Raw genomic sequence first — 72,089 nt, 5'->3', positions numbered from 1 at the left:
CGAGATTTACGGAGCGCCGCTCCTAGCCCCCTGGGAGGGGGAAGGTGAATAGGGTGCGAGGAGCGTCCTCCGAGGTGTCGTGAAACTCGGCCGAGTTCACGACAGCCTTCCCGATGCCGCGCGGGAGTGGAGAATTCCACCCTTTACCTTTTGCAAATAATTTTTTTTCTTACTTTACCTTTTTTCTTAATTTTTCCTATTTATTTTTTCTCACGCAACTCTCTTCATTACATTTATTTCACTTCCTTATTTTAATTTCATCCTTTTCATAATTTCTTCAAAAATCTTTTTTATCCCTTCTTAGTAGAAATGTTCCTTTTTATTGTTCTATAAATGATCCAAAATAGCTAAAGAAGGAGCACAGTTAAGTAACTTCATGCTAGTCCTGTCACGCTGGATAGTGTCTTTGGGAACATGGTAGAGGACAAACTATTCTCACTGTTTGACAATAAATTACGGAACAGTACCTTCGTAATATTTCACAGGGAAGTACTCTGCTGAAAATTAATGCATAGTGAAGCTTTTAGAATGACCACTCTATGGCATACAGTGGTTCCCTGCCACTGCTGGTGCCACCTGGGTTCCCTGGCAGTGTCAGCTTCGTGCTTTGGTAGTGCCACCTGGTTGTCACCCTGGCACTGCCAACATGCCCAGCTGATACTTCCATTTGGCAAGAGCATTGCCATGGTACCAGGTTGGCATTGCCATGGTACCAGGTTCACATTTTTTGCGAGTGCACGATTGGGCTGGGGGGCTTACCCATTTAAAAATGGCGTCCCATCTCTCGCTACAATGGCAGTTCCGGCGAGCTGAGCTTCCCGTTGTAGAAAACCGGGCAATGTGCGGGCTTGGCCACGCATTCCCCATTTAGGACTCTCATTCAACACGAGTAGCAGTGAATAGCCACATGTTTCTCGGCAGTGCGGTGCAGGAAACATGCTGCTAAACGTGCTTGCTAGGGAACTTTGTTCCCTTTTGGGAAGATTACGCTCATGATTTGAGTTTTATCATTGGCACTTAGAATGCTCATTTACTTATTTCAATAGTAACTGTAAACTATACTCCAGTTAATTTCTCCCATTGTGCCAGCCTCATCCCACTAATTCAGGTTTTCTCCCAGGGCAGATTTCATGAAAAAGAAACAGTGTCCTGTTTTGAGTGTGTTTAGTCGAGTGTTTCCTGGAATTGCAACGGCGAGAATGACCCCACTACTAAAAGGGATTCTGCTTCCTTTCTGGGCCTTGGCGAGGAATGCCCCGCTGAGGCCGGACTCATTTCCTGCACTAATAAGTTCAGCACACCAGAGCAGGAAGGGTGCCCGATCCTTGACACCCACCCCCCCCCCCCCCCTCACCATTGCAGCCTCCAGATCCCCTAACACCCCAACTTACCAATAACGGGATCATCGAGCCTCCCACACCCCACTTCATTAAAGCAGGGTACCCCTGGATCCGAACCCTGGCACAGGCAAGATGCCACCTGGGCACCTTGGCACTGCCAGCCTGGCACCCTGCCAGCCTTTCAGTGCAACCTGGGCACCCTAGCATAGCCAGAGTAGCACCCAGGTGGTACTGCCAGGGTGCACAGGCAGCACTGCCAAGTGTAGCCACCGAAGTTGGCCATTTCCCTGAATACAAAATGGAGGAGCGCAAAGCATATAGGATAAAATGGACAATGTTTGCAGCACCAGCAGGCTGCACCTAGCAGGTGTGGATTCTGTCTGCTAAGAAAGCAGACAGCACCAAAATGAACATTCCGCATACTAATGAGGCAATTACCGGGATAATTAGCATGTCAATGGAACGATTCCAGTGGACACAAATGGGGAAGCAACTGCAACATTGTAAAGGATACCAGACACTCAGGCACCAACAGGGTTCGAAAACAAAGAACCTGAGAGCCCGCCCAGTAGCTAAGGAACAGCCTCAGTATTGGGGGGATTCAAACATATCAATTGGGAAGAGACCCAATCGATTCTAAGCAGGTAAGGGAGTCCGCCCAAAGGGGCGTGGATCCCTGGGGCCTATAAAAGACAGGTCCCACACATGGTTCAGTCTTCTTGTCCAGCCCTTCTCTCTCTTTGACCAGCACTCCTCCGTGGACCAGCACCTCGACCAGCTTTTGCCAAGAAGACCCTGAAGGAGAGAGAGACAGGTTCGGACAGCAGCCGCCAGCAAGTAAGTGTCTCACAACGATCGCTACCAGAGATAGACACTCCTGACCCCTTTTAACTTATACCAACCTGAAGTCTGCAGACCAGAGCAGAGCAAGAGGCCTTGTTCCCTGACCCAGCAGTTCCTTCGAGATAAGTATTAGTTTATTTAGCGGTAGGAATAGCTTAATCCTTTTAGCGTGTGCATGGGTAGTTATTATAATTGTATTATAATAAACTCAAGTTGTTTGAACTTACTAATTGGTGTATGGTTTTATTGCTTTGAACTTCACCTTGAACTTGTGGCGGTATCTTAACGATACCTGGCGACTCCAGAACTAAGTAAAGAAACAGAGCCAAATTGAGTGTTAAGCACACTCACCCAGAACGACCAACACAGGATACCAAGCTGGCAGTGCCATGGTGCTCAGGTGGCATCGGGGATGCCAGGATACCACTCTGCTCAATGTCCAACCACCCAGGGTCCTCTGATCACCTGGGAGAACCCTCCTCCCAAGTGCCGGTATGCCTGGTCCATGTTTGTGGAAACCAGTGCTAAGCAGTGCCCGCTCAGGTTCTCTGAGGTGAGGCAATCAGATCCCACATCTTGGGTAACTACTCACTTGAACATGCAAATCTGAATTCGGCCCTTAAGGGCAGGATCCAGATTTCAACGTCTTGCAAGATGACATTCGATCTCGCGAGGTGTAACGAGTGTCATAAAAGATTTACCCGCCTCGTCATGTCCCGAGTCAGTCACAACGGGGCAGTTAGATCGTACCCCCAATCTCTCAGTGCAAGAACTAAAGTAATTGATCTCACTGTCAACTTTCCTTGACCAATGCCACTGCCCATTAATAACGATTAAAATCCAACATATTTATCTCATGAAAATGCTCCCAAAAAGCAGAAAAGAAATAATCACTTTATTTAAGTCGAATCGTGCAAATTCATAATGATATTTTGTGGAAGGAGGTGGACAGTTTTTATTGCAGTGATGTTTGATTTCTTATATCTGGAAGTGAATCTCAGCTAAAGCCTTGCAACTATGTATTTTTTTGTCAGGTTCAATATTCAGCAGCACCACAGACTAAAGTATTTTTATCTGACATTTCTGGGAGGTTGCTTAGTGTACTCAGCTCTGTCATCTGAAAGTCCAGTCCACCCCGATGAGATGAAAGTGCTGTCTTTCTGAAGGCTGAAAACTGCTTCATGGGCTGTGTTAGTTCAACCTACCAATTCCTAATGGAATAAATGCCATGAAGGTGATCCTGATTGACATTAAAATGGACAATATCATTCAGACAGGGCAAACAGAATGTTGCATCGTGATAAAAGGAGGAAAGGACATTTTCAAACTTGCAAGTAATATGGCCATGGAGGTGGCTAGGCCTTCACTGGATCTACTTGGCTGAAGCAACAGCCCAAATCAGTTTTCCAGGTCAGAACTCAGGCATAATTTAACCACCGTGTTGCACCTGCCGCAGATCTGAGCGTGCCGGGTAAAAAGTGGGAAAGGCCACAATCATGACACATGCCGGCCGTGAACCAATTTGCAATTTACCCAGCACACCCCCAATGGCGAGTTCCAGATCTCGTGCAAAAAGGGAGAGCATATCATTAACCCATCGGGGAGTTGAGCTTGGAATATGCTAGGTCGGGGGTCGTCCCTGGGTCAGGGAGGTGAGGGGCTTTGCATCTGTGAGGCCTTCAAGTAATCTTTAAATATTGTGGAGATCCATAACAGGGGCAACCACAGGTGCAGCCTGTCTATCCTGCCAAATATTTCCAGGACAAAGCCCTGCTCTTGGTTCTATGTTAAAAGTTACTTTAGCTCCTTTTGACTGTGAAAAGCCTCTGGCTTCACAGCTAAAGGTTACTGTAAATGAGGAATTGGCCTTGTTAGTTGTGAGAGCACTTCACACAACTCAACTCTCAAGTAGCTTCTCGAGGGCACACCTGCCATGTTTCAGAGGATGATTAGTGCATAGCATTTCAATCAATCCTTGATACCTGAACAGTGTGTCTGAACTCCAGGAGCATCAGCACCATAGAGGTAGCTGCCAACAAACAAACACTAAAGAATAGGGCTTCTGCAGTGGGGGGCCTCTTGCAACCAAAGAGCAAGTATGTGACTCAGGGCACGGCACCTGAGCACATGCTCCCTAATGTCCCTGGCAGGTGTTTGGGCTCCTGATGTGGCCCGGCGTGAGTGTGCAGAGCAAAATTTTCCAGCACAACTGGCTCGCTGGATGGCACTCTGAAAGAAGGTGGGACACATAAGGGTGGGTGAGGTTTGGGGGAATTGAGTGTCCCAGATGGAAGCCGGAACTAATTGTCGATCGAGGTCCATCCTCAATTCCTTACAGATACCAACATGGCTGGTGATGTCGGTCTGACAGTGGCTGCCGTCATGTTGTTGGTGACAGCTGAGGCAGCCAGTCGCTTGAGAAGGCAGGAGCGATGACGCAGGCTGGAGGTGGCACCCCATGGGGGACACCACACTCTGAAGAACCAGGTGCCCATTAGGCTGAGGAAGAGCCCAGAGGTGGAGACCAGCATTGGCCCAAACAGTATAGCCGTTGTTGGTCTGTCGACGAGATGAGAGACTGCATGTGCCACAGCCGGCTCTGTCTCAACAAAGATACCTTGCAGCACCTGCGCCACGTCCTTGTGGGCTTGCCATCGTGTGCAGGAGGAGGACAGGCACTCCTGGTGAACGTGAAGGTCAAAATAGCCCTCAACGTTTATCCAACCAGTTTATTCCAGGGCTCGGGTGGGGACCTGTGTGGTATTTCATAAGCTGCAGCCCACAGGTGCATTCATGAGTTCACAGATGCCTGGATGCCCGGACACATAACTACTTCAACTTTGAGCTGGAGCAGATGGACCAGGAAACGCAGGCTGACGGATTTTCTGCCATCGCCGGATGTCCCCGGTCCAGAGGGCAATAGATGGCACGCATGTCGCCTTATGTGCACCGGAGCATCAATGAGTGCCCTTTAGGGAGTACCCTTTATTAACAGGTAGGGGTTCCACTCCCTGAATGTCCGAATTCTGTACACCCACCGCTTCTGGATCATGCACATGTGTGCCCGCTACTTAGGGAATTACATTCTGGGGCACTTGGAGATCCCCGGCGTCTTCCAGAACCACCCCAGGATGATGGGCTGCCTCATGGGGGCAAGGTGTATACACTGAGATCCTGGTTGATGACGCCAGGAGACCGAGGTGGACACTCAATTTAATGAGGTCCATGTTGCCGCCCGTGCTGTCATTGTATGGTACATAGGGCTGCTCAAAATGCAGTCCTGATGCCTGAACCGCTCTGGTGGGGCCCTGCAGTTCTCCTGCTTTGTGTTGGTTTGCTGTGCCCTCCACATACTGGCATAGTAGTGGGGTGACATGCTAGAGGAGGAGGAGGCGGGATATGTGGCCTTGTCTGTGGAGGAGGAGGACCAGGAGGGGCTGGAGGATGATCCTGGGGAGGAGCCGTGAGAGGAGACGGTGGATGGAGGAAAGGCAGTGGCAAAGATCCAACACGCCCGGATTTCTCCCCATTTCCCTCATTGCCCCCAGCCCCCACATGTCCCCACCCCTTCTGGCCCCGCACCACCCCTCCAAGGATCTATGTCGGCACTGTCAATGGGTCAATACACAAGGGAGCATTAATATTCATCCTGTCCCCCTCCAAAATGACCCTTGTACCTGAAACATACTCATTTGCCAACAGTCTCTGTGAACCATTGCATAGACCATTCGATCATTGTATTCTCCATCCAGTAGTAGCAAAAACTGCTAACTTGTATCTTGCAAGCACCGTAAAACGCAGATCTGCATAGATGATTAGACTCCTACATCTTTAGAATGGAAACTCAGACTTGCCATTTAAAGCTTGTCTGAAAATTATGTCGAAAGATCTTGGGCCTGTCAATGAGCAGATGATTCTGGTGTTGCACATAATAATAATAATCTTATTTAATGTCACAATTAGGCTTACATTAACACTGCAATGAAGTTACTGTGAAAATCCCCTAGTCGCCACACTCGGGCACCTGTTCAGGTACACTGAGGGAGAATTCGGACTGTCCAATTCACCTTCCAAGCACTTGTGAGCACTTTCAGGTCTTGTGGCAGCAAACCGGAGCTCCCGGAGGAAACCCATGCAGACACGGGGAGGACGTGCAGACTCCGCACAGATAGTGACCCAAGCTAGGAATGGAGCCCGGGTCCCTGGAGCTATGAAGCAACAGTGCTAACCACATATAAATGTGCCATCCAGTGGAGCTGGTTTTGAATGAATGGTGCCTTGATGCCTTGGTCGTGTTGGATTGGGATGGGACACTGTTATTGGACTGCCTTTATTGTCACTGAATGATGATACAACTGATGATGCTGCTCCAGTGCTTTGAGTGCAGCTTGTACAAGTTTTGGATTTAGTCAGTTTTATCAGAAAGTGAGAGTCGAACATTGCTGGTAGGGAAGCAGAGTGGATGGTAGAAATACATTTTGGAAAGCATTAGCTTAGAACAAATATGTAGTTTATAAATTTCAGATGATACATCCATTAAGCTAGAATAAGCATGAGAGCACTTGTAGTGTGTGATCCAAGATTAACCTGAGGCTTGTTTGATAATTTGTGTGCCGATTGATATGGAGAATGTTTGATTATAGCATTAGGGCTATTGATCAAAAGGAGAGATTAAGGGCTTCACACAATCATTGGGTGAACTTGAATAAAAATTAAGTATGCGCGCAACAGTGTAGGGATATGGGGCTGGTTTAGCACAGTTGCTTAAACAGTTGGCTTGTAATGCAGAACAAGGCAGCAGCGCGGGTTCAATTCCCAAACTGGTCTCCCCAAACAGGTGCCAGAATATTGCAACTAGGGACTTTTTACAGTAACCTCATTGAAGCCTACTTGTGACAATAAGTTATTATTATTATTATAAAGCACGAGAAATAATGATTTGGAAACTATGTCCCCATGCCGGCATGGGAACGGTGCCAGCGCAAAATGGCCACCGATTGAGTTTTGCTGATGGCCAGCAAGAAGGCAGCGTAGAACACCCAGCTCTAGCAGCCGATACGGCCTGGAGAATTGCTGGGTCCATGGCCGCTGCAGGCCACCGCCCTGCTTCATGGCAGATGCCGTTCGCAGACCTGGCCCACGAAATAGTCCCTTCCTTCGAGCGGCTCACGTGCCTCGGACCGCCCGACCGCAGTGTCCCCAGCCGCAAATAATGTCCCCCCTACCTGTGGATCGGCTCTCCCCCGACTGGGGCAGCGCTGGACTAAGTCCACAGCCGCCACGCCGAATTCCCGACGAGTGAGACCATGAGAAACGCCATTTGGAATTCGGCCGGTCGAGGGTGGAGCATCGGGGAGCGGGCCTCAGGTAATGGCCTGACGTGGATACGTGGCGCAGCATACTCACGGAGTACGCCACTTTGGAGGGGGCGGAGCATCATGAAAGTGGCGCTGCCCACGATTCTGTCAGGAATTTGGATTCTCAGGCCCGTCACCGAATGCGATTTTGGCATCGGAGACCGGAGAATCCAGCCCAATTTGTCTTTGAGAATAGAAGGAATATCGAGACGAGGTCAGGTTGCTGTTGTAATATGCCTTTAAGGAGTAGAAGCAAGACATCAGTGGAAGGAAAATGTGTCATGTAATCTCGTCTTAATTTCATTTTTGCTTTGAGGAGAATACACACATGCACACACACATGCACATGCATACATACATGCACATGCTCACAGACATGCACACGCACCTCTGAGACTGTCAAGCTTTACACCTATGTATAACTGTTCTCATGTGCTGACTCTAAATAAATCAACCCACGATATGTTTACCCAATCCCTATGAGTGATTGATGCCTTGTGTCTTGCATAGTAAATAACACCAAGGTCTGGTATCAGTATAATAACACCACAGTTACCATCCTACACAAAGGAGTGGGTAATGCCACTTTGCTTACTTCTCTGTGCTATTGATGAAGTAATTGTATTTTTAAAAATAATTCCATGTCAATAAAGTCAGCACACAATGAACAAATGTGGAGCCTCTTTGGGTGCCTACACACTGCCAAGATGTTCTTTGGGGGTTGTAATTAGCTCTGCTAATTGTAATGGTGTCAATGGCGTCCCTACATATCATACACTTAGAATGCTGCTGGGACCATAAATTCTCCATTCCCCAACATTAACATGTTCCATTGTGAATATTACTAAAAATCCTAGGGCAGCACGGTGGCACAGTGGGTTAGCATTGCTGCCTCACGGTGCTGAGGATCCAGGTACAATTCTGGCTCTGGGTCACTGTCTGTGTGGAGTTTGCACATTCTCTCGTGCTTGCATGGACTTAAATTAATTGGGTACACTAAATTTATTTTTAAAAATACCAAAAATCCTCTACTCCCAAAATAAAGGCACACAAACAGTAAATTCAAAAGGAAAACACTTCAGTGCACTTTTTCACTATTGGTTTCACATTTTCTGGTGTCGAAAACTCAGTAGAGACCTTAACATCTTCCATTCAATTATTAGGGTGCAATAAGCAAACCAGTAAATATTTACATATAGGGGAGGCAGTGGCGTAGTGGTATTTTCTCTGGGCTACTAACAGAGACCCAGGGTAATGCACTGGGAACCTGGGTTCAAATCCCACCATGGCAGATGGTGAAATTTGAATAGAATAAATAACTGGATTTAAAAGTCTAATGATGACCATGAAACCATTATCGATTATCATAAAAACCTATCTGGTTCACTAATGTCCTTTATGCAATGAAATCCTGACCTGGTCTGGCCTACACGTGACTCCAGATCCACAGCAATGTGGTTGACTCCTGAAGGCCCTCAGGGATGGGCACTAAATGCTGGCCTTGCCACGCCCAATGAATAAAAATAAATTTACAAAATACCCACACACCCAAACCATATACAGTATATAGCTGATATAATGAATATGTCGATTCTACATTCAAATCTTCTTTGTCACGTTACTCATTCAATCTGCAAGGGTAAATATGAAATATTTTCATTATATTGATCCTAAGGTTTCATGAGTTGTGCCAGTTCATTGCAAAACAAACTTATAATGAGATAGTAAATGAACAACCTACCGAGAGGTTTGGTAGCCAAATTAAACAGGGCTGTTCAGTACATGCCCCAAACCACACTCAATGACACACTTTCCTCTCTGTCCAGCAGGACAAGATGGCACATAACCACAGTAGCAGCACCTAATACGTGGGAGGGTGGGGGTGTGTGTGTGTGGGGGGGGGGGGGGGGGGGTGTTCCCACATTGCTCTCTGTGCCCTCACCCTCATTGATGACACAACACTCGCCAATATTGGACGAGCCATGTCTGAGGCTATGACCAGTGATGTGGCTGAAACCATCAAAGAAAATGATGCCTTCATTCTTCTCACATCCCCCTTCCTCTTCATCCCACCCAATCTTTGCTAATTTAAATTCTACAAATTGTGCCAGCATGCACCTCTTTCTTTCCACCCAACCCCATCACCAATATCACTATAAATTGTGTATTTTTTTTCTTTCCTGATTTATAAATTTATTTTGGAACATTTATTTTATGTTGACTTCTGTTTTCACATTGTGACCAAGAAGAAGCTGTGATCATCAGTAACAACTATCGGCCGATATCAACGACTATCGCCAGTGGCCTTGACATCGATCATAATGAAGTGCTTTGAGAGGTTGGTCATGAGGCATATCAACTCCATACTCCCAGAATGCCTAGATCAACTGTAATTCACATACCGCCACAACCGGTTCACAGCAGACGCCATCTCCCTGGCCTACACTCATCCCTGGAGCATCTTGACAACAAGGACTCCTACATCAGACTCCAGCTCTACCTTCAACACCATAATCCCAGCCAAGTTCATATCAAAGCTCCAAAACCTAGGACTTGGCCCCTCCCTCTGCAACTGGATCCTCGACTTTCTGACTCACAGACCACAATCAGTAAGGATAAACAACAACACCTCCTCCACGATGGTCCTCAATACTGGGGCCCCCTAGAGCTGTGTACCTAGCCCCCTCCATACTCCTTGCACACACATGACTGTGTGGCAAAATCTGGCCCATCTCCATCTCCAAGTGTAGTGGGTCAGATCTCGAGTAACGCTGAGTCAGAATACATGAGGGAGATAGAGAACCTAGTGGAGTGGTGTAAGGACAATAATCTCTACCTCAATGTCAGCAAGTCTAAAGAACTAGTCATTGACTTCAGGAAGCAAAGTATCGTACACAGCCCTTTCTGCATCAACGGGGCCGAGGTGGAGATGGTTGATAGCTTCAAATTCCTAGGTGTGCACATCACCAACATTCTGTCCTGTCCACCCACGCCGACGCTGTGACCAAGAAAGCACAAAAGCATCTATACTTTCTCAGGAAACTAAGGAAATTCGGCATGTTCACACTGACCATTACCAACCTTTACATATGAACCATAGAAACCATCCTATCTGGCTGCATCCCAGCCTGGTATGGCAACTGCATCAATTCTGAGATATACCCCAACTGAAAGAAATTCCTGGGGCGGGATTCTGCCGTAATCGGCGGGGTGAGCAACTCCGGCGGGAGTCATGAATACTGCCCAGTCCATCACATGAGCCCGCCTCCCATCCATTGACTTTGTCTACAACTCCCGCTGTCTTGGGAAAGCCGACAACATAATCAAAGACCCCTCCCACCCAGCTTATTCACTCTTCCAACTTCTTCCATCGGGCAGGAGATATAACATTCTGAGAATACGCACTAACAGATTCAAAAACAGCTTCTTCACCGCTGTTACCACACTCCGAAACGACCCTCTTATGGACTGATCTGATATCTTCACACATCTTCTCTAGTGAGTAGTACTACACTCCTATATGCTTCACCCAATGCCTGTGTCTATGTATCTACATTGTGTATTTTATGTTTGCCATATGTATTTTCTTTTCATGTGCGGAACGATCTGTTTGAACTGTACGCAGAACAATACTTTTTACTGTACCTTGGTATACGTTACAATAAAAAAATTATATCCAATCCAATCCAGATGGCTATTAAGTTTTGGTACTTTCAAGTAGGGAATTGGGTTGCGTTAAGCAGTCCCACAGTCAGGTGATTCAATCATGGACAATCAACTGGAAAAGGGATAGATTAGATTCCTCTTCACTTTCTCCTCCTCCTCTTCAGCTGACTATCGTAGAGCTGGTGGCAAGGGCTGTGCCTTCATGATGGTGATGGCCGACCACACGATGCACTATCATAAGCCTTGTTGTTCACCTTGCCAAAAACTGCAGAGCTCTTTCAAAATGGGCCAGGCAGCTGAATTAATGCTTTTGCACTCCAACAGTTGGCTTGATTACATATTGTATGACAACAGGGCTTTCATTAAATGCATGCTGTCTATTTATCTGGGCTGCACACCAGAGTCACGAGCCATTTCGTCAACTAGTAACCACCCTTTGAATTATTGTGGTGGTTTAAATGCAGAAAATATGTACACTGCCGCCAAATGAAGGCATCATGATGACTGCCAGGATACTGAGAATTGCCCTGTATGATGTAATCACACACAAAGTGGACATATGGGCAGGATCCTCCTACCCCCCCGGGTCGGGGAATCGCCGGGGGTCGGCATGAATCCCGACCCCGCCGTCCTCCAAATTCTCCCGCCCCCCCAAAAATCGGCCCGGCGTGAGTCACGCTGCCCGCCTCAGAGAATGGCGGGGACCGGCGCGACTCAATGGGCCCCGGGGCTCCCCGAATTCTCAGGTCCGCGATGGGCCAAAGTCGCACCTGTTTTTTGCCAGTCCCACCGGCGTAAATTGGAGTAGGTCCTTACCGACGGGACCTGGTGGAGCGGGCGGGCCGGGGTTCTTGAGGGGGCCCCACGGTGGCCTGGTCCGCGATCGGAGCCCACCAATCCGTGGGCGGGCTGTGCCGTGGGGGTACTCTATTGTTCCGCACCGGCAATGGCGGACTGGTGCAACCGTCGGTGTTGAAACAAAGCCCTCTGTGCATGCGCTAGGATGATGCCAGCACACGCTGACGCTCCCGCGCATGTGCCAACTGGCGGCCGGTGGAAGCCCTTCGGCGCCGGTTGGCGTGGCGCAAAGCCCTTTTCCCACCGGCCAGTGGGGCACAAACCACTCCGGGGTGGGCCAAGCCCCTGAAGGTGCAAAGGATTCAGCTGAAGAGTTTAAAAGAAATAAACAATTATCTTTCAATTTATTTCCTGAAGAGACTGCACAGAGTTAGATTCCAGTTTTACTTCGAGCACTTTTTTTTGTCCACGCCTGTATCTTCCACCCAAGACCAAGGGACTGCTTACTGGAATTTGTGCCCCAGTCAGAAAGTCACAGCCAAAGTACTCCCACACACAAAATTTAGCAGATAATTCCTGTGTATCCTTTAGGGATCTCCCCACTTTCAATGGGTCCATTTTTACAAAGCTGATTCATGTTTTCCCCATTCTGAACTCAGCTCTGGGGCGATGGGTTTGGGTTTGGGAACTCCACCCATCCCAGTCAGGGGGAAAATGCATCTGTTCAAGTACAGATCAGAGGAAGCATGGAATCAATTATCACACAAAGAGACCGACTTCAAGGTTAATGTTCTGAATCGAATGCATGTTTAATGTCTACCACTGTTAACATTATCACTGAATGTTGCATTTCTGTTGCTATTTTTTTTTGCTTTTATACACGAGTACCCAATGATTTATTTTTTCTAATTAAGGGGCAATTTAGCTTGGCCAATCCACCTAAACTACTCACCTTTGGGTTATTGGGGTGAAAGCCACACAGACAAGGGAAGAATGTGCAAACTCCACACGGACAGTGAACCGGGGCCAGGATTCGAACCCGGGTCCTCAGTGCCGTCGGCTGCACTGCTAACCACTGTGCCACGTGCCGCCCTTAATTTCTGTTACTATTAACGTTGCCAGTGTTTTTCTGCTGCAGTTAATCTTGTGGATTGTGAATCTTGAATTGATGGGCGCAATTCTCTGGAAATATTTCCAAGTGCAGTAGCGAGAGGGAATTGCCGCGAGCTTCCCGACGCTCAGCCCAGCAAGGCCGGCAACACTATTCAACATTAATTGGTCCACTTAACAAGGCCTCACGGGCTTCTCACCACGAATGCTGGCTCGCCCGCTGAATTGCCGTGACCGCGTTCGCCAGCCCCTCGCTAACAAGGTCGAGCAGCATTTAAGCAGCACTTGCTCAGCCAACCTCAACCAGCTCGCAACAATGGCGCCGAGGAGACAAGCCCCAAGATTCAGGGATACTGATCTGGGGAGGCTCCTGGACACGGTGGAGACCAGAAGGGATATCCTGTTCCCTCGAGGATCCCGGAGGGTGAGCCATGAGGCAGTCAGTGCTGCCTGGGATGAAGTGGCAGGAGCAGTCAGCTCAGGCGGTGTGACCAGGAGGACTGGCATCCAGTGTCGGAAGAAGGTCAACGACCTACACCAGGCGGTACGAGTGAATACACACCAACATCACATCCCCCTAACCCCCCCCCCCCAAGGAAGCATCGCTCCAGGCGATCCCCAACCCTCTCCATCCCCCTCACCCTTCCGCACACCCTCCACCGACCACTCTAATGCCCCCCTACCACAACCCTCCTTTCAACCACCCCCCCCTCCCTCCCCCCACAACAATGAACCAAGCGTGTGGCTAACGATTCACTCTCTGTGTCCCCTCAGGAAAAGCTCTCCCGTAATCGTCTGCAGAGGGCCCAGACTGGCGGTGGGGTGCCAGACTTGAGAACCCTCACCTCCTTCAATGAGTGGGCCCTGGAGGTGACTGGTGTGGCCAAAGACAGGACGGTCACCAACGTGGAGGCTGGTGGACGCAACTGAGGTGAGGGACCACTAGGCTCCACCCGGAGCATCTGTCAAACATAAGTAGTGATTGCCTTACTGATTGACCGATCCCTCCCACTGACCACACGTCCATTCTCCCTCCAGCAGCGGATGGCACCGGCCCATCCCGGGCGGCCCCTCTCCTGACTCCGAAGAGAACACGTCGGAGGAGAGCTCCGAGGATGCAACTGTTATAGTCGCGGCACAGCCGTCATCCTCACCCTCCACCAGCGCAGATACACACACCTCGGTGCGAACTGATAGTGGTCAAGCTTCTGGTGCACAGTCTGGTGAGCACCACACTGCTGCTGGTGTACATCTGCTGGAGGCAGGAACCCCCAGATGAGACAGCAGTTGGAGGTGTGCTGGATCCCTGGTCAGTCGAATGTTGAGCCTCTGGAACAGAGCTAGCTGGAGCTGATGGGGACGATATGGACCAACCTGGATGTTCAGAGGGAGATGATAGCATCACTCCTGCAGATCCAGAGCCAACTGGAGGAATCCCAAAGGCTACAAACGTAGAAGCTCGCACCGGCAATGAGTGCAACAATGCCAACAGTGCAAGGGTGGCGACCGCAGTGGAGAACTTGGTGAACAACGTCCACACCATGAGTGAAGGTATCCAAGACATTGTGCAGTCTGTGACGGCAATGGCTGAAGGGCTCGGCAGTATATCTGCCTCACTGGGGATGTCACCCAGTACCAGGCCGACCGTGATGGGGTTCCGCGGGTCATGTCCCGCTCTCAGATGGGAATGGCCGAGACCCTGCAGAGCTTGTCTCAGTCACAGGTGGGCATGGCTGAGGCACTGAAGAGCATGGCCTGGTCACTGGGGGATGTGTACCAGTCACTGAGGAGCATCAATGAGGGCATCGCCACGGTGGTGGGGACTATCGGGAATCACCAAGGCTGGCAGAGCCAGTTGATGCAGGGGCAGCCGGGGCTCAAAACAGCTGCCCCTCCATCCCAAGGTGAACCCTATGGCGTAATGCGCACCGACAGGGTGGAGGAGCGTTGAGTGCCAACCTGGGCCTGTACGATGGGGCATTGACGGTGGCCACCAGCACTCCTGAGTTCTGCCCCCCTGATGAGGCCGTGTCATGGGGTCAGCACACGGGACAGGGTGGCATGACTGTGCCTGTGCCAGCAACAAGTGTGCCGGGGCCCTCCAGCCCCAGAGCTCCCAGAGGACGCCCACCAGGGGGATCGAAGGTCACATGATGAGGTAAGCAGCTGAATGTTCCACCTCAGATGTGCATCCTGGAGACCCACTAGACGTAATTGTAGAGACAGGAGGGCCAAGCATGTTGAGCATCACTGAGGGCACCGGGTCGGGCGGAGGGGTTAGATAGGGAGTGGGGAGGGGGTGGGATTTTGGGCCGGGGGGTGCTGGGCGGGGGTGAGGTGGCATTATTGGGAATTGGGATACCGTACAGCACAGTAAACAACTATTTGCACAAACATTTTGCTGCCTCTGTCACTTTCTTCTGCAATGCAGGCTGACCCTTTGCCTGTCTCTCCAGGCAACACCCTGACCCGTGGCACCCATCCACACTCCAGCTGTGGTTATGTTGTGGCAGCTGTGTCTCAACCTCTGGGTGTTTGGATGTTGGCTGTTGCGTGTGTGGTGTTGACTTCCACACAGTATCCAGGCATCATGTTATGATTGGAATGCTAGGCAATGATTCCCACATGCTACATGACGCCTACCCATGGGAACCCACACGGCATGTGTCAAGTGCTCAGTTAACCATGATTGCCAATTCCCTGCTAGCGATTGCCTTCAGCTAAGCAGCCAGAGGCCTCATCAGTCCATGGGGGTTATGGGTGATCATTGGGGAAGATAGGCAGGTTCAGAGGTTGCCCCTGCAATGGGGTTGGCATTCAGGGGTTGGCACGGTGGTGCCGTGAGCGATTGCCCCCTCAGCACCTCTCCCCCCACCTTCCCATAGCGGCCCACCCCCGCAGAGGGTCCCCCACCAAGCACTGGGGTGGCACACCCAGTGCCCCCGGGCTCTTTGCCTGTGAGCAAAGATTGCTACTCCCCTCCTCATCTCCCCACGGAAACCCTTCTGCCAGGTTCATGTTTTTCAACAGGAGTGCTAATTGGTGCCAGCATGAGCACTTGCTGGGGAGGGGGGTAAATGACAGGAGGCCGTTGGATGATAGGTGGCTCTCGTTAATTGAATGGAAATGGGGCTTAATTGGTTTCTTGCACACTATGGAGAGATTCCAAATTCACCTATGGGAGCAGGCTGGTTGCATTGCCAACTCTTTGGTGCCTGGCGTGGTTCCCGATTTTGGCCTCCCCGCTATTCACCGGCCTCGTTAGGCTTGAGCGCGAGTGTAACAAGGCTGGCAGATCGAGCCCTATTTTAGTCTTATCCTTGTTAATCAGAACTATGTTTAAAGTTGTGCTGTGTGTTCATAAGGATTTTGATGTATATTTAAAAAGGGGGGTGAAAGTGAGGGCTTAAGTGGGATGGTGCAGACTCGATGGACCAAATGGCCTCTTTCTGCACTGTATGTTCTATGTTCTTACGTTCCTACCCAGCTATCCAAGTAAAACATATATGTCCATCCCTGCTCACGGTGTTGCTTCAGATATTACAATGCGTTTGTAATTGCTGGCTGTACATCTTTTTAACACCAAAGATTAATTACTAGCATTCACTATATTGTAGAAAAATACCTCAGCTTATCCATCAGCACCATCCTTTACCAATTGATCCTTTGAATATATATTTATGTAGCCTTCTTTCCATGAACCCAATCTCCCTACATGAAACCACAACTCATTCACATCTCACAGAATATAATCTATTGTGCCTACAGATTAAGTCCTCATCTAACTATGTGTAATCATCCTATTTGATTCCTCACCAATGCTCCCACTTGCAATTTACACAAATGTTATTTTACTGGGGAAAAAACACTGGACAGTTTGATAAGCAGTTAGTGCGATCAGTATAATCCCAAATTTAAAATGATTGGTTAAAAAGTCAAAGTTCAAAATGTTTCATTACCATTCATTGGAAAATCAAATACATTAGAATTGAATTGGTATTTCTGTGATATCTTGGAATAAAAAGGATGTACCAACAAACATTGCAACATAGAAATCAGGACAAGACATTTTTGGCTCAGTTATTAATTAAGTCCATAATTTGAGGAGACAGAACAAGTGTTTCAGATTTGTCAAGAACTGATTAAGCACCTAGGCAGTTGATTAAACAAAAGGTTAGTACACAACATCTGTTTCCTGAAAATCAATAAGCACAGATTTAAAAATATTAAAAGTGCAGTAAAGTACATCAAATTAAGGCATATGTCAACAAAATAGGGCATTCAACCATGCCATTATTAAATGGGGGTTAATTAGCTCAGTTGGCTGGATGGTTAGTTTGTGATGCGGAGTGACACAATGGTGCAGGTTCAAATCCTGTACTGGTACAGGTTAACCATGAAAGCCCACCTTCTCAACCTTGCCCCTCGACTGAGGAGTGATGACCCACAGCTTAAATCGCCACCTGTCAGTTCTCTCTCAAAATGGGACAACAGCCCATAGTGACTTTCAATTAAATGGGGTCCATTTAAACTCAGGCAAGTGTCTTGACCTTAAAAAGGCTCAGAATCTCCAGAATTAATTGGATTAATACAGCACCAAGAGATACACGATAGCAAATCATGTTGTGCAATGGGTAGCATCGCTTGCCTCTTAGCCAGAAGCTCGGGATTCAAGTCCCTTGCCAGGACTTGATAGCCATGGAAAGTGCATTCGTATCAATGCCTGATACCCGAGGAAGGAGCAGTGCTCCGAAGGCTAGTGATTCGAAGCAAACCTATTGGACTTTAACCTGGTGTTGTAAGACTTCTTACTGGAGTCACAAGGTAGTACAGAACTTGAATATTGCTGAAAAGAATGACATGTTGACAAAGTTTAGAGGGTTTAGAAGGTTAGAAGGTTAAGGGGAGATCTAATAGAAACTTACAAGATAATACATGGCTTAGAAAGGGTGGACGCAAAGAAACTGTTTCCGTTAGGCGAGGAGATGAGGACCCGTGGGCACAGCCTTAGAATTAGAGGGGGTAAATTCAGAACAGAAATGCGGAGACATTTCTTCAGCCAGAGAGTGGTGGGCCTGTGGAATTCATTGCCGCGGAGTGCAGTGGAGGCCGGGACGCTAAATGGCTTCAAGGCAGAGATAGATAAATTCTTGATGTCGCGAGGAATTAAGGGCTACGGGGAGAATGCTGGTAGGTGGAGTTGAAATGCCCATCAGCCATGATTGAATGGCGGAGTGGACTCGATGGGCCGAATGGCCTTACTTCCACTCCTATGTCTTATAGTCTTATGGTCTTATGGTTTTCCGTCTTGCACTCATAAGGACAAATGCAGGAATGCCAAATTTCAAACAATTACAACAATTTGTATTGTAGGAGAAAAGGGTTGGTTGGTAAGTCAGCTCTGATTTGCCCGAGCACTGCCATGGAGAAAGCAATGATAAACTAAAGGAATTCTTTCAAGCCTTGCGCCTTTTTGAACTAATGGAAACTTGGGGAGCCTTTGGGTCACTGTTTCCTCCATGCCAATGCCTCAGCCAATGAGAGCTGACTTGTCAAACAAGTAGCTTGAGATAAATCACGGAAGGAATACATGAACAGCCACGGCTGGCAGCAGTCAATCTGATTGTTGTATAGCTAGGAAGAGAAACACTCCTCCTCCTCATGGATCCATAGTTAAAAATATATTCGTATGTTTTTACTTAATGTTTGGTGACAGATGCTCGCTTGGCCATATCCACATCAGCAAAACCCACTACTACGATTAAGGGAATCCTGGGCGGGATTCTCTCAGCCCAGGCCGGCCGGAAAATCGCCGGGATGGGCGCAAGTCGTGCAATGCCATCCCGCACTGGTCCGCCGATTCTCTGGAGAGCGGAGAATCGGCGCCATTGGCGTCGGTGCGGTCGGCGCGGTGCCTGACGGTGGGTACGCGGCTTCCCTCCCGACAGGGAATCAGGTACCAGGTTCAACTACAAAATATGGGGCAACCAGCTCGCACTGTCCAAACGGAAGAGGTACGACACGGGAGCTGTGTGCCACCCTTTAGTTCTTCCTTTCATTGCCAGAGAAAGTGTGTTTGGCCACAGGAACGGGGTCACAGTGCTGGGAAAAGCCGGCACTGAGGTCTCGGAGAAATGGCCATGGCCAATATGGGTCATACATTTTGCAGGTGTCTTTAACGTAGCCTTATGAATTTGATAATTTTCTTCTTTCATCCAGAAATTGGTATAACGATAACCAACCTCGAACACATAATTATCAGAAGCAAACATGACAACCTTTGGTACAAGGCAATGTCACACAAACATCGCTAGGCATTCAAAATATTTTGAGATGTATGATGGAAGGAAGAACATTGGGCATGACTCTTCCCTGATCATCCCACAGGATCTCTTACATCCATTTGAAACAAATGCCGAGTTTCAGATTTAATTGTTCCCACAACAATCAGCACCTGTTTGTCTCTCAACATTCAGAAGTATTAGCTTACATTTTGTGCCAAGTCCCAAACTGAACAGGAATTCAGAATATTTTGTGGCCACAGTACTATCAGCTGATCCATGTTCATATTCATAAGTTCTATAGGCTCTACATGAAATTAGTTTAGGCTGATATATTGTTCATAATGATTCAGTACTCACAGAGGGAGTAAGGATGATGTGGGAAATGGAAATGTCACTCTGGCTTCATAAACCTGAGCTCAACCGACAATCTCCTGTCAGGATCCTATCTGGCACAAAATCACAAAATCATGGGCAGCACGGTAGCATTGTGGATAGCATAATTGCTTCACAGCTCCAGGGTCCCAGGTTCGATTCCGGCTTGGGTCACTGTCTGTGCAGAGTCTGCACATCCTCCCCGTGTGTGCGTGGGTTTCCTCCGGGTGCTCTGGTTTCCTCCCACAGTCCAAAGATGTGCAGTTTAGGTGGATTGGCCATGATAAATTGCCCTTCGTGTCCAAAATTGCCTTTGGTGTTGGGTGGGGTTACTGGGTTATGGGGATAGGGTGGAGGTGTTGACCTTGGGGAGGGTGCTCTTTCGAGGAGCCGGTGCAGACTCGATGGGCCGAATGGCCTCCTTCTGCACTGTAAATTCTATGATATTCACCCGTCACCCTAGTGCTCACTGGCTAACACTGGCTGCCAATCTGACAACTCCATTTTAAAACACTCATTCTCCTTTTCAAATCCCTTCACACCTACTTATCTCTTTAAGCTCACAGTCCTTTGCGATATCTGTACTCCTCCAATTCAGGCCTCTTGTACATCCCTTATTTTTATCACATCGCCATTGTGGCAGTGCTGTCAAGGCCTCAAACCCTGAAGTTTCTTTTCTCAACCTCTCCACCTCTGTCCCTAACTCTGTCCCTTTAAGGTGCTCCTGAAAAAAAAACTCTCTCTTTGATCAATATTTTGGTCATCTGTCCAAAAGTCTTTGTGCAGCTTGGTGTCAATTTATATATGCAAATGCTCATGTGAAGTACCTTAGGATATTTTAATATTAATTGGATATAAATTGTGTTTACTTATATGCAGGTGGAGGGTATTCACTTGAGCATGTGTAAACAGACACTGACTGAAAGTGTGACGAAAGAGTGGTTGAGTTAGCGGTTGTCGGCTGGCAATCTTCCACTCTATCAGTAAATGTAAGACTGAGTGAAAGTTGACCCCAGTATCACCCTTCACCAGCAGGCTTTCTGGAATAGAACATTTACTACTAAAGAGAGGCTATAGCAATGCAAGTTGCTGTTGTATTACAAGATGCCTTGCTCAAATATTGATAAGATACATTGTTGGGATAGTATGCAGGAAAGTTCCTTCTGCATCCAATCCATGTCACACAAGCCACTTCTTCATACAATTGGATACAAAAATAAGGAAAGAGAAGTCGAGAGTCAGAAAGTTTTGAGGAAAGAATTCCAGAGCTTACGGGTGAGATTCTCCGTTCCCCGACGTCGATTTCGTAATTGGCGATCGGGCAGAGAATCACTTTTTAAGATGAAATTGGCGGTGGCACCTGTTTGACGCAGGTTTCGTATGCTTCGCTCCCTCTGAAACAGCATCATCGCAACGCCATTAGGACGGCTTCAGCGTGTCACCTAAAGGCCCTCCCCTGTTACTCTGCCCCCGATGGGCCGGGCTCACGATGGCACGGTTCACTTCTGGTTCCAGCCTTGCGGGAACCTGGCGTGGCGGCAGCGGACTGTGTCCAGCGACGCCACAGTTGGGCGGGATCTGTGCTGCTGGTCGTGGGGGCTTCCGTGAGGGCTGGGGGGACTGGAGCGGGGTGGCCAATGGGTGGCGAGGGTGTGTCCAGGGGGGCACTGTTTGGCAGTCCGGGCCCGTGGACAGCCGGTGCCATGTTTTACGGCGGGACCAGTGCAGGATGTCGCCGTGCGCATGTGCGGCCACAGACCAAGCCATTCTCCAGCCCTTTATTTCACGGAGGCCGGGTGTTTTATATGGCGCGGCTGCTACCCCCTCACCGGTCACAGCATCGGTGAGGGGCGCTGCCAATATTTTCCACGTAACATGCCACGGATCCTCCGCGCTTAGCCTCAGAATCGGAGAATCCAGCCCTACAGCTTTGCTGGTGAAAGCACATCTATCAATGGTGTCATGATTAAGATCAGGGATACTCAGGATTCTAGAGTTAACAAAGTGCAACCCCCTCGTAGGGTTGTGGGTCTGGAGGAGGTGACAAGGAAATGGAGGGATGATACCAAGGAAGGATTTGAAAACAAGGAGTGGAGCTGAGTGACAAAAAAAATTGTTTTTTATTTTTTTCAGCTAAATGTAAAAGCGTTTGAACACAAATACTGATCTAAACATATTGCTAAAAACAAATTGTGACTCAGGTAAACGGTGATGAACAAGCAAATTCATGTTCTCAGTGTTGTGAATTGGCAGATGATCAAGTTTCATTTATAATCAAGAGAGAGTGGACTCTTCCCTATTTGCTTCAGATACACATGAAAATATAAATGTGATATTTAATGTTTTAACTGGTGTATAATTTAGTGAATGGACTAAAGATTTACAATAACATTCTTAATAACTGATTTGGGAATTAGAACGGCAGAGCGCACATATTTATACTTGAGGAAGAATCACACAGAGCCTTTAATGAGTTGTGCCAGGTGCTGAGCTCCTAAAGCAAGATCCTTTTGATAGATCAACACTTTCTCGTATCTCCCACAGTCCCTTGACTCTCTTGAAAAACTTCACCCCTGACCCAATTGATCACTATTTTCTTTGCTTCCTTGCTTAGTGGTGTACAAGGCAAACCATTTCTTCCCCTGTTTTCAATCCAGCTCTGAATCAGTTCCATAAAGAACTTCCTTTTTACATGAATATTTCATTAACCTGACCCGGGTCTTCCTACGGAACATATAGCGAGGTGTGGCACTCCACTCCCAATGGATGCAATTACCCCAATGGATGTCAACCTGGTATTCCTATGGTCAAAAACTTTAATCTCTGTTTGCTGGGGAGGACTGGAGTTCAAATGCCTTCTGATTCAGAGGCAATTGCTACGACTAAGTCAAAACTCAGTCCAATCATACTGTATAAGTTTGTGACTAGGGTACAAATAAAAATAATCAAAACACAAGGGCCGGGATTCTCTCCTACCCGGCGGGATTGAGTGGCGTGAATCACTCCGGCGTCAGGCCACCCCAAAGGTGCGGATTTATCAGTGACATATGTAACATTTCACAGAATGCTGTGAGGACCTGCATTCACCAAATAATGGACACAATTGATGGTAGGGTTTGGGAGTTTTGACACATCTCCTGTGAAGATGGAGAAATTTGGTAATTTGGACATTCTGAATTCTCCCTCAGTGTACCCGAGCAGGCTCCGGAATGTGGCGACTAGGGGCTTTTCACAGTAACTTCATTGCAGTGTGAATGTAAGCCGACTTGTGACAATAAAGATTATTATTATTAAAGAAGAGGTCCATACCGTTCTACAGTATTACTGGTTTCCCAAAAGCAATTGGGGCTGTCGATGGAACACACATTGCACTGAAGGTACCAAGAAATGACACTGTTTCATTCATCAACAGGAAGGGTTTCCATTCTTTAAATGTGATGATAGTGGGTGATGCACAAATGAGAATCCTCACTGTAAATGCAAACAACTGGGTAAGTGCCCTTGACTTGTTTATCCTTGAAAGCTCAATGTTACACCTGTCCATGACAACACCACCAGGAATTAAAGGATAGTTTCTGGGCATAAGGAATACCCATTGAGAACATGGCTCAGGACAGCATTCTGGAGAACCAACAATGAAATGAAATTAAATGAAAATGAAAATCGCTTATTGTCACGAGTAGGCTTCAATGAAGTTACTGTGAAAAGCCCCTAGTCGCCACATTCCGGTACTTGTCCGGGGTGGCTGGTACGGGAATAGAACCGTGCTGCTGGCCTGCTTGGTCTGCTTTAAAAGCCAGCGATTTAGCCGAGTGAGCTAAACCAGCCCCTGTGAAGCACAGGAACGATACAACCATGCACATGTAGCAAAACGTCAGGTAGTGGAGAGGACAATTGGTGTTTTGAAGTCATATTTTCAATGTTTGGAAAGGTGTTTCAAGGTAAGGGGGCACCGGATATAGTCACAAAGATTGTTGCAGTGTGTTGCGCATTGCACAATTTTGACATTCAGCATGGACTTAGCTTTTGCCCAGAAGAGGTCTTGCCACCAGAAATGGACAAGCTGGAGGAAGGTAATGTGGACCCTGATGCAGGCATACCTCCTGATGTGGGTGTGCAAGCCCAGGCTCCAGGTGACGCAAGGGTCACTCAAAATCACCTGACAGCTGCTGCTTTCGGACTTGAGCTTGTAAAATTTACAATTGATATGTCAAAACCCTCACTCCCCTACCCCCCCCTTTCTTCACCTCCCTCCCCTTGCCCCCTCATCCTTCAACTTTCCCACTCTTCCCTCCCCTCCCCTTTACAAATAGACAGAACCTTTGTGTTTAGGTAGAAAAAAATATTTTATTCACTCTTGTGTTTATCTAATTGTTCAGCTGATAAACCTGAACATTAAGTTAAATGTTAACTAGTTTCAAAGTTTTCTATTTTGAAAACTATTTTTGTTAATAAATATTTTCCATTAAACTTTCCAAGCTTCTCCAAATGAATTACTGAAACATCAAAACACAACATTTAATTATGAGATAATTGTAAATGAATAAGATAATTGAAATAAACAAGGCAGAAACATAATAACACGATAACATTGTGGCACACTGGTTAGCACCACTGCCTCATAACACCAGGGGCCCATGTTCAATTCGGACCTCAGGTGACTGTGTGGAGGTTGGACATTCTCTCCGTGTCTGCATGTGTTCCTCCGGCTGCTTCGGTTTGCTCTCACAGTCGAAACATGTGCAGGATTAGGTGGATTGGCCATGATAACTTGCCCCTTAGTGTCCAACTGTTAGGTGGGGTTACGAGGATAGGGCGGGGCATGGACCTGGGCGGGGTACTCTTTCGGAGCGTCAGTGCAGACTCAATGGGCAGAATGCTTTCTACAACCCTGCAGTAATTCAATGAACACAAACCAAAAAAAATCAGATGTTACAAAGACAGTGACAGCAAAAAGCTCTGGGGCGCTTTTAAAATCTTATGACCATAATCTAAATTAAACCATATGGACATTTTTAAGCATGCCACACTTAAAGTTATAAAATAATACAGTGCAGATTCAAATAGTTTCGCAGGTTTAAAACAAATAACAAAACCTGTGTTCACTTATCAATTAAAATCACATTTAATCATAAAAAATAAATGCCTCTATAAAAGAAAGCAAAAAAAGTCAACAAAATGCCTTTAAAAGACTTGTAAAACTCGGTGACTGTTGTCTTCAATATAAATCTGCAGTTCAAATGCCTGCCCTTGATGGGCATTCCCGTAGCTGCTGCATCACAAGAGGGCTACATCAAAACTGTGCCAAGACTGTCGTGCTGGAGGCCCGAGGCTGGCGCTAGGCAGGAAGGTTCGCCGTAATTTCTGAGTGCAGGTAGGTGCGCAGTTTTCTCTTCCAGTATTGGCGGGTCGTGGTTTTCCGCCCATACTTGGAAGTTACGGGCCAATGTTTAAACTCCAGCGCTTTCTATTCCTGTCATGCCAAACAATTGCTTGCTGAATGCAGGTTGTCGCACGACCCAAAGGGAATAGAATTTTATTTGGTCAGTAGCTAGAAAACATTCATCACTAGTGCTCATCAGCGTTAATGCAAATGAACAAGTGAAAATGAGGGGCGGGATTTTCCGTTTCTGAGACTAAGGGCTAGATTCTCTGATTTTGAGGCTACGTCCGGAGCATAAGAACATAATAAGAACATAAGAACTAGGAGCAGGAGTAGGCCATCTGGCCCCTCGAGCCTGCTCCGCCATTCAATGAGATCATGGCTGATCTTTTGTGGACCCAGCTCCACTCTCCGGCCCGAACACCATAACCCTTAATCCCTTTATTCTTCAAAAAACTATCTATCTTTACCTTAAAAACATGTAATGAAGGAGCCTCAACTGCTTCACTGGGCAAGGAATTCCATAGATTCACAACCCTTTGGGTGAAGAAGTTCCTCCTAAACTCAGTCCTAAATCTACTTCCCCTTATTTTGAGGCTATGTCCCCTAGTTCTGCTTTCACCCGCCAGTGGAAACAACCTGCCCGCATCTATCCTATCTATTCCCTTCATAATTTTAAATGTTTCTATAAGATCCCCCCTCATCCTTCTAAATTCCAACGAGTACAGTCCCAGTCTACTCAACCTCTCCTCATAATCCAACCCCTTCAGATCTGGGATTAACCTAGTGAATCTCCTCTGCACACCCTCCAGTGCCAGTACGTCCTTTCTCAAGTAAGGAGACCAAAACTGAACACAATACTCCAGGTGTGGCCTCACTAACACCCTATACAATTGCAACATAACCTCTCTAGTCTTAAACTCCATCCCTCTAGCAATGAAGGACAAAATTCCATTTGCCTTCTTAATCGCCTGTTGCACCTGTAAACCAACCTTCTGTGACTCATGCACTAGCACACCCAAGTCTCTCTGCACAGCGGCATGCTTTAATATTTTGTCATTTAAATAATAATCCCGTTTGCTGTTATTCCTACCAAAATGGATATGTGCCTTGTCATATAACCAAAATGTCGGCGAGGCCCACACCGATGCTACAACCCAGTGGGGGTCTAGCAGCCGCGCCACATAAAGCCCCCGGCTTTACCTGAAGGTACGGACAGAAAATTGCCGGGCCCATGGCCGCGCATGCGCACGGTGGCGACCTGTGGAGGTCGCGCCGTACAACATGGCGCCGGCCACGTACGGACTCGGCCTGTCAGATTGTGCCCCCCTGTATCCCCCATCGTCACCCCAGGACCACCCCCCACCAATCTCCACAGCCCCTGCCGAAGCCCTTGCTGGCCAGGGGAATGGCTCCCCCTCCCCCACCACTCCCCGACTGTCCCCGAAAACTGAGAACACACGCCGTTTGGAAGCTAGCCCATTACGGAGGGGGGGAGCAACGGGGGAGGGCCTTCAGGTGACGTCCTGAGGCTGTCCGAACGGCGTGCAGTGTACTCAGTGATGATGCTGTTTTTGAGGGGGCGCAGCATCCAAAAAACAGCACCGCCCCTGATTTCGGCATCAAAACGGATTCTCTGGCCAATCGCCAAATGTGATTTCGGCATCGGCATACAGAATCCAGCCCTAATTGTTGAAGCCAACGCAGAATCTGTCGACTTTTACGACAGAAAAACTGGCCCCACACCTGTACCGATTCTGCTACCATTGAGGGGCTAGCACCTGTGACGACTGGAACACAATCAATTCCAATCAAAAACAGTGTGTGATTCGCCACGTACACACATTACAATCCCTACACACACTTACCCCGCCAACAAGGTGGCACTGGTTATGCTGGAGCGCGCCCATCCCATTGATGGGCCAGCTGGGGCCAGAGGACATCCAGGGTGGCTGCCCTGGGGGGACACCTATACGACCCATGGCACTAAATTCAAAGTATGCTGTTAGCAGTGTGTGCAGCTGCATGGCTGTTCCAGAATGCATTGAGGCCGCTGTCGAGGTGCTGGACCATTGCGATTTGGCATCAAATCAGCGCCTGCCACGATTTTGCGTCGGAACCGATTCTCCGTCCAATCGCCGTTCCCGATTTTGGCTTCAGCCAAGAATCCCATCCAAGATTGCTGAAAAAACCATAATTGGAGTTACAAGACTCAGATTAACTCCATCATCGGCAGCGTTACATGTTTTTCACTGGTGCAGAACCAAAAAGAAGCCAGAAAGGGAAATTCACAACTATGAATGTCAGTACATTTGATTTTCAGTATATCATATGTAACTATGTTAATCCTCACACATTTATATTCAAATTTCAATCTGTAGTTGAATTGTTGTGTTGTCTGACTTATCGATGCAATGGGCCTGCTTTAGCCTCACATAATTATTTCTGTCTGGAGTGAGTGAGAGTTCTCAAACTCACTCTGGTCAGCTTAGTTTAAGAACCAGATTTAGGTTAAACCTTTAATAATGCTTATCACATTCATTTACTCTTTCCCTCTCTTTCTGTTGCATCATTGACATCCCATTTCTATTTACACTCCTTATTTCTCAATTTTTTTTCTTACCTTGTCCAATTCTCCAATTCCGCGGCCAAATTCTGACATCAGCATGAACAGCGGCGCCAACCACTCCGGCGTCAATGGCCCCCGAAATTGAGGAATGCTCCCCTTCCTAGGGGGCTAGGTCAGCGCTGGAGTGGACCCCGCAGCTCCAGCCGGCACGGAACAGCCGGCGTGATTCCACGCATGCACGGAACAGTCAGTGTGATACCACGTATCCGCACCAGCCCCTGGGCAATATGGCAGAGCCCTACAGGGGCCTAGCGCGGAGGGACATAGAACCAGCCCACCTGCCGATCGGTAGGCCCAATCGCGGCCCAAGCCACCGTGGCCCCCACCTCCCACCCACAGGGTTGGATACCCCATGCCCCCTCCAGGATTGCCCCCGCAGACACACCTTCCAGGTCCCGCCATGTGGGACCTGAGTAACCCACGCCGGCAGGACTCGGCCAAACTCGGCGGCCACCCAGCCCTTCGGGGCCTAGTGGATCACAGGGGGGGGCGCTTTCAATGACCCCTGACCGGCGCGACAGCAATCCCGCGGGCGCCCGAGAATCGGTGCCGGAGAATAGGTAAGCTAGCGTTGGGGAGGCAGGGCGCGATTCTCGCGTACCCCTGGGGATTCTCCAACCCAGCGCGGGGTCGGAGAATCCCGGCCCTTGTCTTTTTACTTTTGTGCTGCTAAATCAGAGCAGAGAGAAGAGGAGAGGATTGAAGCCACCATTAAGGTTCCATTGCTTTGCTGAAAGATGACAGATATTAAGGACATACACGCAAGGCCCTCCTTTCTGCCCCCAGTATTGTACCTTTTCTGCAATAAAGATAAAAGCATCGTGGAGAGACACAGGTGAAACAGATGGAAAGAAAGGCTGGTACAATGCGAGACCACAACAGCAGGTAAGCTGTTCCTCACACAGAGACCTGTAAAGTTGAAATAATCTCATCTCAGCTGTTATCAGGTCTTTGTTAGGTATCTTACCGAAGAACAGTGAGTAGACACTGCAGCCTAGTAGACAATGCAACAAGAAGACAATGCAACAAGAAGCTCCTGTCCTGAAGAAAACTGAAAAAGTGCTCCCTAAAACCACCCCCCAAAAAATATTGACCTTTTTAATGGAGGATAAAAGACAGGTTCTCCAGCTCTGTCTGGCGAGGAAGTAGAATTCGAGCTGGAAAAACGTATGCACATCCAAGAAGATGCACACAGCTTGGGTAATACATACTGCCCCAGCAAGTTGCCAGAAATGAATGATGATCCTTTGCGTGGATGGACTGGTTTCAATATCCTGCTTCAGAGAACTTCAATCCCATGGAAGTCAAATATTGACTACCTCCTATCATCAATGTCAGCCTGACTGAGCTCAGTACAGTGAACACAATCTTGCAACAAAGCGTTGATATTGCAGACAAGCTCAGACTGGATAAGATTGTCATAGTAATGGACCAGACAATTTACAATGTTCCAGGAGAGTCATCGGAGGAACAATCTATTCATGCAGAGGCTCATTCGCATGAGATAGGTTCAGACTGCAATGGCATTTATAGCTTGCATTAGGAAAAGATGTGCTGATGCTGGTCTTCAGAATATTGTCATTGAATCTGAACTGTTGGTGACAATTCTAGCATTGGTGTTGGAGGCAGCCATCATTATATCAGGTATGTTAGGACTCAAAAGTTGTGTGTGAAGTCTACAGAGATTGAGAAAATAGGCTTACATCTCCATCAGTTATTGAGCAAGGCCTGACTTTCAATCCAGCAGTTGAACGTCAGGCTGTCTTCCCAAATGATGATTTTGATGACGTCCTGAAGTCAGAGATTCCAGATGCTCATTAGTTGCTGCAACAACTTTGTTAACAATTGCAAAAAACAGCAGGACTTTTCAGTTCTTGACCTGTGATATCAATATGGTGGAGGAGTTGCTGGTATATATCAGAACAACCAGAGCAGCCAGCTGGGATCTTCATCAAATATTTGCTCCATGCTGCCATGGAGCTTTGTTTAGGGCCAAATCAATACCTACACCAGCATCTTTCAGCCTATTGGCTAAAGAGGTTTAGCTTAAAAGAAAGTCATCCTGATATCAATGCAGAGGTACATAGAACATAGAGCATACAGTGCAGAAGAAGGCCATTCGGCCCATTGAGTCTGCACTGACCCACTTAAGCCCTCACTTCCACCCTATCCCCGTAACCAAATAACCCCTCCTAACCTTTTTGATCACTCAGGACAATTTAGCATGACCAATCCACCTATCCTGCACGTCTTTGGACTGTAGGAGGAAACCGGAGCACCCTGAGGAAACCCACGCAGACACGGGGAGAACATGCAGACTCCGCACAGACAGTGACCCAGCAGGGAATTGAACCTGGGACTCTGGTGCTGTGAAGCCACAGCGCTATCCACTTGTGCTACCGTGCTGCCCGTAAATGCAGGACAATGTGTTGCCCAGAGATAACAGGAGTATGGCTTTTCAGATTCCATGAGTGATTGAACTGATGGCTAACAGTGACTCCATAAAAAAGGGAGGGTTGACAAGATTCCTCAATAAGGGTGCTGTACAAAGTCTCATCATAGGATGAGAGGGCTGCTATAAGCAGAAACTGTAAAGGGACAGCTGGCTACAAAGCATCAACAAGATCTCACATTGACTTGGCCAAGAAGGGACTATAATGTAAATGGTGTGAGGAAAGGATGTATGGCTAATCCTCTTGATCCTTCCTGTGAGTCAGATGAGTTGAAGCACATCGCATCAAGTCAAATTGTAACAACACTTGTAGGCAAGTACCTTATCGACGCCAAGAAAAAGGGAAAGTAATCAGGACCAGGTGTGGTGGTGGTCCTCATCCCAGCATGTTTTTCCAACCAAGAAGAAGCTGACACACAGCTACTGCTTCACAATGCATTTACACTCAATTCCAGTGAACATATCATCATAAATAGCTCTGACACTGATGTACTGTATTGTGCTGGACATTCTCCAAGAAAATTGGTGCGAGACTTTAATTTCACACAGGAAGAGGAAACAGCACATGTACAACTGATGGTCACCACACCTTTATTACTTTGTTAGAGATGTGTGTGCTGCTCACATTGGGCTCCACTCAGTAAGTGCTCTGTGTGGAATGTAGTAGCTGAAATCAGTGAAAGCCCTGATCGCCAGCAAAAAGCATTGCGCAACATTCCAGAAGCTAAGGCATCGTTTGCTTTCTCGCAAACTCGGTGTGAGGAACTAGAGGCTACACTTGTGAATTCTAGCGGCAGGTTAGACGTGGAAATGTGAACCAGGCCAGATATCAAATGTTCAGGACTGTAAGATATACAGAGAAGCCCTCCCACCAAACAAACATTCACTGTGCAAGCACTATATAGCATGCCAAGTACCAGTCTGTAACACACAGGCAATATCTTCGGAACATTCCAGAAATTCCACTTCCGAAGGACCATGGGTAGGAATTAGAAAATGATGTACTTGTTATGGGTTTCCTGCATCACCAGCAAGTGTATTGGAGCTTGAACATTGCATATTTTTGCAAGGACTCTGCACACAAAGACAGTGCTCTTGGCTTCTCAGTAAACAAGCTTGCATTGACATCTGCTTGTGTGTATATTGTGAGAATGCCATATCTTTGACTGAGACTGCTAGGGATCAGGAAGTAAATAGCCTTGATCCAAGTGGCAATGATTCATAGATCACAAATATTGGGCAAAAAAGTAACTAAATGATATTGGCGGGAATTTGAGCCCATGTTAGCTGTTAGCCGTCAGTGTAAGTGGCGTCACAGGCACAAAGTCCCGTGAGAAGCAGGAAGTGCCCAGGATGATCGCGAACCTCATTTAAATGCAATAGCATCTCATATGCGAGTCATCCTGTCGGGACTTCCACCCTCACTAATCATCCAGTGCACGCCAGGGTGATGTTACGCTGACATGATTTACAACAGCTGTATAAAAATGAGAACGTGACAGCCTCACTTTCAAAGGGGCTATCGTGAGTTAGCCCTGAGGTCACTGTTACCCTCCAGTGTGTCCAATGGTGAGGGGGCACTGGATGTGGGGAATGAGCGAAGTGCTTATCGAAGGGAGGACTATTTCTGCTTGCAGGCCTATTGGCCTCCAAAGGGTCTAGCACCTGATGTGTAGTTAATGCTTCTCAGTTCCCCCTTGCTGGGATTTAAGTAATCTGCCCTCAGAGGGATTGCCCTTCTAGCGTGGCAAATGAACGTGGGTGGGAGTAGAAAAATCAGTGTCAGCCCAAGGGGTGACTGTGAGTTCCCTGGATGAGATCCCGTGAGGAGCTAGGCTGATTGGGCAATGTGGGAGACTCTGACATGAGATGGTGAGCAGTAATAGGACTCTCACACAGGGGGATGATGAGGGCAGTCAAAATGAACCCCTGCCCATAGATGCAAAGTGCAGCCTCAGGGCATGAGCTGTCTGGATGTCAAATGCCACTGGCCATGGAGGCCAGGCTATCAGGCATGTAATTATGGCTGGCTGGCTGTTCAGGTTGTTTGATCCGCAACTCATGAAAACTGGGGGAAGGAGGTGGAACCTGAGGGTGAAACAACTTGGAATTTGCAGTCTTGACATGATTCAGGTGAGCCTTGCCTGCCACAGGGGGAAGTCAGTTCCCTATTCAGACGCCAGACCCATCTTTGATGAGTCAATTATGCGAATTGGGTCAGTATTGCAAGGCATGACTGCCACTGATTTGCAGTCCAATACTTAACCCTTTGAAGTGTAAGCCCACAAGCATTGAACTCCGAAGTTTATACATATCTCTTCATAACAGACAGGTGACACAGATGTTTCCCCCAATGCAAGGTGCAAGGGTATCTGAACTCATCACTCAGCCGAAACAGGGCATGGCAGGTGCCTGCCTTTAGGCCACATGAGAAGTCAGCATACAGGTCAAGTGAATGCACTCATGTGCCAGCAGGCCTCATTCTTGGTGGGTCATGTGGGCAGCTGAGGCTCACCAAGAGGGAAGCACATCTGGCAAGCGGAGTTAGGGGAGGCTAGTGTGAGGAACTGGCCATTGTGTGAGAGAGGAGGGAGTGAGGTTCATTGGAAAAGCATTCACATAGAGGGACGTATACGGGTGGGTGACCCAAATCCTGGGTCAGTGAATTGTCGGGACTCCTCATTGCTCTTTGTTTCCTTTCAGTTTTTGATTGAGAGGAAGGTGGAGTCAGTCAAATGGCAGTTCTGTGGTTTCTGTAGAGTGACAGCAATGTCAATGTGCAACTGCTGTTGGCCAGGACCAGCGTCCTGAAGAGCAGGGGTCACAAGGCCCACTGAACAACTGGGAGCATGGCGACAAATGGAGGTGGCTCGGAGGAGAAGTTACTGCCCATGTGTCTACCAGAGGAGAGCATCGTACTTCCGGATGTCAGAGTTCCAGTGCCGGAGGAGACTGCATGTGTCCCGAGGAATGGTGCACCACCTGTGTCAGGTGATGCAGGAGTTGGCATCATATGGACTGAGAGGTCACCCATTGACTGTGGACCTGAAGATCACCGCCGTGGTGAACTTTCATGCCAGCGACTCATTTCAGGGTTGCAAGGGTGACCTGTGTGGTATCTTCCAGTCTCCCACACTAAGTGTATCAGGGAAATGACAGAAGCACGATTTACAAATAAGAAAAATATATGTTGGGAAAGGATTTCCCTGTCCTGCCACACCCCAACCCCATCCTCCAACCTCGACCTCCCTCCCCTTATGGCATTAGAACTATTTATAGCCAAATAGGTGAATATGGGTATTAGGGTGAAAAGTGTCAAGGGCGCCATCCTCTGGCCTCGTTACACTCGCACTCAAGCGTAAGGAGGCCGGTGCATAGCGAGAGAGGCACAAAATGGGAACTGCGGCAGACGCCAAACAGTTTGCGGTGCAGCTGACCTGTTCCCATAGGCAAATTTGGAATCTTGCCGCAGCGTGGCAAGAAACCAATTATCACCACTTAAGCCCCATTTCCATATAAATAACGAGAGCCACCAGTTATCCAACGGCCTCCTGTCATTTACCCCCCCCCACCCCCCCTCCCCAGCAAGTGCTCACACTGGCACTGATTGGTACTTCTTTTTAAAAACGTGAACCTGATGGAAGGGCTTCTATGGGGAGCCGAGAAGGTGAGTAGCTATCTTTGCTCACAGGCAAAGAGACGGGGGGTGCTGACCTTGCTACCCCAGTGCTCGGAAGGCGGGGGGGGGGGGGGGGGGGGGGGGGGACCCTCCACAGGGGTGAATGGCTATAGGAAGGAGGGGGGAAAGGTGCGGGTGGGTCAACTGGGGGGCAAAGGCTCACGGCACCACTGTGCCAACCCTTGGATCCCAAGTCCACTCCGGGGGCAACCACTGTCCCTGCCAGTTTGACACACCTATCACCCATAACCCCCAGGACTGCTGTGGCCTCTGGCTGCGCAGCTGAAGGCTATCTCAAATAGGGAATTGGCAATCGTGGTTTAGTGAGCACTTGACACATGCCAACTGGGTTCCCATGGGTAGGCGGGCCATGGAGCATGTGGGAGTTATTGCCTAGCATTTCAATCAAACCTTTATGCCTGTACACTGTGCGGGAATCAACACCACACACGCAGCAGCCAACATTTGTACACTCAGGGGACACAGCTCCCGGGCCTGACCACGGCCGGAGGGTGGGTTGATGTCATGAGGGGTGGGGGGAGGGGTGGGGTTGCCTGGAGAGACAGGAAAAGGGTTCGAGGGTCAGCCCGCATTGCGGAACTAAGTAACAGAGGCATCATAATGGTTTTGCAAAAAGTTGTTTCATGTGCTGTACAACACCCCATTTCCGAGAATGACACCTCAACTTCCCCTGGCCGCCAACCCCACCCCTACCTAACCCATCCCACCTATCCCAGTGCCCTCTGTGATGCTCAACCTATCAAGCCTTCCTAGTTCACCACTACATCCTGGTGTTTCCCCAGGATGCACATTGGAGGTGGAGGCAGTCAGCTGCTTCACTCGTCCCGCAGCCTTCGATGTCCCTGGTGTGCGTCCTCGAGGGGTTCTGGGGCCGGAGGGCCCCGGCTTATTTGGCAGCGACACAAGCACAGCCGTGCCACGCTGTCCCGTATGCTGACTCCAAGACGCAGCCTCATGAGAGGGGTAGAACCCAGGAGTGCTGGTATCCACCATGGCCGCCCCATGGGATGGGTCTGGTTTGGCACTCAGTGCCCCCTCCTCCCGGTCGGTGCCCATAGGGCCCTGGGGATCACCTTGTTGGGCCCCGCCTGTCCCTGCGTCATCTGGCTCTGCCAGCTCAGGTGGTTCCCCATGGTCTGCACCATCGTGTCGAACCCTAGTGACTGGGCCATGCTCTGCAGTGCCTCAGCTATGCCCACCTGCGACTGCGACAAGCTCCGCAGCGCCTCGGCCATTCCCATCTGAGAGCGGGACATGTCCCTCAGAACCCCAACAAAGTCGGCCTGGTACTGGGTGACATCACCCAATGAGGCAGGCATACTGCTAAGACCCTCAGCCATGGGCGTCATCGACTGCGCAATGCCTTGGACACCTTCACTCACGGTGCCAATGTCATGCACCAGGCTCTCCACAACGGTCTCCACCCTTGCAGTTTCTCGACAGCGTCAACATGGCCTCAGGAGCAGTGATTCAGACCTCTACAGGGGGCCAGCACGGCACTGGAGCAACCCACGCCGCTCCAGCTGCCGATCCCGGTGTCAGATGGGTGCCGGGGGTCCACGCATGCGCAGTGGGGCCGGTGGTAAGACACGCACCCACAGTGGGACTGGTGCGATTGCCGCTCATGCGCGGTGGCTTCCTTCTCCGCGCCGGCCCCGATGCAACATGGCATAGGGCTACAGGGGCCAGCATGGAACAAAAGAGGCCCCCAGCCCAAGAGGCCTGTCCGCCGATCGATAGCCCCCGATCGCGGGCCAGGCCACAGCGGAGGCCCCCCCCCCCCGGGGTTGGAGCCCCCTCCCCCCCTGCCATCCCACCAGGCCGCCCCCGGATGAAACCACACCGAGGTCCCGCTGGGTAAGAGCAGGTGTGAACGACGGCGGTGGGACTCAGCTATTTTTGCGTGCCCCCGACCAGCACCACACCAATCGCGTTGGCGCCAATGGCGCCGATTCACCGTTCGCCGGAGAATCGGCGGACCGGCGTCGGGGCGGCATGACGCGATTCCCGCCTGTCCCGGCGATTCTCCGGCTCGGCCCTGCGGTGAGAGAATCCTGCCCTCAGTTTTTGCTTCAGACAGTGTGGTAGCATGACCCATTTAAGGGGCAGGCTCCACAGACCATGTGACCAGCTCGGGCCAATCGCACGAGAACATGCAAACCCTGGCCGATCAGGAGTTTGCGCAGGGCCCTGGGAGCAGGACCCCGGGCAGTGTGGACTCTGGAGTTGAAGGGCTTAGACCTGTTACATTGTGTTCTGTGCATGTTACTTAACTGCTTTTTCCTTTCATCAATAAACTCTCTTGTTAACTACTGAAAGCCTCCTGTGCATGTCTCGAGCATGTTCCAGGTACTTGCCAAAACCTAGATATGAAAACAGGCTTCACTCCACAGTTAAATTAAAAGGTTGACAGATTATTGAGGATTTCAGAAACAGGTTAAGGAGAGAATATCTTTTATCAATGATGTTTTTCTCAGAGAGAAAAAATTCACCTGGACATTAAATTGAGGAAAATCATAAACATTGGACGGGATTCACCATTCCCTAATGGCAATTTCATAATCGCCGATTGGGCGGAGAATCCCGTCTGATGCCCAAATCGGGGGCGGTGCTGGATTTCTCTCCTCCGCCCCCTCTGAAATGGCGTCATCGCGTTGCGTGCCTCATGCCATTGGAACGACAATGGCTCATCACCTGAAGGCCCTCCCCAGATGCTCCGCCCCCTGATGGGTCCAGTTCCCGACCGCGCGGGAAACGTGTCGTCTCAACAGTCGGGAACTTCGCGTGGCGGCTGCGGACTGTGTCTGGCACCGCCACAGTCGGATAGGATCCATGCTCTGGCCAGGAGGCATCGGCGGGGGCTGGGGAGACTGCTGGAGGGTGGCAAGGGGGTTGACAGGAAGGCATTATTTGGCAGGTCGAGTCTGCAACGGCTGAGGCCATGTTTTATGGCACGACAGCTGCACGTTATTGCCGTGCACATGCGCGGTCGCACACCCGGCCATTCTCCAGGCATTTATATCAGCGGAGCCTGGAGTTTTACTCAGTGTGGCTACTCGCCCCTCAGCAGTCGCAAAATCGGTTAGGGTTTGGCGCCGATTTTGCCATCGTAAAACGCCACAGTTCCCATGCCAGCGTCTGCACTTAGCCTACAAAACGGTGAATCCAGCCCCCTATCTTTCAAAGGGGTATTAAATAAGGGATCAAATCAGTTGTCTCAGCTCTTTTGTCATCTATTGTTATCTCAATGTTTCGACTTTGCGACAAACATTTGATTTCAGCAATATCATTTGTCCACTGACCTCCCAGATCTCCACATAGACCTTTAAACCTTCTCAATGTAATGGAACATTTCAAGTTGGCACCCATTAAAGTTACATCACATGAACAGGCCATTTGGTCATACGCACCATGAACCACCTAATCTCAACTCATTTTCCTACTTCCCGTAGCTTTATATTTTTATTTTGCAATTATCTTATTTGTTTTTAAAGGTGCTGATATATTGGCTTCCACGTGGAAAGAATTCTAAATTCTATTTGGGCTGTGTGTAAAGAAAATTTTCCTCAACTTCATTTCTGGTGCTTTTTGTGAACTTTAAAATATGGTTGCTTGACGATATGGCGAGAAGTGGGTAGAATTACTCCTTTCCTTCTCTTCTCCTATTTTAGACACACTGGATTTGTTTTAAAAAGTTCAAAAAATAATGGCTTGTGTCCTAAGCGTAGGTTTGGGATGGGGGGGGGGGGGGGGGGGGGGGGTACCTGAAAGATGTGCTGGGGAATCTCGGGCGAAATTCTCCCCTACCCGGCGGGGCAGGGGGTCCGGGCGTAGCGGATTGGCACCAACCACTCCAGCGTCGGGCCTCCCCAAAGGTGCGGAATTCTCAGCACCTTTAGGGACTAGGCTCCCGCTCCGCCATCCCCAATGTCTGAATCCCCAAACACCCGGTGACTGAACCTCCCACTCCCTGATGTTCAAACCCTCCCCAGCCTCCAAAATCCAAATCCTCCACCCACTCCCCGCCATGTCAGACATTTCTACCCCCCTATGTCTGAAACGGTGACCGGTAAATTCCACTAAGGTAAATTCCACTACGGTAAATTCCACTCGGAAAATTTCACTATAGGTAGATTTCACTGCGGTATATTCCACTACGGTAAATTCCACTTATCTTAATGTGTGAATAAAATGTAAGCTAAAATGTATTCATATTCTTTTATCTATTTTTATGTACTCGCCATCATTTTTATCTTAATGTGTGAATAAAATGTGAGCTATTTTATTTTATTATTTTTTTAAGGTACTGTAGTGGAATTTACCTTAGTGGAATATGCCGTAGTGATTTTTACCTATAGTGAAATTTTCCGAGTGGAATTTACCGTAGTGGAATTTTCCTTAGTGGAATTTACCTAGAACAGTCTGAAACCTCTGTTCCGGATGTCCGAACACTCCACCTCCCGATGTCTGAACCTTCCACTCTCCGATGTCTGAACCCCTCGCACCTCAAATGCATGAACCCTCCACCTCCCCAATGTCCGAACTCTCTACATCCCAAATTTAGGAACCCTCCACTCCCCTGATATCTCAACCCTCTAACTGCTTCCCCCCCCCCCCCCCCCCGCACGATGTCCAACTCCCTGCTTCCCTTATGTTCAAACTTGCCTTCTCTCTTTCAATGGGACCTTTAAACTCACCTGTTTATTGACAGCTAGTGTTGTAAAAAAAAGGGGACTTGTCCTCCTTCTCTCCACTCATTTTACACGTTGCCACTGCAGTCGGTGATGTATTTCACTTTTGAATCTAATCCTGCCTGAGTCAGAAAAGTCAGCTGAGACAGGCTCTTTAGAATTTTATTGCATGAAATCGGCACAGTGGCAATTTTCCGCTGACAGCTACTGGACTGGTTCTTCAATTACTACCTAGGTGGGGAGATGGTCAATCGGTAGACAGGGCTCAAACATATAGGTGGAATGGAAAGAGAGGAAGTGAGAGAGCGAGAGAGCAAGAGAGTGAGAGAGAGAGACCCTTCAGGGTTCTTCTTCTGCAACATCTCTTTGGCCTCTGTCATTACAACTTGAAGAAAAATTGTTTCCTGAACAAAAAAAGTGTTAATTGGCATGTCACATGATCATCTTTCTCCGACCAACCAGTAACCCAAATATGGCCATGACTTGTGGATTCCATACACATAGTTTACATGAAAAGGTTATTCCTTTCTCAGCCAAATTTCATTGCCTGAGGTCACTAGACCTAAGGCAAGATTCTCCGTTGGCAGTCAGAAGGGGGACTAGTGGAGGGTGGCCAGGGGGTGGCCTGTGGGGTCGCAATTGTGGGTTGGGTCTGCGCACAGCCACGCCATGTTGTACGGCGCGACCGCTGCAGGCCATCGCCGTGCGCATGCGTGGCCACAATGCGACCATTCTCCAGCCATTTTCGGCGTGGGAGCTGGGAGTTTCACCCTGCGCCGCTGCTAGCTCCTTGCCAGTCTCGGAATCGGAGAGCATTCGGCACCGATCTTGGTGTTGTAAAACGCCCACAAATTCTCCGTTTCAGTCGGCATTTATCCGCTGAAATGGAAAATCCAGCCCCTAATCTGCAGTCCACAGTGAAGTGAATGTACAAAGTGAAAGAGTTAGTAGATTATCCCATTCACATTCCTTTGAGATAATGGTCTCCACTGAGGTTTTTGAAGCAAGTTGACTCTATTGTAATGGCTCTGGAATATGTAATGTATAGTCATATACATGTTCAGTCAACTTACTTCTGTTGCAGGCTTTTCAAACTCAATCAGTGATTTTCAGCCAGCAAACCTGTAAATCTTTTGTGATATGAAGCATGGATTTAAAATATTATCTTTCATTGTTGTGTCACCCACAATTGGAAATTATCTATCTCTATTTACCTTAACGTAAACTGTGGAAGGGAAAGTAATGAGTTGCCAATTTAGAAGCATGCTGGGAAATGCTTGACTATCATTCAACACTGCTTTTGAATGAAAATAAGTAGGTCAGATGACATAAATGAAATATTGATTAATATTCTGGTCTCGGCCTGATTATGAAAACACATTGTCCTCTGAAAGATAACAGAATGTGTACTTGAGTTGTTTTTAGCCAAGGGCAAGAACATACGTACTACGTATTTCATCGGATGTACTTTCCAAGGTCTATTTAATATAAACATGCCTGTTTACTTCAAGCTGTTATTTCAGATTATAAAGATATGGGGCGCGATTCTCCGCCCCCCACGACGGGTCGCAGAATAGCGGGAGGGCCTTCACGTTCTCCCTCTCCACCTGCCCGTTCCCCCTGGGGTTATAGCTGGTAGTCCTGCTCGAGGCGATGCCCTTGTCGAGCAGGTACTGACGCAGTTCATCGCTCATGAAGGACGAACCCCTGTCACTGTGGACGTAGCTGGGGAAACCGAACAGGGTGAAGACACTATGCAGGGCTCTGATAACTGTATGGGAGGTCATATCGGGGCATGGGATGGCAAACGGGAAGCAAGAGAATTCATCTATAATATTGAGAAAATAGATGTTACGGTTGGTCGAGGGGAGGAGCCCTTTGAAATCAATACTCAGTCGTTCAAAGGGCCGGGATGCCTTTACCAGGTGGGCTTTGTCTGGTCTATAGAAGTGTGGTTTACACTCCGCGCAGATCGGGCAATTCCTGGTGACAGCTTTAACCTTCTCGGTGGAGAAAGGCGGATTGCGGGTCTTGATGTAGTGGGCGAGCCGGGTGACCCCTGGGTGGCAGAGGTCATTGTGGATAGTCTGTAGTCGGTCGTCTTGTGCGCTGGCGCATGTGCCGTGGGACAGGGCATCTGGGGGCTTGTTGAGCTTCCCCAGACGGTATACGATATCATAATTATAGGTGGAGAGTTTGATCCTCCACCTCAAGATTTTGTCATTTTTGATTTTGTCCCGTTGCGAGTTATCGAACATAAAGGCAACCGATCTCTGGTCGGTGATGAGGGTAAACCTCCTACCAGCGAGGTAGTGCCTCCAGTGCCGTACGGCTTCCACAATGGCTTGGGCTTCCTTTTCGACTGAGGAGTGTTGAAGCTCCGAAGCGGAGAGGGTTCGGAGGGTTCAGCGACTAGCTGAACTGACGGCAGGCTCGCAAGACCGCAGCACTTTATGCTTCCAGCTGGGGGCGGAGCCAAGGGCAGAGCCCTGTACATGCTCCTCATCTCCCCCTGTGGGCAGAGCTGCGCAATGGCTCACAGATGGAGGCCACAGGGACACAGTAATGTACAGAGTGGATTTATATGTTATACATTCACCACAAAAGAGTTCTCATTGCCTGCTGACATACAGTGCAGACAGAAGCACATACACATGACCAACTGATTAATTCAAGCATCAGGCAGGCTCTGCTAGTCAATGGAGATGAAGAACGATGCTCATAGCCAGGTAGCGTTGAGAGGCAACACTAAACTTCAACAAGTCATGTGCATTGTGGCCTGCATTATCGGTCTTCAGCCTCTATTTTTGAATTTTTTTTTCCTTTACTGGTTTTAGAATTGATGGAAACCAGGAGAGAACAAACACTGACCGCTGCCAGTCTCAAAATCAGACCGAATGTAGGGAAATATGGTTGGGTGATTTAGAATTTATTGGCCTGATGTCGATATGACTTGGTAAAGGATTTGTTCTGTGTAGTTTGTCACAACTAGTCCTGCAGAACACAATTCTGAAAGGCATTCTGAATCGGAAACTGTCCATGTATTTCGTGAGTGCCTTTTTCTCAGGCAGTAGCGTTTGGTAAAATGTTCATCCACATTTCTTACAATGACGCGTGGCCTACTTTTGACAAAGCTTGCTCTCCAGTAAGTCCAAAAGCCCCCCCCCCCCCCCTCCCCCCCCCCCCCCCCCCCCCCCCCCATTACCGAGCAGAACATGGGCAGCAGGTACATGGCAACACCAAGATTGTGTTTTCCCAGCAGTATTGCATTGTATTTCCATTAGAACTACAGTAGTCCCCCGTTATAACGCGGGTGTTCGGGTCCAAGACAGCCACCCGCGTTGTAACCGAGCCGCGGATATCCAAGATGGCGGATATCCAAATGAATGAACGAGAGGAAACATCGCTGACTGTGCTGAACATTGCTGAATGGAAGGGCGTTTTAAATAAGAAACAGCAAAGTTCGTTCAAGTCTTAAATCAAGTTTTAAATGTATTAAAATATATACAATAATATACAGTATACATACAATAATATACTTAAAATTGTACTTACACGCATATTTTTAAAATCATTTAAAAAAGTCTGTGAGTTTCCTCTGGCACATCCCCTTCCTCATCTTGACTTGTGCTTGTCTCTGGAGGTTCTTCAGGTGCAGGATGTATATTGGGTCGAAGTCTTGCTGCTCTGTGTATGCTATGAGCCACTTCAGGTGCGTGATGGCATCCGAGTGGCTCTTTGCCACTGTGGGCTGGGGTTCTTCTTCTTCTTCTTCTGCCTCCTCTTGGGTGACCTGGTCGATGATCTCCTCCTCTGTGAATGTTTCTGCGGGTGCCATGTCATCCTCTGCTGCTGCCCACCTGTCCACCCAATCCTGGAGTGTTAGGTTCTCATCCAGTTGGTCCTCTAGCCTCTCCTCAGCTGCCCTGATCTCTGCTTCAGTAAAGCCTACGAAATCCTCTTCATCCGGGTAATGTTGGGGTCGTGGGAGTGCTGCTCCTAGGGCCTTGTTCCAGCAGTTGGCGATGGTCTTCTCTGTCACAGCTCCCCAGGCCTTCCCTGCCAGATAACAGGCATCCTTGATGGTGATGGCTTTCAGGTAATCTGGGACAGTGAGAGGAGAGTCTATCATTTCCAGGAGCAGTTCCTTTTTGTACACAGACTTGAAGGTCTGAATGATGCCAGCATCACATGGCTGGATCTTGCTGGTGGTGTTCTTTGGGAGATAGAGCACTTGGATCTGCCCATCCCTGGTCTTGAGAACATCTCCCTGAGGGTGGGCTGAGCAGTTGTCCAGTAGGAGTGTGGCCTTCTGCGGTAAGTTGCGGGCTCTAAGGTGGTCCCTGACACTGGGTACGAAGAACTTGAAGAGCCACTCCTCAAATAAGAAAGCTGTCATCCAGGCTTTGCCAGAGTTCCGGTAGGTAATGGGTAGGTTCTCCATGTTGATGTGGTGAAAGCATCTAGGAGACTTGAATTTGCCCACAATCAATGGCTTCAGCTTGTGTGTTCCCGTGGCATTGCTGGCAAACAGGATGGTGAGCCTGTTCTTGGCTTGCTTGTACCCCAGAGTCTTGTGGGCATCATCCTTGACAGCTAGGGTCTTGTCAGGCAGCATCTTCCAGTAAAGCCCTGACTCATCTGCATTGTAGAGTTGCTCTGGGGTCAGCTCCTCTTGCACCATGTAGTTCTTGAGGATGTCGGGAAAGGCTGCTGCGGCTCCTGAGTCGGCGGATCTCTGCTCACCACTGATGGTAACTGCACCTATCCCATGTCTTTTCTGGAACCGATGGAGCCAACCCTTGCTGGCTACGAAATTGCTGTCCTCTGGGTGGAGCTGGTGATGGAACTTCTCAGCCTGAGTCCTGATGATAGGTCCAGATAGGGGGGTGCCACCAGACTGTTCCTGGACAAACCAGGTGAACACAGCCTTCTCTAAGTTACTGTCACTAGCGTTCCTTGCCTTTTTCCTGCTAAGCCCTTCACTCTGAGAAACTGTCCCAACATATGCTCTTAAATTGGGCTCATCTTTCACCCACCCACGGAGGGTTGACTCTGGTACACCAGTCTCTCTGGATAATTTTGCCTTTGTTTCCCCGTTTCGAAGCCGGTCTATCAAATGTATCTTTTGACTCACTGAGTAAGACTTGCGCTTAAACATTTTGAACGACACGACAGCAACTGAACTCGAACTCGAAGATACCTGCACTGGAAAAGGTATCCCTTTTATGGCTGTGTAACTGGGCTAATCGGTCGCGGCTACTCATCGCGGCTAATCGTTCTACAGTACAAGACAGTGATCATCGCTGCTAATCGGTCTAATCATCGCGGGTAATAATCGCTGCTAATCGGTCTAATCATCGCGGGTAATCATCGCTGCTAATCGGTCTAATCATCGCGGCTCAAAAAGGTGCTGTTTCAAAAAGAGTTTAAAATGAGTCAAGTAAGTTGGGGTCCATAAACCCCCCCGCCGTATATCGCGAACCGCGGTATTGCGGGGCGCGTTATAACGGGGGACTACTGTATAACATCAGACTGAAGCAGTTTCATCAAACTTAGTAGCTGTAGTGCAAATCCTGACTCACAGCCCAGCACTTTGCTCACTCGTGCCAATTCACTCCACGAAAGGCGGAAGAAGTCTCAGATGTTCACTCAGACCCCAACCGGAATTTATGCGTTGCCCTTAGTGATGTGGATGGGAGGCTCAGATTCCAGGCTGTTACTGATCGGTTAAAGTTTCAATGTAACAAGTAAATGACGCAAGTCAAAATTTTCCAGCCCTCCTCCACCCACCCACCATGACTGGTTTCCCTATGGTAAAGGCCGCTCGCAATTGGCCGCTGGTGGCATCTTCTGGTCCTGTCGAAGTCAATGGTATTTTCCATTAGCTCATCCATCCCGCCGCTGGGGAATCCACGGCTGGTATCTACCACGGCTGGAACAAAAGATCCTGCCAGTCGGAAGGGTCGGAAAATCCCACACATTATCTGCTGGATTTTCAAATCACGATTAGGAACCCAAAGCCGAAATATCCAGGCCCCAACCTGATATTGCAACTGTGGGCGAACTTCTCTGCACCTTTAGGGGCTAGGCCCGCGCCGGAGTGACTCCCACTCCGCCGGCCGGCCGAACGGCCTTAGGCGCCATGCCGATCGGTGTCGGGGCTGGCCGAAAGGCCTTTGCTGGTCGGCGTGAGTCCGCGCATGCGGCGGATCATCAGGGGCACGCCAATCGGCGGGACGCGATTCCGGCCCCCGCCGATTCCCGGGTGGCGGAGAATTTCAGCCACGGCAGAGGCGGGATTTACGCCGGCCCCGGGCGATTTCCCGACCCTGCGGGGGGGGGGGGGGGGGGAGGGGGGGGGGGGAGGGGGGGGGGGGGAGGAGAATTCCACCCTGTGTTACTTATGTCACACTACCTTGAAATGTCACTGCCCTAATTGAGTTGGAGGTGATCTTGGCGCCCAATTAGTAATGCCGAGTAGAACAAGGAGGTGGAAGATGCCTGCAGAGCACACCTGGGGATGGCATGGTTGCACAGTGGTTAGCACTGGCACTTCACAGCTCCAGGGCCCCAGATTCAATTCCAGGCTTGAGTAACTGTGCGGAATCTGCACGTTCTCCCCGTGTCTGTGTGGGTTTCCTCCGGGTGCTCCGGTTTCCTCCTACAGTCCAAAGACTTGCAGGTTAGGTGGATTGGCCATGCTAAATTACCCTTAGTGCCCAAAGAAAAAAGGTTAGGTATGGTTACTGGGTTACAGGGAGAGAGTGGAAGTGTGGACTTAAGTCGGGTGTGCTTTCCGGGGGCCAGTGCAGACTCGATGGGCTGAATGGCTTCCTTCTGCACTGTTAATTTAAAAAGAACTGGCAAAAGCAGATGTAAAATTCTCGCCAGCAGAAAATCTGCCCAGAATTACGCTTTGCTTAAGGTAATATCTAAATAACTTTTTATACCAAGGATTTTATTTTCCAAAAGTCTTGTTTTACAAATCTCAAAACAAGATCATTAATCTGTCAAAATTTTCCCACACAACATTAATTAGTTACCAAATGGGGTAAATTTCCCAAGATACTTTATATTGTAATATTCCTTTAAGCAATATTAACATGACTTCATCAGAAGGGAGACATGTCCTGTTAACCAGTCATAGTTTTACTTTTAGTTTGAGCGGAGCACACACACAGCTCTGACGTCTACAAACTTCACACCTATGTATTACTGTTTTCATGTACCTGGTCTCAATAAATGAACCCCAGCACATCTTTACCCAATTCCTTATGAGCAATTTGGTGCCTTTTGGCTTGCACAGCAAATAAAGTATATCATTATAATACCATTACCTTACTCACCTTAAAAAAACCTCCCCGATGGTCCCCTCACGGTAGCATGGTGGTTAGCATCAATGCTTCACAGCTCCAGGGTCCCAGGTTCGATTCCTGGCTGGGTCACTGTCTGTGTGGAGTCTGCACGTCCTCCCCGTGTGTGCGTGGGTTTCCTCCGGGTGCTCCGGTTTCCTCCCACAGTCTAAAGATGTGTGGGTTAGGTGGATTGGCCATGCTAAAATTGCCTGTAGTGTAAGGTTAATGGGGGGATTGTTGGGTTATGGGTATATGGGTTACATGGGTTTAAGTAGGGTGATCATTGCTGGGCACAACATCAAGGGCCTGTTCTGTGCTGTACTGTTCTATGTTCTATGATGGCCAAAATGTCATAAATTATAATGACAGTTTTGCCTGAATTTAGCACCAGACACTATCTTGGTAAAGGGGTTGAAATGTGGTGCTGGGAGCAGTCGCTCAGAGGAATATTAAGGAGTTGAACAATATTTAAATTGACTGCTAGTGTTCACTAAAGTGTCGGTACAGTATTTTGGCAGCTAAACCTTCAATTTAATTAATGGGGAGGTGATGGCATTGTGGATGAGTGATCCAGAAACCCAGCATAAAACTCTGGGGACCCACCACGACAGATGGTGTAATTTGAATTCAATAAAAAAATCTGGAATTAAAATTCTAAAGTTGACCATGATACCTTGTCCATTGTTGTAAGGAACCATCTGTGTCACTAATGTCCTTTTGGAAAGTAAATCTGCCATATTTACCTGATCTGTTCTGTGCGAGGAGACTATATGCTTCACAAAATATTGCTTCGATGCTTAATTCTACATAAAACTTGCAGGTGTTTTAGTGTCTCCATGCATGTTTAAATAATGATAATCATCAGTTTTCCCCAAACTGCTGATTAAAACCAGACTTCCAAACATGGCCCCCATGTATTGTCCATTGTCATCCTTGCATCAAAATAACACCCGGAGAGTCCTGTGTCTGCTATGCCACTGAGGGATTAGTCTGTTAAAATAAGTAGTTAACACTCTTGCTAAAATAGCATATAATGGTAAATTATATTCATATGTGGGCACATTTCTTGCTAATATCTCACAGCACCAACCAGTGTTGCTGTTATTTCGGTGATGTCAACATCAAGGAATGTTTTCTGATCAGAGTTTAACGGAGCAATAAAAGGTTACTGCTAGAACAATGAACACCAATTATTCGAGGCCAATTCAATGCAGTAATTGAGTAATAATGCCTTGTGATGTAATAGAATCACAGAAACTTACAGCTGAGGAAGCCACCATTCAGCCCCTCATCCATGTGCTAGTGACCTTTGTTCACCTTTAATGATTAATCTTTGAAACCAGCTGTCATGTGTCACAATATGACTGAGATCCAGTGCAATGATTGAGCTAAAACCTGCCAATTTGAAGCTAGAAAATGGAAGGAGACCAGGGGCGCTGAAGAAGAAAGCTGTAAATCTGTTAAAGAACCTCTGGAGCTACAAGTCTGCTTAACAAAAGTGGAATCTTAACTCTCGGAGATGTATGTGCGTGGAAAGAACATACTGGGCGCCACACTATGGAGCAGAATCTATTAACTTGAGTGTGACAAATTTCCAAATGGGGTATCATCACCATCACAACTGGAGTTAGTTAAATTACATTAGTAGCCATGGCTCATACTCTTAATCAGCACAAGACTTGTGACATTACAACTTCTTTATCTTCTTTGTGTCTTCACTGAATGATGTACCATCAATAACCACGAGACGAAAATGGTGAAACTATTGATGCTTTATTGCACAAGATGTTGAGCCTCCTGCAGCTGGAACCAGAATAGGAGCAGCGCAGGAGAGCACACACTTTTATACGCCGCCTGCTGGGAGGGGCCATCAGGCTGGGATTTACCGTGTTACCAGTAGTACAGTGGCAGTACCGCCATACGCGTAGTGTGTTACCAGTGGTTTTCACCACACTGAATAGCATGAATTTTAATGAGAACCATTCTTATGAAAACTCACCTCATTTCCCATGGTGTTCTTACCCACTACACAGGACCTGGAGTCACTGTTTACCAATGTATCATGATGGTTTAAACATTGCACATAGTGCTGATACTTAAAAATGCCAGCTTCACATAAATTAGATGTTATGCACTCAATTGTTTTTAAAATCTGCACAAAAATGTAAGAAATTCTGTTCTTCACACGTCAAAATCTTTTATTCTTTGTTACTCACATTCTGCTGCATATGGACCAGAATTTTTAGGATGGCTGGAGCTCGACTTCAACCATCTGGAGATTCGGAAAAGAGTTCATGGGAGATGGGACTTCCGTCCTCCCTTGGATAGACGTCACACATTGGAGAGCTGTTGGCCAGTCAGATTGGCTGGCAGCTTTCCAGTCCCTCCAAGCACAGTGCTGTAGTGGCCAGCAGAGGCACTGCAACAATGTGTCGAGAACTTAGGATTGGGATATGGAGGACAGGTAAGTGACAAAGATCTCAGGGATCGAAGGATAGGGGACTCCTGGGGGGAGTCGCAAGAGAGGAGTGAATGAGTTACTGGTAGATGGGCTTAGGGCAGGGTATCGGGGCAGATATAGACTTGAGTGGAGGGAACCCCCAGTCAGAAGAGGGCATCTGATGGTGGCACCCCAGACCCCAGGTGTAGCCCGGGGCCATCGGAAACCCCAAGGAAGGCAAAGATGCTGGGGCCCAAGCCGGTGACTCCTATAGAAGAGGTGCCTGAACACTGCAGCGCCTCTGAATCCCCCGTCAGGTCCCTGTCATTTCTTGGTGGATCCCCAGGCAGCACATGAGGAGTGGAGGCAGCCTGCTGCGGTTCCCGCCCTGTGACCTGGTTCCCCTTTGGCAGCCGTCTCCTGGGGTGACCGGGACTGGATGGGCACGGCTGTTGCTCGGAATTACCAAGTTGCACTGTCAGTTTGCCAGAGCACTGCCTATCCATGTACCTGACTACCCAGGGGATTCCAAAGGCCTCCAAGCCCTAGGTGGTTATCATGTCTATCTAGATAATGCAACAGCAATTGCAAAAAGGTTCTCATTGAGGAACCCTTGGACTTTAATGTTTGAGTTGTGCCAGCTGCTTCTATGGTGGAAATCTGCCTCCAGTACTGGCATGCTGCTCAGTCATAAGAGGTTGAAAAAGATGATGAAAAACTGCAGACAGACAGAGCAACTGCTCTTTCTAGGAAGCAATTCAGACTTGAAATTACCCTCCAAGAAAAAATTGCAGTCAGACAGAGCCCATGTCAAAAGAGGAAGCACTTCAGAGTTAACTGGCCACAGAGCGCTAGAAAAACAAAGAAAGCTAATCTCCCCTTTGAAAAATCCTTCAGCTCTCAATCAAGAGGTTTGTCAAAGTCAATGGTGTACAATGGAATATAAACAAGCAAAAATACAATGGAATAAAAGCAGGCAAACTGCAACAGTGAAACCACAGAGATTTGTCAAAGTCAATGGGATGTGAAATGGAACGTAAACAATGCAATTCAAAGATTTTGAAGGAAACTGTTTAATGACCGCGTGACCCCCTTTTCCGGCCTCCGCTGGAATGCTCCCGATATAATGGGTTTGCGCCAGGCACAATGCAACCAGAGAATTGCACCCCCTCCCCAAGTCAGTGGCGAATTAAGAAGCTTCTTCTGGGACACTCATCCAATTAGGGATGACAAGGGAACTATGGAAACAATAAGCCCAGAGGGTCAACTGAGGTTTCCAGTCATTAGTCACATTAGGAGAGGTGGGTACTGCTCAGCGTACAGGAGACAGCAAGGATGCCTCAACTGGAGACACTCTCTGCAGTATTGTGAAAAGTTGAAGCTCACTCAAGACAACTGCTCTCAGGCCATTATTGAGGTAAAACAGGATAGCTTTCATCGAGGCTTTGGCACTTGCAATCCTTTCTGGTTTGATGGAGAGGAGACATACATGCCCCTATGGCCTATTGCTGGGAGGCAGCCTACAGTTCAACCCCAGGCTCTGGTTCAGCTGGGAGGACAACCTGCCAGCCTTCAGAAGATACCAGTGTGTAAACATCTTTCCTTAGACTGATCCTAATTGGTGTCCTTCCCCGGCATTTTATCCCTGCATATTGATCTCTTTCAAACTTATTTAGTTCCAGACCATTCATTGAGTATGTACAGCATCCCGTTCTTTTCTTTCTTTGTACATTACTTTATATTTTTATTTTCAATTCATCTGCAATTGTTCTGTCTATTTACCTATATCCGTAAAACTAATTTTGTTGGTCCTTGGTTACCTCTTCATATCTGACCACAGCATACAGAACCCCCCCAACCCTCAGCTATAAGTTTGTCCAGGCTACATGGAGATTCCATGGGCTGAATTCTCCGATTTGAAGACAAAGTGCTGACGCCAGTGTGGGAATTGTGGCGTTTTATGCCCGAAAAAATGGCGCAAAAGCTGCACCGATCCTTTGTCTGGTGGGGGAGTAGCAGGCATGCAGTGTAAAGCCCACGGCTTTAGCTGTGGATACGGCCGGAGAATTGCCGAGTTCGTGGCTATGCATGTACATGGCAGTGGCCTGCAGCAGCTGGGCCGTGCAACATACTGCCGGCTGCAGTCGCACCCGGCCTGCCCAATAATGGCCCCTTTGGCCATTATTGGGCAGGCCGGGTGCGACTGCCCAGCTGCTGCAGGCCACTGCCATGTACAATATGCAATATCAATTTTGTTTCATGATTGGAAATATTTCTCAAATCCTTCTATCAAATAATAGACATTGGAAGTGTTCATGAGATTGTTCTTATATAGTTAAAAAAAGTTAAAACATTCACACTTTAAAACAACATGTGCAATCAACTTTGAAAGTAATACAGCAACAAAGGGTAAATAGATTTATTTTTGAAACTACGATTATGATTACAGGGTATTATTTTAATATTTGTGTTGCTTAAAAAGTAAATGATTCAAACATCGAAGGTCAGTATGTGTGATATATTGAAATACGAGTTTTCCCCGATGGAAATTAATGGTATTTCACCATGTACAAGATCAATGTTTCACAAGTGTGAGGACTGGCGATGATAGTCAACATTGTGAGCCATGTTGCTTCTGCAAAACACCCATGCTGTTTTCCAGTAACACAAGCTATTCAAGATTACTTGATGACGTTCTTCCTGTATGATGCCGTGATTGGTGCAGTATTTTGGGCAACCATCACGGAACCACATGGAGCGACAGGATATAAGTTAGAGTCAACGGTTTTCGAGTCTGCTCATCAAAGCAGTGCCTTCAGCGGGAGGTAATGACAACAATATCTCCCACAGTGCAGAAGGAACAATCATTAATTAGAGGTGGAAAGGGCGCACATCAGCTGCTCCTACTTACTTCCTTGTGGCCAGTTAAATGGCACTCGTGGTGGCTTAAATCTGTTAATGGGTACAGTACAAAGCTTATATTATTTGCAAGGGCTAGCAAGTATTAGATGTTGTATTTGCATGGTGTGAGTAATGACAGAGAACTTGCATTGCAAAATATTGATCAGACGTGATTTTGTGATGTTCACACTCTTCTCATTAGATCACGCGTCTTGGCTGCTGCTACCTTACAAATGAGGTTTTATTATAGGTATAAAATTGATCAAAAACTCTGAGGGTTGGATTTTATGTGCCTTACTGGGTGTGTTTATGGCAGGGGTGAGTGGGTGTATGTGTCATAGATCAGTTGGCTAGCCCACTACTTTCCTATCCACCCCCAAGCTGACCCCCATAATATATGCGAAGTGGGCGGATGCAGAAAATTGACAAACCACCCACCATGTGTAAAGTAATTAAGGCTCATTTTGGTTTGTTGCCAAACCTTTTGATCTGAATAAGGCACTGCCGTTTCTAAATGCCAGCATGAACAAGGGTGGGCGAGAAAGGGGGGGCACATCAATCAGGGGGGTGCCCTGTACGCATTAGGGGCACCTCCATCCTCCAACATCTCATCTCACACTTCCTTCTGCGCCAACTGCCTGATAGAACATGCTCTCCTCCACCCTCTCACTCAACCCAGACTGAGCTCTGGGATCCCTTCCAGCCCTAAAACACAGGAATTACCTTCTCGGGGTATCTGTGTCTCTCCGGCTTTCTTCCTGCATATCCAGCAGTACCCACTACTCATCTCTGACACTATCGCGAGTGGAGCGGCTGCAAGATGGGCCTGCATGGAGCAAGTTGACTTTCGGCTGACTTTACTTCTGTGAGAGAAGAGAGCAGTCCCCCTTCCTGTAAAATTCAGCCCTGAATTTCCTCACATTGCAGTTCCCAACCTGCCCATCTGTCACTGAACATCTCGCTTTAAAGGAAGCAGCAGTCAGAACCTTTACTCTGTTACCTGCTGTGAAGGTTCTGACTGCAGGAAACTACATAGGAAAGGTAGAATGCACAGGCATAGGCCAGAGCAAAGACCAGCTGTTTTCTTTCAGGACAATTGTGCATTTCAGTTCAAAAGACAAGAGAATAGGGGGCAGCACGGTGACGCAGTGTTTAGCACTGCTGCCTCATGGCGCCGAGGACCGGGGTTCGATCCCGTACCCGTGTCCACTGTCCGTGTGAAGTTTGCACATTCTTCACACAAAGAGTGTTGAGCCTGTGGAATTCATTACCACAGGAAGTAGTTGATGCTAAAACTTTGAATATATTCAAGAGGCGGCTGGATATAGCACTTGGAGAGAATGGGATCAAAGGCTATGGGGAGAAAGCAGGATTAGGCTATTGAGTTGGATGATCAGCCATGATCGTGATGAATGGTAGAGCAGGCTCGAAGGGCCAAAAGGCCTCCTCCTCCTGCTCCTACCTTCTATGTATCTATGTATCTCCGCGTGCCTATGTGGATCTTACCCCCACAACCAAAGAGGTGCAGGGTAGGTGGATTGGCACACTAAATTGCTCCTTAATTGGAAAATAACGAATTGGGTACTTGAAATAGACAAGACAAAAGAATCAATGTGGATACGTTGCCCATATTTCATATGTGCAGAAGTTTGCTTAAGGGAGCAAATCTCTCCCATCAAAGCAGGAAACACACAAATCTCAACTTCATCTGAAAAGCAATTTTCAACAAATCCATGTCGCATGACAACTCAGTGGAAAGTATCTAAGTGACACCATGAGGCAAAAACAGGATGACTTTTTTGAAAGTGAGCTTGTATTTTCAAATAATGCACTGAGTTTAAAACGTTAAGTGAAAACTCAGGTCTAATAGTATCGTTTGAGTTAAAAATGCAATTGTGTTGTGGTGGGAGATTGTTGAGAAACTGCAACCAGTGTTGGTCAGCCAGGTCTGGAGCATGGCATCTCTCTAGCTGTTGGTGATTACATCAAATAATTCTCCTCCATTGCCTTTGTTCCATTGTACAGCTCTGGAGGGCTGTCTTTGCTTGGCTCCCCTCCCACCAGTGTATCTTTAGCAATATTGGCTCACCAACCTACCATGTAAACAGCTCTGGAGTTCCCAAATGATCTTTCTTGGTTCCCTCTTCATCATAATCTAGTTGCTGCCGCACAATTATATAATCAGCAAGTGTAGGCGTTAACTTTTATACGTTTGATTTATGCATCATACGAACCCTTCTGAAGTATCATACTGTCTGTCTGGCATCTAATAATAAGTGAATCTCTGGTATGAGACACAACTTCCTGCTCCCTCAATCTTTTAATTTCTCAATTTCTCTTCATGGCCCCCATACTAATCAAGTGTTTCTCATATACACTATCCGCTATTATCGCCAACTTCAAAAAATGTACTCTTGAACATTCCATCTCCTGCAGCTGCAGCAGATCCACTCAAAAGAGCTCAAGCATGCTTTCCTCACTTGGGTTTGATGACTCTCTCAGCAGGATTTTCCCTGTGTCCTACATCAGGTACAAGTATGAGTCTGAAGCACTTTATGTGAAACATTCACTCGTGATTTTCTGTGGAGTGGCCAATTAATAGCCAGACGTCATGTTCCTTGTCCAATTAAGGAGAGTTGGCTGGATCTCAAAACTGAAGGGTAAATAAAAAATCTTCCATCTTCAAAGCATAATCAGTAAGTGAGGGGGAAGAAAACATAAAATGGAGGTGACCTATCTTCAATTGTTCAAATTTTAAGTTTTAATGGAGACGGTCAGTCTGCAAGGACAAAGTACACTGAAACATCTTTTGAAATTCTTATGGTTAAACATTAATCTTAAGAATCCAGACTTAAGAATATACATCCTTTCTCAAAGCCAAAGCCAAAGTGGAGATGTGGGAGACTTTACTGCACCCCCCAGAGGTTTTGGGAAATACGCCACCACTTACGAAGGGAGAAATCATAATCAAAACACCTTTCTATTTACGGATTAGTGGTCAGAGGAGAAATCAGGGGCGGGATTTCCTAATAATAGGGCTATGTCCCCACGCCAGCATGAAAACTGGCGCCAACGACTCCGGCTTTCGCCCCTTTCTAGGGGGCTAGGTTGCTGCTGGAGTGGTCTCCGCAGCCGACGTGGAACGGCCTGCACGTGTTCGCGCATGCGCAGAACGGCCGGCGTGATTCCGCACATGCGCGGGGGTTCCCTTCTCTGCGCCAGCCCCCGGGCAATATGGCGGAGCCCTACAGGGACCCAGCACAGTGTAAAGTAGGCCCCTACGAAAACAGCCCACCGGACAATTGGTAGGCCCCGATCGCAGGCCAGGCCACTGTGGGGAAACCCCCCCCCCCCCACGTCCCCCCGGAGCCGGAGCCCCCCGCCAACCCCTCCGGGACGGCCCATGTCCACTCACCTTCCATAGACCCACTGTGGAGGTGAGTAATCCATGCCGCAGGACTCGGCCATACTCGTCGGCTACTCGGCCCATCAGGGCTTGGAGAATTGCCGTCAACGGCCTCCGACGTAACGGCGATCCCACGGGTGCCCGAAAAACGCGCCGGAGAATGGGGAAGCCAGCGTCGGGGCGCCGGGACACGATTCTCCCCCCCACCACCACCCCCCCACTCCGGGGATTCTCCAACCCGGTGCCGGGTCGGAGAATACCGGCCCAGGTCTTTATAAATTAAACCCCCTCCTGTCGGGGCACGATTCTCCCGCCCCCCCCCGGGGATTCTCCGACTCGGCGCTGTGTCGGAGAATACCGGCCCAGGGCTTTTTAAATTAAACCCCCTCCCCCTCAGTACATCTGACATTAAAGGCAGGACCTCAGGTTGATGTCGTTGTTAAAAGTGTGAATTAAATTTCCAGCTTTTATCACGAAAAAGGTAGAACATAAAGCCAAGAAGTAATGATGATGTTGGGCGGGATTCTCCGACCCCACGCAGGGTCGGAGAATTGGCGGGAAGCGGCGTGATTTCCGCTCCCGCAGGTCTCCTAATTCTCCCGCCGGTAAAAAACCGGCGTTGTGCAAATCCCGCCGGCAGCCTGTGAAAACAGCTGGCGCCGGCGGGATTTCATTTTTTTAAAACTCACCTTTAAATCTCCGGCCCGGATGGGCCGAAGTCCCGCCGCTGGGAGGCCTTCTCCCGCCGCCGAGGTGTACACCACCTCAGAAACGGCGGACTCAGCGGCGCGAGCGGGCCCCCGGGGTCCTGGGGGGGGCGGGGGGCGATCGGACCCAGGGGGGTGCCCCCACGGAAGCCTGGCCCGCGATCAGGGCCCCTAATCGCGGGGCAGTGCCGTGGGGGCACTCTTTCTCCTTCCGCGCCGCCACGGCCTCCGCCATGGCGGACGCGGAGGAGAACCCCGCATCGCGCATGCGCCGGCAGTGAGGTCAGCGGCCAGCTGCCGCTGACGTCACTGCCGGCGCATGCGCCGACCGCCGAAAGCCTTTCGGCCAGCCCCGCTACCGACTACGCCGGGTGTTTGCGCCAGTCTACCGGTGCAAACTGCTCCGGCGCGGGGCTGGCCCCCAAAGGTGGGGAGAATTCCCCACCTTTGGAGGAGGCGCGACCCCTGAGTGGTTGGCGCCACTCCCCTACGCCGGCACCCTCCGTCACGCCGGGTAGGGGAGAATCCCACGGCACTGCCCCGCGGAGTGAGCGGGGGGCCCTGATCGCGGGCCAGGCTTCCGTGGGGGCACCCCCCTGGGTCCGATCGCCCCCGCCCCCCCCCAGGACCCCGGGGGCCCGCTCGCGCCGCTGAGTCCGCCGTTTCTGAGGTGGTGTACACCTCGGCGGCGGGAGAAGGCCTCCCAGCGGCGGGACTTCGGCCCATCCGGGCCGGAGATTTAAAGGTGAGTTTAAAAAAAATGAAATCCCGCCGGCGCCAGCTGTTTTCACAGGCTGCCGGCGGGATTTGCACAACGCCGGTTTTTTATCGGCGGGAGAATTAGGAGACCTGCGGGAGCGGAAATCACGCCGCTTCCCGCCAATTCTCCGACCCTGCGTGGGGTCGGAGAATCCCGCCCAAGATCTACATAGTGCATTTGGCTCTGCGATATGACAAATATGTTCAGCATTTAGAGAGGGTTCATTATGTTACTGTCTGATATGTGGGAATAGATATAAACGGAGTACATCACCAAATATGAGGCAATATGATTGAATTGTTTAAATTTTTTAAAAAATTTACAACACCTAATACTATTTTTTTCCAATTAAGGGGCAATTTAGCGTGGCCAATCCACCTACCCTGCACAGCTTTGTGTTGTGGCGGTCAGACCCACACAGGCACGGGGAGAATGGGCAAATTCCACAGACAGTGACCCAGAGCCATGATCGAACCCGGGTCCTCGGTGCCATGAGGCAGCAGTTCTAACCACTGGGCCACTGTGCCACTCCTTGGATTGTTTAAAATTATGCAAGGGTGGGATGGGTTAAGCAGAGATTTACTGTTTCCGATAGCTAGAATGAGGGGGTCATAAATACAAGATTAACTGTCAAAGATTTATAACAGGGAAAAGAGAAATATACTTACACAGTGAGTAATGAGACCAAATGCTTTTCCAGGATTAGATGGATGCAGAAAAGTGGATTACTAAATAGGGAAACAGGGTGTGTAAATTATATGAGAGTTATTTGCTCCTGTGGAATCTAAAAACTGGCATGGACTAATTGGTCTTTTTCTATTCTGTTATTTCTACATATTTGTCAGAATTTCCCCCAAAGGAATGTCAACAAAATCAAAGCCAAATTCATTGTTTCCTTCCACAATCCCACTTGTCACTGATTCCATTAGCTTCCAGACCACAGGTTGTACCTTGCCATGCAAAATCCTGAATGACCAAGAGCTGACTTACCAAAGATAGATGTCAATTGTTATTGCTGTTGAATCAAAAGCTCCTTAAACCAAGCATTGAGGAAACCAAAATCAACGATTTCAACGATTCACCTCACCTCTCTTGTCACAGATTCCACACGTCTCCTTAGCCAAACATTTAGGCTTAACAATGGTATGTGTAAAATGTTTGTCAACTTATGCCACCCAGAGTTGTTCTTCAAGTTCTACTTAGTATCAGTCACCACTATCTTGTACTTCCACATCTGTAAGCGTCACCCTTATTCTTTTCATTTCCAGATTTTATTTCTCCAATGTTTTCCACATTGGCACGTTAAACTCCACTTCTATACATATGTAGATTCAAAACTCCGCTACCCATGCTTTCTTCAACTTAGCTATGCTTAGCCAATTCTTGCTAACCTACATTAGCCTTACAACATTAACTAAATTTAAAGTCCATCCACGCCAAGCGGCCTGTTTCACAGCAGCAGGAGGCAGCCCACCATTGGCTGACAGCAGGATCTTCTGTCCCCGCCGCTATTAATGAGATTTCCCATTGAAACCACCATCCGCTGCTGGGAAATCCATGGCAAGGGTTCACCGCCGGCAAGATGGAAGATGCCGCTGGCAAGAACGGCCAGAAAATCCTTCTCCTCCCTCCACTGCGTCATCCTCGCCTGCAGGCATATCCCCCCTTCTTTTACCTTTTATCTCCTCCTGTATCATTCAGATTCCAGTGGCCTTTTCTTTCTGAATGGCATATTAAGCAATGGTTTGAAAACTACTTTCAAATGGTTCTTGGTGCTCCCCAAACCCTTTAATTTTGAAAGGGAGGAAATTAAAAGGGTGAGATACTCAAATTTTACGGCATATTTTCCAAGGTGATGGGGGTCAAGTAGTATTAGAAATACGTTTGAATCTTTATAACTTTCAGTATCAACTACATGTGCAATGTATTTACATTGTACCAGTCCTGTGATATAATGAGAGGGAGCGTTAACATTTGGATACAGTGGGAGTGAGGAAGGTGGGCACAGAGTGAATGGGAAACCCAGAAATCTGAATTTCCCACATGTTGTTGAATCATTTAAAGTTTCCCTGTCCCACAGTCAGCCTGATTGGCAAACTTGGATTCCAGGCATGTGGGAAATGGTCTGGATCAGGCCAGAGGACCAGGTAAGCCTGATTTGTGGTGCTACAGAGAGCTCAATTGCAGTAGGGGCTACATCGCCTAACCCAGCAGGAGTTCAGTAGAAGTCTAACCCAGCGCTGTCCTGGAGGGCAGAGGGAGGAAGGAATGGTTGCCTGATTTCTGGGGAGCATTGGTTGACAGGTGGAAGCACTCTTGCTCCTCCCGATGCACAAGTAGTGCTGTGAAGATGTTTACCTCCCTGTCCTCACCTAGCTGCAGCTGTCAGGTTTCCCTGGGGATATTCAGTAGGTCACAGTTATATCAGCAAAGCAAGTTAAATCAGAGGCTTCCAGCCATTTATTGCCCATTCCTAATTGCCCATTAACTGAGTGGCTTATTCAGCCATTTCAGTGGGCATTTTAAAAGACAACCATATTGTTGTGGATTTGGAGTCACGTATTTGGGGCAGCAGGGTAGCATGGTGGTTAGCATAAGTGCTTCACAGCTCCAGGGTCCCTGTTCTGTGCTGTACTGTTCTATGTCTATGTCTATGTATAGGCCAGGCAAAGATGGCATATTTCCTCCCCTAAAGAACATTAGTGAACCAGGTGGACTTTTACGACAATTGACAATGGTTTCATGTTCATCATTAGACTTTTAATTGCAGATTTTTATTGAATTCAAATTTCACCATCTGCAGTGATGAGATTTGAACTCAAATCCGTAGAGTATTACCCTGGATCTCTGGATTTCTAGTCCAGTGACAATACTGCTGTGCCACCATAGAACATAGAACATAGAACATAGAACGATACAGCGCAGTACAGGCCCTTTGGCCCACGATGTTGCACCGACATGGGAAGTCAAAAACTAAAGGCCATCTAACCTACACTATGCCATTATCATCCATATGCTTATCCAATAAACTTTTAAATGCCCTCAATGTTGGCGAGGTCACTACTGTTGCAGGTAGGGCATTCCACGGCCTCACCACTCTTTGCGTAAAAAACCTACCTCTGACGTCTGTCCTGTATCTATTACCCCTCAATTTAAGGCTATGTCCCCTCGTACTAGCCACCTCCATCCGCGGGAGAAGGCTCTCACTGTCCACCCTATCTAAACCTCTGATCATTTTGTATGCCTCTATTAAGTCACCTCTTAACCTTCTTCTCTCCAACGAGAACAACCTCAAGTCCATCAGCCTTTCCTCATAAGATTTTCCCTCCATACCAGGCAACATCCTGGTAAATCTCCTCGGCACCCGTTCCAAAGCTTCCACGTCCTTCCTATAATGAGGCGACCAGAACTGTACGCAATACTCAAAATGCGGCCGTACCAGAGTTTTGTACAGCTGCAACATGACCTCATGGCTCCGGAACTCAATCCCTCTACCAATAAAGGCCAACACACCATAGGCCTTCTTCACAACCCTATCAACCTGGGTGGCAACTTTCAGGGATCTATGTACATGGACACCGAGATCCCTCTGCTAATCCACACTGCCAAGAATTTTACCATTAGCCAAATATTCCGCATTCCTGTTTTTCTTTCCAAAGTGAATCACCTCACACTTCTCTACATTAAACTCCATTTGCCACCTCTCAGCCCAGCTCTGCAGCTTATCTATGTCCCTGTGTAACCTGCAACATCCTTCCACACTGTCTACAACTCCACCGACTTTAGTGTCGTCTGCAAATTTACTAACCCAACCTTCTGTGCCCTCCTCTAGGTCATTTATAAAAATGACAAACAGCAACGGCCCCAGAACAGATCCTTGTGGTACGCCACTCGTAACTGAACTCCATTCTGAACATTTGCCATCAACCACCACCCTCTGTCTTCTTTCAACTAGCCAATTTCTGATCCACATCTCTAAATCACCCTCGATCCCCAGCCTCCGTATTTTCTGCAATAGCCGACCGTGGGGAACCTTATCAAACACTTTACTGAAATCCATATACACCACATCAACTGCTCTACCCTCGTCTACCTGTTCAGTCACCTTCTCAAAGAACTCGATAAGGTTTGTGAGGCATGACCTACCCTTCACAAAACCATGCTGACTATCCCTAATCATATTATTCCTATCTAGATGATTATAAATCGTATCTTTTATAATCCTCTCCAAGACTTTATCCACAACAGACGTGAGGCTCACCGGCCTATAGTTACCGGGGTTATCTCTACTCCCCTTCTTGAACAAAGGGACCACATTTGCTACCCTCCAATCCTCTGGCACTATTCCTGTAGCCAATGATGACATAAAAATCAAAGCCAAAGGCTCAGCAATCTCTTCCCTGGCTTCCCAGAGAATCCTAGGATAAATCCCATCAGGCCCCGGGGACTTATCTATTTTCACCTTGTCCAGAATTGCCAACACTTCTTCCCTACGCACCTCAATGCCATCTATTCTAATAGCCTGGGTCTCAGCATTCTCCTCCACAACATTATCTTTTTCCTGAGTGAATACTGACGAAAAGTATTCATTTAGTATCTCGCTTATCTCCTCAGCCTCCACACACAACTTCCCACCACTGTCCTTGACTGGCCCTACTCTTACCCTAGTCATTCTTTTATTCCTGACATACCTATAGAAAGCTTTTGGGTTTTCCTTGATCCTACCTGCCAAAGACTTCTCATGTCCCCTCCTTGCTCGTCTTAGCTCTCTCTTTAGATCCTTCCTCGCTTCCTTGTAACTATCAAGCGTCCCAACTGAAACTTCACGCCTCATCTTCACATAGGCCTCCTTCTTCCTCTTAACAAGAGATTCCACTTCTTTGGTAAACCACGGTTCCCTCGCTCTACCCATTCCTCCCTGCCTGACTGGTACGTACTTATCAAGAACACGCAATAGCTGTTCCTTGAACAAGCTCCACATATCCAGTGTGCCCAACCCTTGCAGCCTACTTCTCCAACCTACACATCCTAAGTCATGTCTAATGGCATCATAATTGCCCTTCCCCCAGCTGTAACTCTTGCCCTGCGGGGTATACTTATCCCTTTCCATCACTAATGTAAAGGTCACCGAATTATGGTCACTGTTTCCAAAGTGCTCACCTACCTCCAGATCTAACACCTGGCCTGGTTCATTACCCAAAACCAAATCCAATGTGGCCTCGCCTCTTGTTGGTCTGTCAACATATTGTGTCAGGAAACCCTCCTGCACACATTGTACAAAGAACGACCCATCTAATGTACTCGAACTATATCTTTTCCAGTCAATATTTGGAAAGTTAAAGTCTCCCATAACAACTACCCTGTTACTTTCGCTCTTTTCCAGAATCATCTTCGCCATCCTTTCCTCTACATCCCTAGAACTATTAGGTGGCCTATAGAAAACTCCCAACAGGGTGACCTCTCCTTTCCTGTTTCTAACCTCAGCCCATACTACCTCGGAAGAAGAGTCTCCATCTAGCATCCTTTCCGCCACCGTAATACTGTCCTTGACTAGCAGCGCCACACCTCCCCCTCTTTTGCCCCCTTCTCTGAGCTTACTAAAACACCTAAACCCCGGAACCTGCAACAACCATTCCTGTCCCTGCTCTATCCATGTCTCTGAAATGGCCACAACATCGAAGTCCCAGGTACCAACCCATGCTGCCAGTTCCCCTACCTTATTTCGTATACTCCTGGCATTGAAGTAGACACACTTCAAACCACCTACCTGAACACTGGCACCCTCATGCGAAGTCAAATCTGTGCTCCTGACCTCTATACTCTCAATCTCCCGTACCCCAAAACTATAATCCAGTTTCCCATGCCCCTGCTGAATTAGTTTAAACTCCCCCAAAGAGCACTAACAAATCTCCCCCCCAGGATATTGGTGCCCCTCAGGTTCAGATGTAGACCATCCCGTCTATAGATGTCCCACCTTCCCCAGAAAGAGCCCCAGTTATCCAGAAATCTGTATCCCTCCCGCCTGCACCATCCCTGTAGCCACGTGTTTAATTGCTCTCTCTCCCTATTCCTCGTCTCACTATCACGTGGCACGGGCAACAACCCAGAGATAACAACTCTGTTTATTCTCGCTCTGAGCTTCCATCCTAGCTCCCTAAAGGCCTGCCTGACATCCTTGTCCCCTTTCCTACCTATGTCGTTAGTGCCAATGTGGACTACGACTTGGGGCTGCTCACGCTCCCCCTTAAGGACCCGGAAAACACAATCCGAGACATCACGTACCCTTGCACCTGGGAGGCAACATACCAAACGTGAGTCTCTCTCGCTCCCACAAAATCTCCTATCTGTGCCCCTGACTATTGAGTCCCCAATTACTAATGTTCTACTCCTTTCCCCCCTTCCCTTCTGAGCAACAGGGACAGACTCCGTCCCAGAGGCCCGTACCCCATGGCTTACCCCTGGTAAGTCCCCCCCCCACAAGTATCCAAAACGGTATACTTGTTACTCAGGGGAACGACCGCAGGGGGTCCCTGCACTGACTGCTTCTTCCCAGTCCCTCTTACAGTTACCCATCTATCTCCAGTCTTTGGTGTAACTACTTCCCTGAAGCTCCTATCTATGACCACCTCTGCCTCCCGAATGATCCGTAGTTCATCCAGCTCAAGCTCCAGGTCCCTAACATGGTTTTTGAGGAGCTGGAGTTGGGTGCACTTCCCACAGATGAAATCAGCAGGGACACTGATGGCGTCCCTCACCTCAAACATTCTGCAGGAGGAGCATTGTACTGCCTTCCCTGACATCACCTCTCGATTTAAAAAAAATACAAGAAAAATAAAAGAAAAAGAAAGGAAGAGCTTACCTGATATTCCCTCAAATCCTGCTCCCGCTGAAAGGTAAGTAAATTTAAAGGCACTCACTCACCTTCACGACAGGCCCCTGCCCCCGCTTCCCAACAACCGTGGGTTTTTTTTTGGTTAGAGGAGGAGGTAGGGTGGGAAACACTAATGAAGTGTTTCGGGGGGGTGGGGGTTTGGTTAGAGGAGGAGGTAGGGTGGGAAACACTACCTCCCCCAACATAAAACAGCAACTCACCTTCTGTAAATGGGTTTGTTGCTTGCCCCTTGTTCCGCCAAAGTTAAGCTGGGAAAGCGGCATGTTGAAGCCAGATTGGCGGATTCCCGAGACACTTCTATTTGATGCGTATTTAACCACCCTAACCCCCCCATCATTCCCCCAGCCCACCGTCACCCCCACATCCTCCCCCCACCGTCCTTCTCCAATCCAAAGCAAGAATTACCACCTCAACCATGTTAAAATTTCCTGCAATGTTTCAGGCAATTTGCTATGTTACAAGAAGACACAAAGTGTTGTTGTGTTTAGGTTGCAATGGAGTTATGGTAAAGATTTGACACCAGGTCAGACCACCAGGGAACCGCACGATGGAAAATTGATTCATGACAATTGAAGACTGTAAGCAATATTTGAATAGTTCAGATTTGTGGTTAACCATATAATTAGAGCTTGTCAGTTGTATTGATAAATAACTCTTAATTTGGTTAGTATCAGCACCTTTATCACAGTGTCCATCAAGCAAAATGTTATAATTCCACTTTCTGTCTGCTGGATAACTGGATGGTGTGAACTGTAAACACATCACTCCCAAGTGGTCATTAACATTCTGATAGCACATTTCCAATTATGAAATCCAGAAACTGTTCATTAAAGATTATCTCTGAGAGCTCAATAAAAGCATGTTCTGCTGTATTTTATCTGGATAACTGGGCAATGTAAAAGTGCTTTGTGTGTGTGATAGATCTGCATCAATTTGTATTTCTGCAGTCAAATCTTTCTAATTATTTTTTTCGAAAAATATGTTCATGTTTTACTGCAACAACACATTTATCGAGTTATACTTCAAAATAAGATTGAGCAGGTAAAATGCACATTCCCCCTGTGCACCATGTGGAACAAAATCATAAATACATTTTAAACATGGTTCAATTACATAATATGCATTCAGTAAACTTTCCCTCATGGAGCTTACTGATTAATAACAGCTTCGGTAGATTGCAAATGATAGAAGTGTAAGAAATGTAATATGTATTGTTCAAAAAATACCGTTCACTACTGGCATCAGGTAAATAAAGAAAGAACTTGCATTCATAAAGCACTCTGCATCAAGATGGTGCCAAGACCTTCACAACCAATTAATTACTTTTTAAAGTACAATACAGGGAAATGCAGCAGTAAATTTGAGTATAGCAAGTCTCATAACTCGTAGAAGGATATCATAGAATCCCTACAATGCAGAAGGAGGCCATTCGGCCTATCGAATATGCACCAACCCTTCAAAAGAGCACTCTACCATCCAGCAATTTAACATGGCCAATCCACCTAACTAGTACATCTTTAGACTATGGGATAAAACCAGAGCAACTGGAGGAAACCCACGCAGACACGGGGAGAATGTACAAACTCCACTCAAGGACGGAATTGGACCCGTCTGTGAGGCAGCAGTGCTAACCACTGTGCCACCATGCCACCCACGGTACTTTGCTTCTGTCTTCATAAAGGAAGACATGAATAATGAACTGGAAATTCCGAGAAACAGAAGTATCAGTGACAAGATGATGGAAAGTAGTATTAGTAAAGAAATGGTTTGCGGGAAATTAATGGGATTGAAGGTGGATAAATCTCCAGCCTGATAGATTTCATCCCAGAGTACTTAAGGAAGTGGCCTGAGAAATAGTGGGTCTGGGGTTTTGGCGCAGGCGGGCATCGCGCCGCGCTGGTCAGCGGCCGTTGGCAGAGGCTCCTCTGGTGATTCTCCGCCCCACAATGGGCTGCCCGTTTTTGGCTGGTCCTGCCGGCGTAAATCAAACCAGGTCCGTGCCGGCGGGACCTGGCTCTACAGGTGGCCTTCAGAGTGTTCAGGGGGCATGGGGGGATCTGGTCCTGGGAGGGGGGGGGGCGGTGTGTGTGCCCCCACGGTGGCCTGGCCCGTGATCGGGGCCCACCGATCCGCGGGCGGGCCTGTGCCGCGGGGGCACTCTTTCCCTCCGCGCTGGCTGCTGTCAACCTCTGCCATGGCTGGCGCAGAGGTGAATCCCACTGCGCATGCACTGGCATGACGCCAGCATACGCTGGTGCTCCCGCGCATGCGCCAACTCGAGCCAACTAGCGCCAGCCGGCGGAGGCCCCTTGGTCTGCCCCGCCGGCTAGTGGAGAATCCCGCCCATAGTTCTTGGGGCTAAAGGAATCAAGGGATGTTGAGATCAGAGTATTAAACCAGATGATCAGCCATGATCACTCTGGACGGTGGAGCAGGCATGAGGGGCTGAAAGGCCACCTGCTGCTTCTATTTTCTATGTACGTTTCTATGTATGAATGTTTCTATGTAAGCTCCCTCATGATTTTGAATATATCTAACCATCTTCAGCTGCTCAGAAGTGGTGATGTTTGCGAATGACTGCACAATGTTCTGCACCTTGCGTGACTCCTCAGATAATGAAGCAGTCCATGTGTAAATGCAGCAAGACCTGGACAATATCCAGGCTTGGGCTGATAAGTGGCAAGTTACATTCAGTGGCATTACCATCGTTGGATCCCCCACAATCAACATCTTGGGGGTCACCATTGATCAGAATCTGAACTGGACTAGCCACATTGATTGATTAATTGATTTGATTTATTGTCACATGTACTGAAGTACAGTGAAAAGTATTTTTCTGCGGCTGAGGGAATGTACACAATACGTACATTGGAGACAAAAGGAATAATCAACAGAGTACATTGACAAATGGTACATCAACAAACAGTGATTGGTTACAGTGCAGAACAAGGGGCCAAATAAAGCAAATACATGAGCAAGAGCAGCATAGGGCCTCGTGAATAGTGTTCTTACAGGTAACAGATCAGCCTGAGGGGGAGTCGTTGAGGAGCCTTGTAGCTGTGGGGAAGAAACTGTTCCTCTGTCTGGATGTGCGGGTCTTCAGACATCTGTACCTTCTGCCTGATGGAAGGGTTTGGAAGAAGGCAATGCCTGGGTGGGAGGGGTCTCTGGTAATGCTGTCAACTTTCTGAGGCAGTGGAAAGTGTATACAGAATCAATGAGAGGATGGCAATACTGTGGCTACCAGAACAGGTAAAAGACTAGGAATCCTATGGCGAGTAACTGACCTCCTGACCCCCCAAAGCCTGTCTACCATCTACAAGGCTCAAATCAAGAGTGTAATGGAATACTCTCCACTTGCCTGGATGAGCGGAGCTCTAATAACACTCAAGAGGCTCGACAACATTCAGGCCAAAGCAGCCCGCTTGATTGCTCCCCCTTCCACAAATATTCAACCTTCCGTCACCGATGAACAGTGGCAGCCGTGTGAACATCTACAAGATGCACTGCAGTAACTCACCAAGGTTCCTTAGACAATACCTTCCAATCCCACTACCCCCACCATCTGGAAGGACAAGAGCAGCATATACCTGGGATCCCCTCCAAGTCACTCACCACCCTGACTTGAAAATATATCGCTGTTCCTTCACTGTCGCTGGGGCAATATCTTGGAACTCTCAGATGTTGAATCATGATTAAGTTGGAAGTGTTCTTGTGAAGTTGGTTGTATTTTTATGCTAGAAAGGATGGATACCATGCTCTGCCTGAGGTCCAGCGGGGCTCAATTGGCACCAGCGTCCTCCATGATCCAGTAGACTTTGTGTAGGTCAGACAATGAACTGAGTATTCCTGTACACATGCCTATCAGTCCTATCAAAGTCCTCACCCAATTCCTCTGCAGAACTCAGGTGCGACCTTGTGCTCCAAGGTGCTGGCAACCACAATATCCTTTCCCATTTCCATGAATGCAGGCCATTGTGCAACTGAGTCATGTGCAGAGCAATGTTCTTCTGTAAAACCCATGCAACGTCACTATCAGAACGAGTTGTTTGTGTGTCAAATTGAGTGATCCTGTTTCTTTCTCTTCCCTCAATCGACCTTAAACCTCCCTCTTCACTGCCTGGCCAGACAGCTCCTCTTGATATTTTGGAATATATAAAGACCTAGGGCTGAGGGGTGGAGAAAACGGTGCATGGTTATACCATCTGCAGGTTGTAAATTAAAACAGATTGTCAGATAAGAGTGAAGTGGGATGTGGGGGCCAAAATTCAATCCACACTCCCGAGGCATATTTGGAGTGGAGACAGCATCTAATTGGGTGGAAGGTGGGGAGACACCAACGCAATCCTGTCTCTGCTAGCCTTACACAAACCTGGGCGCCCTGCTGAGATGTGCAGCCACTGAATAGTGTGTTCATTGCCTGACTTCACAGGACAAGCACTATAATTGTTTAGCAGCACAAAGTTTGTACACTGCCTGCAACTGTTTAAACGGGTTTGGGTTTATTGCGCATCATGTTACCCATGCCTGATTTCCGGGGCTATCCAATTTAGCAGCCCCTTCTCTTTTTACTTACCGCAGAAAGATTACTGCAGCTTTAACTTCTAATAATCTTCCCATTCTGCCCAGCGAATATGAACAAAATTATTTCTTATTAACAATCTTCTTCAGGGATGAAAAGCTGAAGTTAACATAAATGAAAAAGCTGCTTAATTCCAAAGATATCAATGCCACCAAGCGAGGACTGCAATCCTAACTGATTTATCCGATTAGCAACACAGGGTTTGAAGCAAAAAGACTATGCAATATTTTGTGAAGTAACTGTGAAGGATGGAATTATGGAATCGACTGTAGGGAAATTTTAGGCTCTGTTCACAGTTTGTAGAATTTCATGAGTTTCCATGCATCGTTAACTGCATTTTAATTAAGGGGGCATTGCTATCACTTCTTCAAAATGCACTCAAATTGCCTCAAGGATTTAAGCAAATTCATACACAGGAGATGTGTGTTACAAGTGAAAAGGAACAGTCAGGATTTTATTTTTTAATTCAAGAATTAGCTCTTTTATAAGCGTTTTTGTACTTCAAAGGGATTGTCAATCTGTGACATTTGATAATTCTAGATCAGAGACTGTACTTACCTCAGTCGGTTAGCTTTCCAGCCCAGTGTCATTTTAAAAAAATACAAACAACTAAAATGAAAGGTAAATAAATGGTTTCAACAACATTTGCTTCCTAATTTTAATAACTAGAAATACGAGCACAGGAGGTTTTCATTTCTGGTCAGTGTATGACGGAAGAAGACAGATCATCGGAATGGAGGCCAAGTGTCGGATCCCTGCCTATCAGAGCCATGAGGGATATTCACTCCTCATCTCCCCACCCACTTCACCACATCTCTCCCACCCCCACCCTTTAACCGAGACGTTTGTCAGCCTACTGAGTTTTAGTAAAAGCTGGCCAGAGAAACTAATTAATTGTACTGCGTCTAAACTGGAATGTGGCCCTTTCAAGCTCCCAACAGATCGATGAGGGTTGACATGTCCATTTTATGGGCTAGGCCTCATTATCATGCATCTGGAAAGCTGAATACAAGAACGGGCATCGCGCTACAGCTTATTGGCTATTGGCTGGCTCACCATGAGGTGGCCCAAAGGCTGACCTGGGGGCGAAATTCTCCGACCCCACGCAGGGTCGGAGAATCGGCCGGCAGCGGCGTTAATCCCGCTCCCGCAGGGTTTTTAAATCTCTGACCGGCCAAAAACCGGCGTTGTGCAAATCCCGCCGGCAGCCTCTGAAAACAGCTGGCGGCGGCGGGATTTCATTTTTTTTTTAGTTTCCACAAATCTCCGGCCCGGATGGGCCGAAGTCCCGCCGACGTGGCCACGGGTCACGTCGGCGAAAATCACAGTTGCTTTAAAACGGCGTCAACCATTGATGATGGTTGACGCCGTTCAGTGTCGGGGGGGGGGGGGTTGCGGCATCGGGGGGGGTTTGCGGCATGGGGGGGGGTTGCGGCATCGGGGGGGGGTTGCGGCATCGGGGGGGGTTGCGGCATCGGGGGGGGTTGCGGCATCGGGGGGGTTGCGGCATCGGGGGGGGTTGCGGCATCGGGGGGGGTTGCGGCATCGGGGGGTTGCGGCATCGGGGGGGGTTGTGGCATCGGGGGGGGGTTGCGGCATCGGGGGGGGGTTGCGGCATCGGGGGGGGTTGTGGCATCGGGGGGGGTTGCGGCATCGGGGGGGGTTGCGGCATCGGGGGGGGTTGCGGCATCGGGGGGGTGGGTTGCGGCATCGGGGGGGGTGGTTTGCGGCATCGGGGGGGGTGTTTGGGGGCAGCGGCCTGTAGAGAGGGGGGGCGACGGATGCCCGGGGCCAACGCACCGTTGCCCCCCCCCTCTGTACGCCGCTGCCCCCCTACCCCAACCACCCCCCCTCACCACCCCTACCTCCCTCCAACGCCCCTACCCCCCTCCCCACCACCCCTACCCCCTCCCCACCACCCCTACCCCCCTCCAACGCCGCCCCCATCTCTCGCAACGCCGCAACCCCCACCCTCAACGCCGCAACCCCCCCTCCTCGCCGCAACCCCCCCTCTCAACGCCGGGTCCCCCCCCTCTCAACGCCGGGTCCCCCCCTTTTCAACCCCGGGTCCCCCCCCCCTCAATGCCGGGTCCCTCTCCCCCTCAACGCCGGGTCCCCCCCCTCAACGCCGGGTCCCCCCCCTCAACGCCGGGTCCCCCCCCCCCCAACGTAGGGGTGGTGAGGGGAGGGGGTTGGGGTAGGGGCAGCGGCGTGCAGAGGGGGGGCGACGGTGCGTTGGCCCCGGGCATTCCGTCGCCCCCCTCCTCTGCACGCCGCTGCCCCAACCCAACCACCCCCTCACCACATCTACCCCCTTCACCACCCCTACCCCGCTCCAACGCCGCCCCCCCCCTCCAACGCCGCCCCCCCTCTCTCAACTCAACACTGCAACCCCCCCCTCAACTCAACGCCGCAAACCCCCCCCTCCCCTCTCCTCTCAACTCAACGCCGCAAACCCCCCAACGCCGGGTCTGTCTCTCTCCTCCTCCCCCCCCCCCCCCAAATGCCGGTCTGTCTCTCTCCTCCTCCTCCCCCCCCCCAAATGCCGGGTCTGTCTCTCCTCCTCCCCCCCCCCCAAAATGCCGGGCTGTCTCTCTCCTCCTCCCCTCCCCCCCCCCAAACGCCGGGCTGTCTCTCTCCTCCTCCTCCCCCCCCCCAAAACGCCGGGTCTCACCACTTCCGCAGCTGGTGAAACTGACGCGTATCGCGTCAGTCAGCTGCTGGCCCCTCCGGGAACGGAGAATAGCGGCCTAAAAGAAGGCCCCGACGCCGGAGTCATCTACAGCGATTTTTCTCGCCGGAAATCGGCGTTACGACGGTCTGCAGAGAATTTCGCCCCTGGTTGGCAGAATTTTATGTTTCTGGTTGGGGGTTAGGTGAGGTGGGGGGGGGGGTGCTATTATTGGGAGTGTGTCATCCTTAGGTGCTGCACAGGGTGGCACCACAGTAAAGGCTTTATCTTTTTGGGCCTCTTCTTTTGTCCATCAAGATTTAATGAACAGAGTATCCACAGTAAAAACTCTCCCTAATAAACCTGTAGAAATTCATCAGGACCCTGTTTTACATGAGGAACTCACATGATTCAGATGACCCTCTATTTCATCCTGAAGGAAGGTCCCGAAAATATGGCAATGGACCATCTCTTTTTCTATTCATTATGACTGACCATGAGGAGTTCAAACCCCTTAATTACTTTCCCCAGGCCAGAAGAAAGATCCCAAGCCAAGCTAATGTTTCAGTGCAGTACCAAGAGAATTCATCACACTTGATGGCATCGTTTGTTATGAATTGATAAACTGTGGCCCTGTCTGCCCTCCGAGTTGGACATAACAGATCCCATGGCACTCTTTAAAGAACAGAGAAGTTTTCTCCAGTGTTTTGGTCAGTCCTTATCCCCCAAACAAAATCACTAAATACAGACTATTTGGTTGGTATCACAATGATGTTTTGGGGAGTTTTAGAACATAGAACATAGAACAGTACAGCACAGAACAGGCCCTTCGGCCCTCAATGTTGTGCCGAGCCATGATCACCCTACTCAAACCCACGTATCCACCCTATACCCGTAACCCAACAACCCCCCCTTAACCTTACTTTTTTTATTAGGACACTACGGGCAATTTAGCATGGCCAATCCACCTAACCTGCACATCTTTGGACTGTGGGAGGAAACCGGAGAACCCGGAGGAAACCCACGCACACAGGGGGAGGACATGCAGACTCCACACAGACAGTGACCCAGCCGGGAATCGAACCTGGGACCCTGGAGCTGTGAAGCATTTATGCTAACCACCATGCTACCCTGCTGCCCCTTTCTGGGTTGTACTTAGCTGCCACATTCCTTCACAACAGTGATGGCACTTCTGAACACTAATTCATTGGCTGTAAGGTGCCGCATGGCTACCCTCGCATGTGGCCCAGAAAATCAGCTGGTTGTATCCAAGACAACTAAGCAAGAAATGCTGGCCTTTCCAGTGACAACAATTTCACCAGAATGAATAAAAGAAATTCTGCAAAGGCTATATGATCCACTTAGACAATGCTCTTTTTTATATCTACCACATATTTGAAATACAGTTTGAAATACAGGTGGTAAATGCCAATGCACAGAATCTGCTAATGACATGTTCTTACACTACTGTAATGTATGAATGCCAACAGCACTCAAACATCAGTTATTGAGCGTTCCAATTGTATTATGAAAATAGATGGGAACTTTTTCTTTGGAAAAGACATTTTGGCTGCAAAATATGGTTCTGTGGTACCTGTGTTTTCAATATCCCAAGTACCATTTTTGGTACAAAATGGCAAACTACACCATGTATGCACCCTTCTGAAGTACCGCACGCCAGATGTCATTTTGGGAGAACATTAGCATGAACATTAGAAATGTGCGTTAAACACTTGCAGTATAAACA

This window comes from Scyliorhinus canicula, chromosome 4 (assembly GCF_902713615.1).
Source record: "Scyliorhinus canicula chromosome 4, sScyCan1.1, whole genome shotgun sequence".
NCBI lineage: Eukaryota > Metazoa > Chordata > Chondrichthyes > Carcharhiniformes > Scyliorhinidae > Scyliorhinus > Scyliorhinus canicula.
Note: the sequence above shows the minus strand (reverse complement) of the source record.